Below are 72,089 nucleotides of genomic sequence, written 5' to 3' on the forward strand. Positions count from 1 at the left end.
AACAGTAACAGATCGCACAAAATTTCTCCAGAGCGTTTTCATTCTCTTCAAAGTCAGCTGTCACGTACGAAAATATATTAGATTGCATACTAAAATATATCAGGTTGTGTTCCAAAATATTGTAACAAAATTTGGTGACTATGAAAAAACTTTCTAATAATGATTAAAGTAATTTTTTCATTTAATATTTCCAAATAATAAAATATATATCAATATGTGGATAATACGCAAAGTATTCGAAGAAGAAATGACCAAGAAAATGAAGTGTTTCTTAGTAACCAGAAACTAATTTTTCAAGAATATTAATGTTCATATGTATAAAAAGAAAGGAATAATAAGAGAGGGAAAAGAAGTATTGCCTCTCTGATTTGGAAGGAAGTTTGATTAAAATGTCATGAAATAATAGACTATATATCAACTTTCTAAAGACCAACTTGAAATGAAGAAACTACCACTATAACTTTTTCTGATTTGAGAGACAAATAAAGGGTATAAGTGTTATTTTAAGTTAATGGTACTATATCAATATTCTCAATGCAGGTCCGAGGAAGATAATTAACTCAAAATAACACTTATAGCCTTCATTTTTCTCTCAAATCGTACAAAGTTATGTTTCAAGGTGACCTTCATAAAGTTGCTATATAGTCTATTATTGCATGACATTTTCAACAAAATTCCTTCCAAGCAAAGTGGTAACACTTCTTCTCCCTCTCTTATTATTCATTTTTTATTATACATATGAACATTAATATTCTTGTAATTGTAATTTGTGTCAGTTTCTCTCCTAACACTTTTATGATGAGTATTATCCACATAATGTTGGCTTGAACCGAATTGCAGACTCAAATTAGGACCTTAAAACGTTTGGTTCAATTTCAAATTAGTTCAATTGGGCGATCTTTGATAATCATAAGAAAAACCATGCAATTAAGTTTAATTATCTTTGAAAAGCATATAAAAAAATTCATCTAAGTTTTGTTCTTCTGTAAATATTAATGCAAATAGCGATCATGACATACATAAAAGAGATGAAAAGAGGAAAAACTCGTGAACACAAGTCAAAAGAGGGAGAGAGAGAGAGAGAGAGAGAGAGAGAGAGAGAAAAGAAGAAGAAAAGGATTGGAAGTTTCACAATATTTTTCGATGTGTGGAATGAACTACGTGATCTACCTATTTATAGACAAAAATCATAACTAATATGTGAGAAACTTTGGGAACAAGTAATTCACATATTAGATCTAGTACAAAAATATCTCAAATTCAGTACCAAATAGATCATATAGAGTACAAAAAATATATTTTGAGCACAAATATATTATTGAGTGCCAAAATATATGTCTAATCACGTACGAAAATATTTTAGATTGCATACTAAAATATATCAGGTTGTTTTCCAAGATTTGGTGACTATGAAAAAAATTTCTAATAATGATTAAAGTAATTATTTCATTTAATATTTCCAAATAATAAAATATATATCAATATATATTTTTTGAATAATTTAAGGGTTAAATATGTTTTTAGTCCCTACAAAATCATGAGTTTTTAAGCTTAGTCCCTATGAAATTTTAATGGTAATTTTAGTCCTCCAAACTATTCAAGTTTGTTAAAATAGTCCCTATTTTGAGATTTATATATACAAAAAATGGATAGTTTTAGTCCTCCAAGATAGTCCCTCTAAAATACAAATAGGGACTAAAAGTGAATGCAAAATTTCCGCGATTAAACTTGACAGCTTGTAATTTAATAGGTATTAAAAACATATTTAAAACACAATTTAATCTCGACAAATTTCCACCGATTATACTATTAATCTGAAAAGGAACAAATTGGAACAATAAAAATAGAATTTGAGGTATTTTATAAAATTTCATCTCAAATTTGTTTTGTTCTCTAAGCATGATTGAAAATGAGGGAAGACCTATTCTAGAACCGGGACCAAATTAGTTATAAAAAAAGACCAAATTTTGATTAAATTTTTAATATATTGTTCTTTCAAAATGTAGGTCAAATTTATCCCTTAAAATATATACACATGTTAGTGCACTAAAAGGCGCGGTCAGACAGGCATGGTAGTGCCCTTCCTTCTGCTAGTTTTTTTTATAAATAATGTGTTCCCATTTTAATCGGTAACTTGGGAAATGTTTTTCATTTTCCAGATTTTTTTTATCTACTCCTTTGGAGATTTTTTTTCTTATAGACAGATGGAGACAGTTGAAGAGATGAAGTAAATAAGCTTCTTTTTTTCAAAGAAGGCCGAGATTGACAGTGGTTGGGAGACGAAAGCCGGGCGCGGCTGTGGATGTAATGCCCTATTTCATTATTTGAATATTTTATTGTGTTTAGAGTCTATTTTTATGACTTATGTGATTTATATGATTATTGTGATGTGTTGTTGATTTATCGAGTGGCTTATTTTATTATTTAATAGAATAGGATTTTAAAATAAAATAAGATTAAGTTGTGGAAGCTGTTTTGGAAATCAGATGAGTGATATTTTATTATGTTATATGTTGATATTTATTAGTAAAATATATATGTTATTTGTTGTAGAATTATATGTTATTTGTTGTAAAAATATATGTTATTTGGTGTAGAAATATTATGTTATTTGTTGTACAAATATATGTTATTTGGTGTAGAAATATATGTTATTTGGTGTAGAAACAATGTTATTTCGTGTAGAAATATTATGTTATTTGATGTAGAAATATATGTTATTTGTTGTGGAAATATATTTCTTATTTGGTGTAGAAATATATATATATATATATATATATATTAGAATAGAATATTGAGACTTAGAGGGCATATTTGGAAATAAGAGAAAATAAGTAGGTTAAGGATTTATACAAAAGGGGAGAGTTAGAATTAAAAAAACAAGGATTACGTGAAACCTGTTTTTGGAGAAAAAGGGAGAAAACCAAGAGAAGTGAGAAGCCAAGGGAAGATGTTAAGATGATCAATATTGATGATTTACTTTGATTATTAAATGTGAAAATATTTATATATTGTGAAAGACGTTGATATGAAATTGTAATTGTTATATATGATGATTATTATTGATGGTGACTTGCTACATATGTCTAAATGGTGTAGGTCTAAGTTGTAAAGTTGTAAGTTGTCTTTCCAAAGTATTGGAGTCTTAAACTCTTACGTTGTGGTTTTATAAGAGGTGGTGTACTCTTACGTTGTCGTATTATAAGAGGTGGTGTACTCTTAGGTTGTTGTTCTATAAGAGGTGGTGTACTCTTACGTTGTCGTATTATAAGAGGTGGCGTACTCTCACGTAGCTGTGTTGTCAAGTTGACGTTGTCGTCGTCGAATCGTTGAAGTTGTTGATTGATGACAAACCATAGAATATTAAAGATCATGTTGTTGTTTATATTATTATAAGATTATGAATATGTTGTTGCTTATGTTATTATAAGATGATGAATATGTTGTTGCTTATGAATATACATGATTAAGTTGTTAATTGGATTTTTATGAGATGTTTTGATGAGGCCTTCGTGCCAAGACTATTTATATTGTTGAAATAAATCCGCTGCGAAGTTTTGAATATTTATGTTGATGATTTTTGGAAGGATAATTAGCTAATTATTCCATTTATGATTTTTGAGAATTGTAGCATTTCGTTTATGTGGAAAACTCTGATTATTTGTTATGAAATTTTTATGTTGGGAAAACGGGTTGTTACAACTTGCATTTGATATTATTATGTCATGCTATTTTTGTATACTGCTGTGTTGTTGTTGTTATTTAACTAAGTTGCATGAGTCAGTCTAAGTTGATTAAGATGTTGATGATGATGTTCCAAATTATTGGACTATTTAAGAGGTCGTTGAATTAAGATGTTTAAGAGGTCGAGTCCATGCATTAGCATTCAGCGATTGGGGCTTGATGCTCCGGAAGTATAATAATACTCAAATAGCGATTGAGGCTTGATGCTCCGGAAGTATAATAATACTCAAATAGCAATTGGGACTTGATGCTCTGGAAGTATAATAATACTAAAACAACGATTGGGACTTGATGCCCCGTATTGGTACCACTTGCATATAAGAGGTCTAAGTTGCATAGTCGAGTTGAAGTTGCATTGTCGAGTCAAAGTCGTTGTTGATGAATTATCATCCATGAGTTGTTAAGCTGTTGATGAATTATCATCCATGAGTTGTTAAGTTGTTGTTGAGTTGCCTTCTATCCATGTGTTGTTAATGAAGTACTTATGAATAATTATGATTATGACATTGTTATGTTGTTTATGATATTGATTATGATGATGTTTACGATGTGATGATTATGTTGTTATGATGCTTATGAAAATTGATTATGATATTGTTTATGATATTGATATGATGTTGATTATGATGATGTTATGATATTGTTATATGTGATGAATATGATGTTTATGTTGTTATAAGATGATGTTTATGATGTGATGATTATGTTGTTATATATGATGAATATGATGTTAATGATGATTAGAAGTTGATTGATGATTTAATGAAGTATTACATGAAGTATTATTATTGCTAAGTGATGAAGTTTAAGTTGTTAAATGTAATTGATAAATTATATGCTTAATATTATTATTTGTGAAATCTCACCCCTTCTATGTTGCCCACCATGGGTAACTTGCAGGTAACCAAGAATAGTTGATGTCGTGTGAGGTTTCTCTCTCGTGTGTCTTAGGTGCTCTGATACGTAACGAGATGAGAATTTCATTGTTGCTTTCTATTCCTTACGTATTGCTTAATGAAGTTTATGACTATGTTTTTAGATTGGATTTGTATGTGACATTTACGAAGAGGCCTTCGTGCCAAAGACTACTATTTTTAGAAGTTGAAATAAATTCCGCTGCGAAGTTTTGAATATTTATGTTGATTGAACTTTGAAGGAATATTAGTTAATTATTCCATGTATGATCTTTTAGAAGTCCAAGATATTTAAGTTTGTTAAAATAGTCCCTATTTTGAGAACTATATATACAAAAAAAATGGATACTTTTAGTCCTCCAAGATAGTCCCTCTAAAATGCAAATAGGGACTAAAAGTGAATGCAAAATTTCCGGGATTAAACTTGACAGCTTGTAATTTAATAGGGATTAAAAACATATTAAAAACACAATTTAATCTCGACAAATTTCCACCGAATATACTATTAATCCGAAAAGGAACAAATTGGAACAATAAAAATAGAATTTGAGGTATTTTAGAAAATTTCATCTCAAATTTGTTTTGTTCTCTAAGCATGATTGAAAATGAGGGAAGACCTATTCTAGAACCGGGACCAAATTAGTTATAAAAAAAGACCAAATTTTGATTAAATTTTTAATATTTTCTTCTTTCAAAATGTAGGTCAAATTTATCCCTTAAAATATATACACATGTTAGTGCACTAAAACGCGCGGTCAGACAGGCATGGTAGTGCCCTTCCTTCTGCTAGTTTTTTTTATAAAGAATGTGTTCCCATTTTAATCGGTAACTTGGGAAATGTTTTTCATTTTCCAGATTTTTTTTATCTACTCCTTTGGAGATTTTTTTTTCTGATAGACAGGTAAAGACAGTTGAAGAGATGAAGTAAATAAGCTTCTTTTTTCCAAAGAAGGCCGAGATTGACAGTGGTTGGGAGACGAAAGCCGGGCGCGGCTGTGGAGAGATGAAAGAAGGGACTGTGTTTCAGAATTAGGGGTTCTGAGAAAAATAAGACGAGATTAGAAAGTTGTCGGTTAGTTATAGGAGCTTCGGCCTTGCCCAATTCTATACTCCTAAAACTGTGGTGTTAACAATATGTCCAAATGTGTGCATTTTTTTTAACATAATACAATAATTTTAAATATAGAGATGTAACCATTTAATTTGTTTTTTTGGAAGAAGTGTATCATTTAATTTTTGAAATAACTACATCGTGAAATATATCTTCAATAATTTAGGCAATGTACTTTATATTTCAAATAATAATAAAAAATTGAATAATTAATTTACACATAGTAAATGAGAATGTAGATCATTAAACGTAATAGGATGGTTTTTTATTATGACTATGAAATATCATCCAATTAGCGTAATTTGTACTTGATCCAAGAGTTTCAAGGTCCTAACTTGAGTCTGCAAATCGGTTAAAGTCAACATTATGTGGATAATACGCATCAAAGTATTCGGAGAAGAAATGACCAAGAAAATGAAGTGTTTCTTAGTAACCAGAAACTAATTTTTCAAGAATATTAATGTTCATATGTATGAGAAGAAAGGAATAATAAGAGAGGGAAAAGAAGTATTGCCTCTCTGATTTGGAAGGAAGTTTGATTAAAATGTCATGAAATAATAGACTATATATCAACTTTCTAAAGATCAACTTGAAATGAAGAAACTACCACTATAACTTTTTCTGATTTGAGAGACAAATAAAGGGTATACGTGTTATTTTAAGTTAATGGTACTATCAATATTCTCAATGCAGGTCCGAGGAAGATAATTAACTCAAAATAACACTTATAGCATTCATTTGTCTCTCAAATCATACAAAGTTATGTTTCAAGTTGACCTTCATAAAGTTGCTATATAGTCTATTTTTGCATGACATTTTCAACAAAATTCCTTCCAAGCAAAGTGGTAACACTTCTTCTTCCTCTCATATGATTCCTTTTTTCTTATACATATGAACATTAATATTCTTGTAATAGTAATTTGTGTCAGTTTCTCTCCTAACACTTTTATGATGAGTATTATCCACATAATGTTGGCTTGAACTGAATTGCAGACTCAAATTAGGACCTTAAAACTTTTGGTTCAATTTCAAATTAGTTCAATTGGGTGATCTTTGATAATCATAAGAAAAACCATGCAATTAAGTTTAATTATCTTTGAAAAACATATAAAAAAATTCATCTAAGTTTTGTTCTTCTGTAAATATTAATGCAAATAGCGATCATGACATACATAAAAGAGATGAAAAGAGGAAAAACTCGAAACTCGTCAACACAAGTCAAAAGAGGGAGAAAGAGAGAGAGAGAGAGAGAGAGAGAGAGAGAGAGAGAGAGAGAGAAAAGAAGAAGAAGAAGAAAAGGATTGGAAGTTTCACAATATTTATCGATGTGTGGAATGAACTACGTGATCTACCTATTTATAGAGAAAAATCATAACTAATATGTGAGAAGCTTTGGGAACAAGTAATTCACATATTAGATCTAGTACAAAGATATCTCAAATTCAGTACGAAATAGATCATATTGAGTACAAAAAATATATTCTGAGTAGAAATATATTATTGAGTGCCAAAATATATGTCTAATCACGTACGAAAATATATTAGATTGCATACTAGCTAAAATATATCAGGTTGTGTTCCAAAATATTGTAACAAAATTTGGTGACTATGAAAAAACTTTCTAATAATGATTAAAGTAATTATTTCATTTAATATTTCCAAATAATAAAATATATATGAATGTATATTTTTTGAATAATTTAAGGGTTAAATATGTTTTTAGTCCCTACAAAATCATGAGTTTTTAAGCTTAGTCCCTATGAAATTTTAATGGTAATTTTAGTCCTCCAAGATATTTAAGTTTGTTAAAATAGTCCCTATTTTGAGAACTATATATACAAAAAAAATGGATACTTTTAGTCCTCCAAGATAGTCCCTCTAAAATGAAAATAGGGACTAAAAGTGAATGCAAAATTTCCGAGATTAAACTTGACAGCTTGTAATTTAATAGGGATTAAAAACATATTAAAAACACAATTTAATCTCGACAAATTTCCACCGAATATACTATTAATCCGAAAAGGAACAAATTGGAACAATAAAAATAGAATTTGAGGTATTTTAGAAAATTTCATCTCAAATTTGTTTTGTTCTCTAAGCATGATTGAAAATGAGGGAAGACCTATTCTAGAACCGGGACCAAATTAGTTATAAAAAAAGACCAAATTTTGATTAAATTTTTAATATTTTCTTCTTTCAAAATGTAGGTCAAATTTATCCCTTAAAATATATACACATGTTAGTGCACTAAAACGCGCGGTCAGACAGGCATGGTAGTGCCCTTCCTTCTGCTAGTTTTTTTTATAAAGAATGTGTTCCCATCTTAATCGGTAACTTGGGAAATGTTTTTCATTTTCCAGATTTTTTTTATCTACTCCTTTGGAGATTTTTTTTCTGATAGACAGGTAAAGACAGTTGAAGAGATGAAGTAAATAAGCTTCTTTTTTCCAAAGAAGGCCGAGATTGACAGTGGTTGGGAGACGAAAGCCGGGCGCGGCTGTGGAGAGATGAAAGAAGGGATTGTGTTTCAGAATTAGGGGTTATGAGAAAAATAAGACGAGATTAGAAAGTTGTCGGTTAGTGATAGGAGCTTCGGCCTTGCCCAATTCTATACTCCTAAAACTGTGGTGTTAACAATATGTCCAAATGTGTGCATTTTTTTTAACATAATACAATAATTTTAAATATAGAGATGTAACCATTTAATTTGTTTTTTTTGGAAGAAGTGTATCATTTAATTTTTGGAATAACTACATCGTGAAATATATCTTCAATAATTTAGGCAATGTACTTTATATTTCAAATAATAATAAAAAATTGAATAATTAATTTACACATAGTAAATTAGAATGTAGATCATTAAACGTAATAGGATGGTTTTTTATTATGACTATGAAATATCATTGAATTAGCGTAATTTGCACTTGATCCAAGAGTTTCAAGGTCCTAACTTGAGTCTGCAAATCGGTTAAAGTCAACATTATGTTGATAATACGCATCAAAGTATTCGGAGAAGAAATGACCAAGAAAATGAAGTGTTTCTTAGTAACCAGAAACTAATTTTTCAAGAATATTAATGTTCATATGTATGAGATTTTTTTTTTTTTTTTGATAAGGCTAAAAATGCATTAAAGAACCAGGAGAAGGCCTGAACCAATTACAACAATTCAAAAAAAGGAACCAAACAAAACCAAAAACCAGCAAACTATGTCATTCTGGAAATAGACAAACCTAATCTATCCCTATCAAGAAGAGACAAAATGAAATTGGGAGGGGAAGGCCACCATTGAGTAGAGTATAAAGCTAATCCCTGACCATTCTTAGCTAAAGTGTCTGCAACAATATTCCCCTCCCTAAGAGTGTGCATAAAAGAGCAATTAATACTTTTGCAAAAGCTCAAACAGTTTAGCCATCTGCTTCTCATCTTCCAAGGCACTCCAATATTCTTGTTATAAGCTTTAAACACCTGTAAAGAGTCAGTTTCCAGACAGATTTGAGTTAAGAGCATATCTTTAGCCTTTTCAATGGCCCATCATACAGGCAGAGAATTCTGCTTTAATAGCAGAAGCATGACCTATATTACTAGCAAAAGCTCCCAAGAAATTGGCCCTGTAATCTCTGAAAACAATACCAATCGCACCACAAGGCTGGATACCTATAGAGGATCCATCACAGTTAATTTTAATAGTATTATAAGGGGGTGGACACCAATGCACAACTTGTTTAACAATCACTCTTTTAGTATGCAAAGGAATGTTGAACAGCCTGGATATTTTGAAATCCTGTATGCAGGAATTCCCCTTGACCAGAACTAAATTATAGCTAAGCTTCACTTCAGCTAACATACTATTGAATAAAGTAGTCGTGGAATTGTGTTTATCATTAAAGCATCTTTGAGAAAAAAGGAATAATAAGAGAGGGAAAAGAAGTATTGCCTCTCTGATTTGGAAGGAAATTTGATTAAAATGTCATGAAATAATAGACTATATATCAACTTTCTAAAGATCAACTTGAAATGAAGAAACTACCACTATAACTTTTTCTGATTTGAGAGAAAAATAAAGGGTATAAGTGTTATTTTAAGTTAATGGTACTATCAATCTTCTCAATGCAGGTCCGAGGAAGATAATTAACTCAAAATAACACTTATAGCCTTCATTTGTCTCTCAAATCATACAAAGTTATGTTTCAAGTTGAGCTTCATAAAGTTGCTATATAGTCTATTATTGCATGACATTTTCAACAAAATTCCTTCCAAGCAAAGTGGTAACACTTCTTCTCCCTCTCTTATTATTCCTTTTTGCTTATACATATGAACATTAATATTCTTGTAATAGTAATTTGTGTCAGTTTCTCTCCTAACACTTTTATGATGAGTATTATCCACATAATGTTGGCTTGAACCGAATTGCAGACTCAAATTAGGACCTTAAAACTTTTGGTTCAATTTCAAATTAGTTCAATTGGGTGATCTTTGATAATCATAAGAAAAACCATGCAATTATGTTTAACTATCTTTGAAAAGCATATAAAAAAATTCATCGAAGTTTTGTTCTTCTGTAAATATTAATGCAAATAGCGATCATGACATACATAAAAGAGATGAAAAGAGGAAAAACTCGTCAACACAAGTCAAAAGAGAGAGAGAGAGAGAGAGAGAGAGAGAGAGAGAGAGAGAGAGAGAGAGAGAGAGAGAGAGAAGAAGAAGAAGAACAGGATTGGAAGTTTCACAATATTTTTCGATGTGTGGAATGAACTACGTGATCTACCTATTTATAGAGAAAAATCATAACTAATATGTGAGAAACTTTGGGAACAAGTAATTCACATATTAGATCTAGTACAAAAATATCTCAAATTCAGTACCAAATAGATCATATTGAGTACAAAAAATATATTTTGAGTACAAATATATTATTGAGTGCCAAAATATATGTCTAATCACGTACGAAAATATATTAGATTGCATACTAAAATATATCAGGTTGTGTTCCAAAATATTGTAACAAAATTTGGCGACTATAATAAAACTTTTTAATAATGATTAAAGTAATTATTTCAATTTAATATTTCCAAATAATAAAATATATATCAATATCTATTTTTTGAATAATTTAAGGGTTAAATATGTTTTTAGTCCCTACAAAATCATGAGTTCTTAAGCTTAGTCCCTATGAAATTTTAATGGTAATTTTAGTCCAAAATATTTAAGTTTGTTGAAATATTTCCACAGAATATACTATTAATCCGAAAAGGAACAAATTGGAACAATAAAAATAGAATTTGAGGTATTTTAGAAAATTTCATCACAAATTTGTTTTGTTCTCTAAGCATGATTGAAAATGAGGGAAGACCTATTCTAGAACCGGGACCAAATTAGTTATAAAAAAAAATTTTGATTAAATTTTTAATACTTTCTTCTTTCAAAATGTAGGTCAAATTTATCCCTTAAAATATATACACAGGTTAGTGCACTAAAACGCACGGTCAGACAGGCATGCTAGTGCCCTTCCTTCTGCTAGTTTTTTTTTTATAAAGAATGTGTTCCCATTTTAATCGGTAACTTGGGAAATGTTTTTCATTTTCCAGATTATTTTTATCTACTCCATTGGATATTTTTTTTCTGATAGACAGATAGAGACAATTGAAGAGATGAAGTAAATAAGCTTCTTTTTTCCAAAGAAGGCCGAGATTGACAGTGGTTGAGTCATTTATTGCTTACTTTTATATGCTTTTTAGTTTAGTTTTAATTATATTTTATTTTATTTTATATTAGCATTATTTCCTTTTTAGGATAGTTTACTTTAAATTTATTTCAGGAATGAATATTGGATGGATTGAGTCTTGGAGCAAAAGAAAGGGACTTGGAGCCGATTGGATGCAAAAATATGAAGATTGAGAGACAAAAATATGTCTCCCCACAGTCAGAAGCTTGGCACGGCCCGTGCGAGCCTTGGCACGGCCGTGCCACCATCCAAAGTGCCTTTTGCTGCTTTTGCTTAGATTTTAAGCTACTTTATTTTTAGCCCAAATGTAATAGCTTAGATTTTAAGTCGAATGAATGCTATAAATAGAGTAGCCATCCATCACAAATATTCATCTTTACTTGGAATACAATAAGTGACAATTGCTTTTCTAATTAAAGTTCTTTTCTTTTCCTTTATTTTCTTGTCATTTACTTTTATGCTTTCTCTCTTCTCTCCCATGTCTACGATGAACATGAGTGAGTAGACTTCTCTTTGTCTTGGGATTGTTGGATAAGTCTAAATGACATAATCCTAATCAAGCCAAGCTCTAAGCCTTAATCTTATGTAACCCTAATTTCTTATCTGAATTCACCGTCTTAACATGGATCAACCATTATCAAACTGTGGAAACGAAAGTGGAGGGTTTGATAATTGTTTATCCATTATTCCAAATATCAATTCATAAAATGAAAGTGGAGCTTTGATATTCGAACAAGTGAATTCAGACAAGGATTGCAAAGTCAGCGAAATAGGCTTTGCAATCTTTGAGACATATAGTTTTAATCTTCAAGGGAACTAATAACAATCAAGTCAGCGAAATAGGCTTGGTTGTTAGAGGAACCAAAATCTAATAGTAATCAAGTCAGCGAAATAGGCTTGGTTGCTAGAGGAACATAAGAGAAACTGTCTTGAGAAATTAGGTCTAACATAACATTATAAGCTTACGGTTTTGGTTTGAGAAGGACTTGTTATTTAGATGAAACCAACGATCCCAAGGCTCTTTTTATATTATTAATTTTCAATCGCTTGAAAACCCCCAACTTACAATTCTTTTCTTTTCTAATCATTTCCAAAGGTTAATTGAATTGAACTACTCACTGTCGGAACGATACTCTTTTCATACTACTTCGGTAAGACCGTGCACTTGCGGTTTTATCTCATCAAGTTTTTGGCGCCGCTGTCGGGGAGTAAACTAATTTGATTAACTCTTTCTTTGTGATTAGAACTCTTTCATCTCCCCCTCTTCTTCCCTTCTTCTTTCTTTCTTTTCCTACACTTGACTTCTTGGGTAGCATAAAAATAATAGATAACATGGCTGAGAAACGCACTCTTAAGGAGTATTCGATCCCTTCTTCGGATGAGCCATGCACTATTATAGTTTACCCAACGGTTGAAGGTAGCAACTTCAAAATAAAACCTGCACTACTAATTCTGGTGCAACAAAACCAGTTTTCTGGATTACCCTCTGAAGATCCAAATTTACATATCTCAACCTTTTGGAGACTTAGTGTAACTTGCAAAGACGACCAAGAAGCCGTTAGGCTACATCTCTTCCCTTTTTCTCTAAAAGATAGGGCCAGCAATTGGTTCAATTCTTTAAAGCCCGGTTCCATCACCTCTTGGGACCAACTGAGGCGAGAATTCCTTTGCCGCTTCTTTCCCCCTTCAAAAACCGCCCAACTTAGGGGAAAGCTTTACCAATTTACTCAAAAAAACGGGGAATCTCTTTTCGATGTGTGGGAGCGTTTTAAAGAAATACTTAGACGTTGTCCCCATCACGGTTTGGAGAAATGGTTAATCATCCACACCTTTTATAACGGTCTAACATCTAACACTAAATTGACTGTTGATGCAGCTGCAGGTGGTGCCCTAATGAACAAGGATTTCACAACAGCTTATGCCTTGATTGAGGACATGGCTCTAAACCTTTTTCAATGGACGGAAGAGAAAGCAATCATCAATCCTTCACCCTCTAAAAAGGAGGCAGGTATGGACGAAACCTCTTCCTTTGACTATCTATCTACCAGGGTGAATACATTATCTCAAAGACTTGATCGCATGAGTACTTGTGTTATCACACCTACCTTCTCACCTCCATGCGAAGCATGTGGCCTATCTAGTCATTCTAGCATCGATTGCAAACTAAGTAGTATTGAGCAGTTAAACTTTGTTCAGAATGGCCAAAGAGTTGTTCAAAAATCTCACGTTGAACTTTTAATGGAAAACTATTTTCTTAAACAATCCGAACAGCTCCAAGAGCTTAAGGACCAAACTAGACTTTTGAGCAACTCTCTTGCTACTCTCACAACAAAGATAGACTCCATCTCCTCTCACAACAAAACTTCTGAAACTCAGCTCTCCCAAGTAGTTCATAAGGTTGACCACCCCAACAAAATGAATGATGTTACACTTAGGAGTGGTAAACCACTCGAAGACCCCATAAGGAGAACCAAATCCAATGACAGTGAGAAAGAGATCTGTGAACCACCATCTAGGGAAACTAGGGCAAAAGGAGAGGAACCTCGAGTTAAGGAAAACACACCACCTCCCTTTAAGCCAAAAATTCCCTTCCCACAAAGGTTTTCCAAATCTAAGCTAGATGAGCAATTTAAAAAGTTCATAGAAATGATGAACAAAATATACATTGATGTGCCTTTCACCGAAGTCTTAACCCCAATGCCTACCTATGCTAAATTTTTGAAAGAAATCCTTTCTAAAAAGAGAAAAATTGAGGAAGGTGAGACAGTTAACCTTACAGAAGAATGTAGTGCCATCATCCAAAATAAATTGCCACCAAAGCTTAAAGACCCAGGCAGTTTTTCCATACCTTGTGTCATAGGGTCAGAAGTAGTGAAGAAAGCTATGTGTGATCTAGGAGCCAGTGTCAGCCTAATGCCTTTATCCCTTTACGAGAGGTTGGGAATAGGGGAACTTAAATCGACAAGGATGACCCTACAACTATCGGACCGTTCTGTTAAGTATCCAGATGGAATCATAGAAGATGTCCCCGTAAAGGTAGGAGAGGTGTACATCCCTGCTGATTTTGTTGTAATGGAGATGGAGGAAGACAACCAAGTACCAATTCTCTTAGGAAGACCTTTTCTTGCTACTGCAGGAGCCATCATTGATGTAAAAAAGGGTAAGCTTGCTTTTAATGTCGGTAAAGAGACTGTTGAAGTTGAACTTGCTAAACTAATGAAAAGTCCTTCCATTAAGGACTCTTGTTGCATGATAGATATAATCAACCATTGCATGAAAGAGTGCTCTTTAGCATTAACTACACATGATGGTTTGGAAGTATCCTTGGTAAACAATGCAGGTACAAAACTGGAAGGGGAGGCAGAAGCTTATGAAGAGCTGTTGAATAGAATTCCTCCAATGGAAGGTCTAAGTGTGGAGGAGTTAGTAAAAGAAGAACCAGCACTTCTACCCAAGGAGGCACCGAAGGTAGAGCTTAAACCACTTCCATCCAATCTAAGGTATGAATTCTTGGGCCCTAACTCTACCTACCCTGTTATTGTAAATGCAAGCCTCGATGAAGTAGAAACTGAAAAGTTACTTTATGTCCTCAAAAAGTATCCTAAAGCTATAGGGTACACCATTGACGACATTAAAGGAATAAATCCTTCATTATGCATGCATAGGATACTTCTTGAAGAAGACTATAAACCCTCCATTGAACATCAAAGAAGGCTAAATCCTAATATGAAAGAAGTTGTGAAAAAAGAAGTTTTAAAACTCCTAGATGCAGGTGTTATTTATCCAATTTCTGATTCCAAATGGGTTAGCCCCGTGCAAGTTGTACCTAAAAAAGGTGGTCTCACAGTTATTAAAAATGATAAAAATGAATCCATTGCCACTAGGACCGTCACTGGTTGGAGAATGTGTATTGATTATAGGAAGCTTAATAAAGCAACCCGTAAAGATCACTTCCTTCTCCCTTTTATAGATCAAATGTTAGAAAGGTTGGCTAAGCATTCACATTTTTGCTACTTAGATGGTTATTCTGGATTTTTCCAAATACCCATTCACCCTAATGACCAAGAAAAGACAACCTTTACATGCCCCTTTGGGACCTTTGCCTATAGAAGGATGCCTTTTGGTCTTTGTAATGCCCCTGCTACTTTTCAAAGATGCATGATGTCTATTTTTTCTGACTTTGTTGAAAAGATAATGGAAGTTTTTATGGATGATTTTTCTGTGCATGGATCTAGTTTTGATGATTGTTTGACTAACCTTGAAAAAGTTTTGGAAAGATGTGAACAGGTGAACCTAGTCTTAAATTGGGAGAAATGTCACTTCATGGTAAGAGAAGGAATTGTCCTAGGACACTTGGTCTCCGACAGAGGTATAGAGGTAGACAAAGGAAAAATCGAAATTATTGAAAAAATGCTACCTCCCACCTCAGTCAAAGAAATTAGAAGTTTCCTAGGACATGCAGGGTTCTACCGCCGTTTCATTAAAGATTTTTCATCAATCACTAAACCACTAACAAGTCTGCTTCTTAAAGATGCAGACTTTGTCTTTGATGACGATTGTTTGCAGGCATTTTGCAGGTTGAAAGAAGCACTAATTACTGCCCCAATCATACAACCACCAAATTGGAGCTTGCCTTTTGAAATAATGTGTGACGCAAGCGACTATGCGGTTGGGGCAGTGTTAGGTCAAAGAAAGGAAAAAAAGATGCATGCCATATACTACGCCAGCAAGACCCTAGTTGGGGCACAGGTAAATTATGCCGCAACAAAAAAAGAATTGCTAGCAGTTGTCTACGCCATTGACAAATTTCGGCAATACTTGGTGGGATCAAAAATCATTGTTTACACAGACCACTCGGCCATAAAATACTTGTTAAACAAAAAAGATGCCAAACCGAGGTTGATCCGATGGATTTTGCTCCTCCAAGAATTTGACCTTGAAATAAAAGATAAAAAGGGGGTCGAAAATGTTGTCGCTGACCACTTGTCCCGACTTCGGGAGACCAATGAGGATGAGTTGCCCTTGGATGATTCCTTCCCGGATGACCAACTCTTCTTGTTGGCACAGACTAACGCACCTTGGTATGCAGATTTTGTTAATTTTCTTGCAGCAGGAGTGCTACCGCCTGAGTTGAGTTACCAACAAAAGAAGAAGTTCTTCAATGATCTCAAGCACTACTATTGGGATGAACCCTACCTCTTCAGAAGAGGCTCAGATGGGATTTTCAGGAGATGCATTCCTGAAAACGAGGTAAGTAGTATTCTAACTCATTGCCACTCCTCTTCTTATGGTGGCCACGCCAGTACACAAAAGACTTCTTTCAAAATTCTTCATTCTGGTTTCTGGTGGCCATCACTTTTCAAAGATGTGCATTCCTTTATTTCTAAATGTGACAAATGTCAACGCACCGGTAGTATTACTAAAAGAAATGAAATGCCTTTGAACAACATCCTTGAAGTCGAAATTTTTGATGTTTGGGGTATTGACTTTATGGGACCATTCCCCTCCTCTTTTGGGAATCAATACATATTGGTAGCTGTTGACTATGTGTCCAAATGGGTTGAGGCTATTGCTTCTCCCACTAATGATGCACAAGTTGTTATAAAACTGTTTAAAAAAGTCATCTTTCCTAGGTTCGGAGTGCCAAGGGTTGTGATAAGCGATGGAAGGTCTCACTTCATTTCAAGACATTTTGAAAAACTTTTGCAAAAACTTGGAGTGAGGCACAAAATTGCGACACCTTATCACCCTGAAACTAGCGGACAAGTGGAGGTCTCAAATAGACAAATCAAAGCTATCCTTGAAAAAACTGTTTCAACCTCTAGGAAAGATTGGTCAAGTAAGCTTGACGATGCCCTTTGGGCCTATCGAACGGCTTATAAAACTCCCATTGGAATGACCCCTTTTAAACTTGTCTATGGGAAATCTTGTCACCTTCCCGTTGAGCTCGAGCATAAGGCCTATTGGGCAATTAGAAACCTCAACTTAGACCCCAATTTAGCCGGTGAAAAAAGAAAGCTTCAATTAAGCGAGCTAGAAGAACTTAGGATAGATGCCTATGAGAATGCCCACATTTATAAGGAAAGAACTAAGAATTGGCATGACAAGAAAATCGTCAAGAAGCACATCAAAAGCGGTGACCTTGTGCTGCTCTTTAATTCTAGGCTAAAGCTCTTTCCCGGTAAGCTAAGGTCACGATGGTCTGGTCCTTTTCAAGTTCGCACGGTCTACCCTTATGGGGCGATTGAAATATTTTCTGAAGAAACTGGATCCTTCACGGTTAATGGGCAAAGGCTTAAAATCTATAATACCGGAGAATTAAATGAAGTAGTGGCTGACTTCACTCTGAGTGACCCACCTTAAGGATTTTTATCCTTATTTCTGTCAAGCTAGTGACGATAAAAGAGCGCTTCGTGGGAGGCAACCCACTAATTTAATTGCTTTCTTTGTTTTCTGTTATTTTTTCTTTGTTTTGTAGGTAAATGTCTGAGATTGATTAGGAAACGCAAGAAAAATCAAAGTTACAAGAACCAGAAAGGTGGCACGGCCCGTGCTTAAGTTGGCACGGCCGTGCCAGGAATCACAACACCACCTCAACCAAAATTGGCAGAATGATGGCACGGCCCGTGCTAAAGCTGGCACGGCTGTGCCAACCTGACAGGCCTCCGGGGTTCAAAATTTTCGGCAAATTGTGAGCTTTCCGCATCCTTTCTCACTTTTTCCTTGTTTCTTTCGTTTTTACTCTTAAATCATTGAGGACAATGCTTCTCCTAAGTGTGGGGGGAGCCTAATAAAGTGTCTTTAGTCGTAGTGTTTCCAAACTCCCTTGAACTTTATTCCTTTGTTGTGTTTTATTGAAAAAGGCATGAATAAGCAGCTCGTTTTTATTGTTTTATTATGACATAATTTTTTGTTGTCTCTTCAATGGTCGTTTCTTGTACATGAAAGTGATTTCTTGTGTTATAAGTATTCTTGCTATACCGACATAAAGTTTTATTGTGAAATAAATTCTCCAATGAGAAAAACACCTTGTTGCAATCCTTGAGTAAGTGTATGAGTAGGTATTTTAAGGAACACGTTCTAGCTTTAATAGTAACCTGGACCCTTAAAAATCTTCAGAGTAAAAGTAGTATAAGTTTGTGTGGGAATAATTCTAATGTGATGAAATGTGTAAACCGAAATGGGGCGGAAGGATATCACCACACGTGGAGGAAAGGATACCCTCTCACTGACTTCCTAAATGTGGTGATGACTTCTCAAACAAATTGTGCTTGAATTAAACCCTCTAAAAAGAGGAACTTCCTAAGTGAAGTAAACAAGTTGTAGCACTACTTAGGGTGATCATAGAAACTTGGAGGAAAGGATACCCCCTCACGGACTTCCAATGTGAAATGTTAGCCCCTAGGCATCTACAAGCCCCCAAATGTATAAAGTCATCAAGTCTATCTTAACTCTCCCACTTCTCTTATATGAAATGAAGAAAAGATTTTTCTCGGTCATTTTAGTGTTAAGGTTAGAACCTGTTCCTCATAATATCTATCTTATACAGGAGCAAGAAAAGGGTTGGACTACACACACATACACTCACTTAAGATTTGTTGTTGGGTTGAATAAGTTTACAAAGAATACTTGAAGTTGTGATTAGTGTACGTTGAAATGAAACCTCGAGGGAGACATAAGCTTTTATTTAAAGTGTCATATATTAATCCTTTTGTTGCTGCCATGTCTATGCCTTTTGCTTGAGTACAAGCAAAGATTCAAGTGTGGGGGAGTTTGATGAGTCATTTATTGCTTACTTTTATATGTTTTTTAGTTTAGTTTTAATTAGATTTTATTTTATTTTATATTAGCATTATTTCCTTTTTAGGATAGTTTACTTTAAATTGCATTTTATTTTATTTCAGGAATGAATATTGGATGGATTGAGTCTTGGAGCAAAAGAAAGGGACTTGGAGCCGATTGGATACAAAAATATGAAGATTGAGAGACAAAAATATGTCTCCCCACAGTCAGAAGCTTGGCACGGCCCGTGCTAGCCTTGGCACGGCCGTGCCACCATCCAGAGTGCCTTTTGCTGCTTTTGCTTAGATTTTAAGCTACTCTATTTTTAGCCCCAATGTAATAGCTTAGATTTTAAGTCGAATGAATGCTATAAATAGAGTAGCCATCCATCACAAATATTCATCTTTACTTGGAATACAATAAGTGACAATTGCTTTTCTAATTGAAGTTCTTTTCTTTTCCTTTATTTCCTTGTCATTTACTTTTATGCTTTCTCTCTTCTCTTCCATGTCTACGATGAACATGAGTGAGTAGACTTCTCTTTGTCTTGGGATTGTTGGATAAGTCTAAATGACATAATCCTAATCAAGCCAAGCTCTAAGCCTTAATCTTATGTAACCCTAATTTCTTATCTGAATTCACCGTCTTAACATGGATCAACCATTATCAAACTGTGGAAACGAAAGTGGAGGGTTTGATAATTGTTTATCCATTATTCCAAATATCAATTCATAAAACGAAAGTGGAGCTTTGATATTCGAACAAGTGAATTCACACAAGGATTGCAAAGTCAGCGAAATAGGCTTTGCAATCTTTGAGACATATAGTTTCGATCTTCAAGGGAACTAATAACAATCAAGTCAGCGAAATAGGCTTGGTTGTTAGAGGAACCAAAATCTAATAGTAATCAAGTCAGCGAAATAGGCTTGGTTGCTAGAGGAACATAAGAGAAACTGTCTTGAGAAATTAGGTCTAATATAACATTATAAGCTTACGGTTTTGGTTTGAGAAGGACTTGTTATTTAGATGAAACCAACGATCCCAAGGCTCTTTTTATATTATTAATTTTCAATCGCTTGAAAACCCGCAACTTACAATTCTTTTCTCTTCTAATCATTTCCAAAGGTTAATTGAATTGAACTACTTCCTGTCGGAACGATACTCTTTTCATACTACTTCGGTAAGACCGTGCACTTGCGGTTTTATCTCATCACCTTGCCCAATTCTATACTCCTAAAACTGTGGTGTTAACAATATGTCCAAATGTTTGCATTTTTTTTAACATAATACAATAATTTTAAATATAGAGATGTAACCATTTAATTTTTTTTTTTTGAAAGAAGTGTATCATTTAATTTTTGAAATAACTACATCGTTAAATATATCTCCAATAATTTAGGCAATGTACTTTATATTTCAAATAATAATAAAAAATTGAATAATTAATTTACACATAGTAAATTGGAATGTAGATCATTAAACGTAATAGGATGATTTTTTCTTATGACTATGAAATATCATCCAATTAGCGTAATTTGCACTTGATCCAAGAGTTTCAAGGTCCTAACTTGAGTCTGCAAATCGGTTAAAGTCAACATTATGTGGATAATACGCATCAAAGTATTCGGAGAAGAAATGACCAAGAAAATGAAGTGTTTCTTAGTAACCAGAAACTAATTTTCAAGAATATTAATGTTCATATGTATAAGAAGAAAGGAATAATAAGAGAGGGAAAAGAAGTATTGCCTCTCTGATTTGGAAGGAAATTTGATTAAAATTTCATGAAATAATAGACTATATATCAACTTTCTAAAGACCAACTTGAAATGAAGAAACTACCACTATAACTTTTTCTGATTTGAGAGCCAAATAAAGGGTATAAGTGTTATTTTAAGTTAATGGTACTATCAATATTCTCAATGCAGGTCCGAGGAAGATAATTAACTCAAAATAACACTTATAGCATTCATTTGTCTCTCAAATCATACAAAGTTATGTTTCAAGTTGACCTTCATAAAATTGCTATATAGTCTATTATTGCATGACATTTTCAACAAAATTCCTTCCAAGCAAAGTGGTAACACTTCTTCTCCCTCTCTTATTATTCCTTTTTTCTTATACATATGAAGATTAATATTCTTGTAATAGTAATTTGTGTCAGTTTCTCTCCTAACACTTTTATGATGAGTATTATCCACATAATGTTGGCTTGGACCGAATTGCAGACTCAAATTAGGACCTTAAAACTTTTGGTTCAATTTCAGATTAGTTCAATTGGGTGATCTTTGATAATCATAAGAAACTTTGATACCTGCCATTGAGCTTCAGGTGGCTGATTGCATTGTGAATGGTAAATGGTGTCTTCCTCCTTAGATCAGTCAGAAAGACCTAGATTTGGCCTCTAAAATTCAGAGAATCACTTTACCTGAAGATGACATTCCTGATATACTTCATTGGACTCTGGCCCCTGATGGCAATATGACAAATAAACTGGCTTTCTCCAGCTTATATGGTTCTAGACAAAGAGTTCCCTGGTCTAAATTTCTTTGGAACACATTCATTCCCCCTACTAGATCTTTTATCACTTTGAGATTTATACATAATAAACTGCCAACTGATGACAATCTGAGAAAGAGAGGGTGTATGATAGTGTCCATCTGTTGCTTTTGTATGAAACAAGTTGAATCGTCACAACACATTATGTTGGAATGTGAAGTCACTATCAACTTATGGAATTGGTTAAGTAAAGAGACTGATTTTCCTTTAGACTGCTCTAACTGCTTGTCTCTTATTATGGGATCTATTGGTAGAGGCAGTAATATGGTTCAACATGTGATTAATTTTGCTGTTATTCATACTATATGGGCCATCTGGATTGAAAGGAACCAGAGATGCTTTCAAAATAAATATAAGCCTATGTCATCACTGTTTAACTGTATTTTGTCTGAGGTTAAGCTTAGTTATACTTTGGTCTTGGCTAAATGCAACTCTGATATGAAAGATTACAAAATCTCAAGGCTTTTTAATATACCATTCCAAACCAAGAGGATAACAGTTAGAAAAGATGTTCATTGGTGTCCTCCTCCCCATGAAATGACAAAATTCAACTGTGATGGATCCTCTATAGGAATGCAGCCTTGTGGCGCTATAGGAATTGTTATCAGGACTCCCACTTCCTTTCTTGGGGCCATATGTAGCAACATTGGATATGCCACAACTCTTGAAGCTGAATTTTCTACTTGCATGAGAGCAATTGAGAAGGCCAAGGAGTTGCACTTACATGCTATTATCTTGGAAACTGACTCCCTTAAAGTAGTTTCTGCGTTCAACAATAATGTGGGCATTCCTTGGCAAATGAGAGCCTGATGGTACAATTGTCTCAAGTTCTGCAACAACATTACTTTCTCCTGTGTGCATGTGCTCAGAGAAGGCAACCGGGTAGCAGATGCTTTGGCTAAAAATGGTCAAGGCTTGGCTATGTTTTCCTCCCAGTGGTGGCCTTCCCCACCACCTTTTATTGTCCCCTTGCTGCTTAGGGATGGCTTAGGTTTACCTTATGCTAGATTGACTTCTGATTGATTGTTTTCCCTTCCCTGGGCTGTAGGGTTGGGTTTTGTTTTGTTCTCTTTAGCTGTATTTGGTTTAGGCTTCTCCTAACTTTTATATTGATTCTTAGCTTTATCAAAAAAAAAAAAAATCATAAGAAAAACCATGGAATTAAGTTTAATTATCTTTGAAAAGCATATAAAAAAATTCATCTAAGTTTTGTTCTTCTGTAAATATTAATGCAAATAGCGATCATGACATACATAAAAGAGATGAAAAGAGGAAAAACTCGTCAACACAAGTCAAAAGAGGGAGAAAGAGAGAGAAAGAGAGAGAGAGAGAGAGAGAGAGAGAGAGAGAGAAGAAGAAGAAAAGGATTGGAAGTTTCACAATATTTTTCGGTGTGTGGAATGAACTACGTGATCTACCTATTTATAGAGAAAAATCATAACTAATATGTGAGAAACTTTGGGAACAAGTAACTCACATATTAGATCTAGTACAAAAATATCTCAAATTCAGTACCAAATAGATCATATTGAGTACAAAAAATATATTTTTAGTACAAATATATTATTGAGTGTCAAAATATATGTCTAATCACGTACGAAAATATATTAGATTGTGTCGCGTCATTTTTTGGAGATCAAGGCTATTTGATTAGCTTTTGACTCACTAATTTCTTTCACGACTGAACATTTAATTTTATTAAGAAAAGGGGAAAAAAGTTCAAACTACCCCTATTTGAAAAGATTTAGGGTTCGGGGGTTAGTTACATAAAGGGAAGGTATTAGCACCCTCTATGTCCGTAGTACTCTACGGGAACCTCTTGGTTTTATTTAATTTAATGTGCTATAACTTGCTTGCTTTTGAAAAAGAAGTTAATGTGATGATTAAAAGAAAAAGAAAGTGAGACCTAATTTATCTACATTTTTTATTGTTTGAAAGGACATGGTCCTCTGCCTACGTACCCGTGAGGGATCAAAACCTCGTAGTTCGGGGTAGAAAACGACGTTTGATTTGTTGAGTGTTTTTTATTAATTTTGAAAAAGGTTTTAAAATGAAAAGCCAAGTGGCAAATAAGAATTTGTTTGTGTTTTTTATATTAAAGAAAATGACTTAAGGTTAAATTAAAGTTGATTGAAATTTGATTAAAGAAATAAAAATAAAAAGAGACGATCACTTGACTTAGGATCAAGGTTTGTTTATGAAAATATTTTTGTGATTTTTGTTATTTGCATGTTTTTGTTATTTTTGAATAATTGGACTAAAAAAATTAAACTAACGGAGCATAAAGAATAAAAGCGCGGCTACCCTAAGTTAGAAATATAAAATCTATGACTATTACATAAAAAGCCTATTTACATTCTAAGGTCTGCAATAAAATTAAAATGCTAAGAAAAATAAATAAATGCGAAAAAGAATAAAAAAAAGGTCCAAACACATGGTGGGTGCAGTGGTAAACAGGGGTGTGCAGAAAGCAGAAAAAAAAGGAACTGGGCTTTAAGGAAACGAACCGGGTCGCGGGTCATGGGTCATGGGTTGACCCGGTTTGGAGGATATATAAGGGCTGTTGGGTCTTTTTCTTTCATTTTTCATTTTCTTTCTCTCTCTTCTTCCCTAAGTCTCTCAAACTCTCTCTTCTCTCTCTTCCTACCCTTCTTCTCCGGCGGGAAGCTTGGGGGGCCGATGGGATTCCGGCGCGGTGGCCGGCGAGCCATCGCGGCTGCGCCGCCGCGCCGGAGCTAAAAAAGCTCCCTTTTTTTATTTTTTTTTCGCTCTTTCTCTTCTACTTCCCTCCCTCTGTTCACCTCTAGCCTTCAAATTCTCAAAACCTTTACCCAAACGTCTAGATCCAAAAAAAGAAAGAAATTTATACCTTTTTTGTTTTTTGTGGATCCGGTTTTGTTATGGTGCTGGTTTGCGATTTCCTTTTGTGCGTGCGTTACCGTCTGTGTGCACGTTGAGTTGTGCGCGTGTGTGCTTGTGTTGCGCGCCTGTGCGTGTGTTTGTTGTGTTGCCGTGCCGTGTTGTGATGCCGTGTGTGGGTGTTTGTGCGATGTCGTGTTCTGTTGCTCTTGCTTCTGCGTTTTGCCGTGTGTTCTGCTGTGCTCTGTTGTTCTCTGTTTTTTTCCTTTTTTTCTTGTGTTGTGCAGGTTGCAATTTATAGTGCTGGGATGAGGCTAGAAATCAGTAGCTTGGGGAGGAGAAAAAGCAATTTCGGTTGTTGGATTAGGATGAAAGATGGAGACGCGTTTGTTTTACTGGATTTGCTTCAGAGGAAGCGTGAACTGGATTTGGACTAGAACAGCATACGCGTGATGCTGTTATCTTGAACCTGGACACTTTTGGATTTTTTTTTGGACTTTTTGGGACTTAAAGAAAAAAGAAAAATTAATAATAAAAGGATAATGTCTACATTTTTGGTTTTAAATAAAAAGAAAAATTTAAAATGGGACTAAAAGAAATTTAATCTAACTTGGACTAAAAAAAAAAATTAAAAGATGGAAATAAATAATTAAAGACTGAGAGAAGAGGTATTTTAAAATACCTCCCTGCCGAATTTTTCACTGAAATGTGGGTCTGGTCCGGGTTAAATGGCGCGTGTCAGTGGGATCTTGGGTCAAAAATTGGGGTATGACAGATGCCCCTATTTAAGTTTCTTCGTTCAGAGATTTGAAGATGAAATCTTTGATTCGATGAGCCGAAGAGACTTAAATACAAAAGTGCACCAATTTTGACCTAAGATACTATGAATGTTCATGATGTAATTATGAATGCATGATGACAACGGTGACTTGGCTGGAATAAAAACACTGGGATACTCAAATTCTTTGAAGAAAGGGATCCGACTCTGCTAGGGGAATACAGTTTCACTGGGGAAAAGGGTTGTCTACTATCTGTAAAATAGCTGTATGAAGGCAAAATGACATAGATTAGACATAATGAGGATGACACTTGCGAGAGAATGAAGAGTAAACTCAAGCGTCCGTTTGTGGACTGGTGACTTGAAGCAAAATAAAAGGTAAACTCAAGTGTCCGTTTGTGGACTGGTGACTTGAAACAATATAAAAAGTAAACTCAAGTGTCCGTTGGTGGACTGGTGACTTGATAAAGGTGAATATAGGTTGTTCGTTCGTTGGAACTGGTCATTCGTTATAAAGAAGGGAAAAAAATAAACACAAGTTGTTCGTTCGTTGGAACTGGTTACTTGAAATAAAAACATAAGCTGTTCGTGGGTTGGAACTGGTTACTTGGCATAAAGATATAAGATAGACACAAGCTGTTCGTTGGTTGGAACTGGTCGCTTGAAACATAAGTTGTTCGTTGGTTGGAACTGGTTACTTAAAATAAAGACACAAGCTGTTCGTTGGTTGGAACTTGGTCACTCGTTATAAGGTAAAGAGATAGATACAAGCTGTTCGTTGGTTGGACTTGGTCACTTGAAACATAAGTTGTTCGTTGGTTGGAACTGGTTACTTAAAATAAAGACACAAGCTGTTCGTTGGTTGGAACTTGGTCGCTTGAAATGTTTGATTGGTGACATCTCTGGAACAGCTACGCTGGGGATGACGTTTCGGAATTTGGAATTGATTAGTGGCATAACTAGCACGACTTTTTCGCCGGGGATGACACTTTTGAATTTGAAATTGAAATTGACATTGATTAGTGACATAACTAGCACGGCTTTTTCGCCGGGGATGACACTTTTGAATTTGAAATTGAAATTGACATTGATTAGTGACATAACTAGCACGACTTTTTCGCCGGGGATGACACTTTTGAAATTGAAGTTGAAATGGAAGACGCTCATTTGTAGAAACTTGCGGCTTGATACAATGGTAAGCTTTGACTGATGCAATTATGTGTGAATTGATGTTATGCATATGTCGTGTACGCATAAACGTATGATTATGTGAAAATATTGGTGAATGCATGATTGTATGAATGTATGGATATATGAATGTACATGACACGTGAATCGATGAACCGAGACAAGACAGGTAAGATGGGAGTCGGACCGACATTGCATTACAAACACTCGGCAACCTTCCTTGGAGATGATATTATTGTGAGCAAATCGAGCTGTTGATGGTGTAAGAACCTGGCACTAGGTAGCCACCGATGCCTCCTGGGGGGTGAGCCCATTGTTGATGAAAGAAGTCTGGAAGAAGTCGCCATTCGTAAACCGGCACAGAGTGTCCTTCCATTGGTATGCTTCAGCAGTCATGCCTTTTGTTTTGTTTTTATTCGAAAAATCCCTAACTTTTGCCTGGACCGCCCTTTCGGGTTTTCAGTCCACCGGGACGCTCTCTATTGCCTAAGCCGCCTTTTCAGGTTTTCAACTTAGCGAGCTTTGATTTTTTTGTATTTTTCGACTGTGACAGCATTTTGCTCAAAGTAGAGGTCCTCTCCATACTGCTTAGCCATGTTTCCCTTTTGGAATGTAACTGCTCTTGAGGCGGATGCTGATGCATGCTTCACCTACTCACGAGTTCAAAGAGAGTGTGTTTGTTGTTCACACTTTTCAAAAGATGTAAAACAAGTTTTTGTATTTTGAAAATTTTTGCTTTAAGTATTGTCATAAAAAATAGAAGAAATTATGCAAATAGAATAAATAGGAGTTCCAAATAAATGGGCACAGGCTCAAATTCGATGAATTGAGTGGTGGCCTGCCAAGGGCATGGCTCCACGGATTTTTGAAAATTTTGAAAAAATGGTAAATGTAATGGGTAGGGTACATTGAACACAATAACCGCTATTCTCCCTAACAACTTTGAATGCCCCTGTTCCGAGTCTTTGATCTGCATATGCTTCGAATCGGAGGTCTTTTGATAGCTGGATGCCCCAAGTGGATTGTTCCTGACCGGGTGCAGTTACTTTGTCTTTTTGATCCTTAACTTTTGCATAGATCGCCCTTTCGGGTTTTCAATCTATCAGGATAATCGTTTTTGTTCATGTCTCTAACTTTTGCCCGGACCGCCCTTTCGGGTTTTCAGTCCACCGAGACGCTCATTTTTGCCTAAGCCGTACTTTAAGGTTTGCGACTTATCGAGCTTTATTATTTTTTGACAAAGTATTTCTTGACCGCACCGGCATTCATAGGAAGTGCGAGTTTGTCATCCATGGTTGGAGAAGTTATTGCACGCGATCCTTCATAGTTAGGCGTCCACTTGCCCCTGGAGTCTGATTGGAAATATAGTATCCTTTTGAGCACAAAGTCTCATTCTTGAATTTCACGGGGACGAACCTTCTTGTTGGAAGTTTGTTTTCAAACTTTTTTTTGACATGATTGTACAAGGTCGTCATGCATTTTAAGTTTGTTCAAGCTTGGACTTTGACATAACTCCTATTGTTGGGACTTTGATCGTGCGGGAAGCATCACCTCCCTGTTGTATACTTGAGGGAAAGAGGGGGAATGCCCCTGTTGAAATGTGTACTGAAGCACGATATCCGAGCAAAGTGAATGGTAGCACCTCGAACTAGTCTTTGTAAGTGAGTGCCATCTTCTGGATTATCCTCATGATTTTTGTTTGGTAGCTTTGATGGCTAGATGCCCCAGTAGGCGAGAGATCTTGTCATGAGTCTCTTCATTCATGTCTCTTTCAGCTTCGGATACAAGGAACTCAAAGTTGGAAGAGAGTACATGGTAAATGTGTTCAACGGGTTTATTAATGCATGATTTATTGTTGATTTTGACAAGTAAACAAAAGTTATGATTATGCAGATATTTGTGAATGATTAATTATTTTTTGGGTTTTTTGTATTACCATTTTTTCCAAGAAAAAGCACAAAATGAAAATAAAGTCGGGATCAAAACGACCTTTTTATTAATGATGACAAATCTTAAAGCAAAAAGCCCTACACCAGTTCACTTTCATCTAGGGCAGGATGAAAGGATGTTTTTTTTTGAAAAGATAATAAACGAACCAACACATCACTGGAAACAAATTGAATAGCAGAAGACAAAACGTCGACCCAATTGCAGCTACACACTCGGATTCAATTTCTCGAAATGCAACACATTGTCGTCGATCAGCTTCTGGACTTCAATTTCCTAGGAGAAACAGTGCTCAACGTCATGACCTTGTGCCCCTTGATGGAAGGTGCAAGAGAGATCCTGTCTCCACCTAGTCGGCAATTTCTTGGGTATTGTTGACCAATCGTCCTTCTCGGACTCCTTCTTCCAATTGTACACCCATACCAACCATCTCAGCAAAGTTCTTGGGCGTGCTTCCGACCATCTTCTTGTAGTAGAACTGATTGAGAGTTTTTAAGAAGAGCTTGGTCATTTCTTTCTCTTCTACACGCGGGCTGACTTGGGCAGCGGTATCCCTCCATCGCTGGGCATACTCCTTGAACGTTTCCTTGCTCTCTTGAGTCATAGCCTGAAGATCACTTCGGTCCGGCGCCATATCCATGTTATAACTATATTGCTCCACAAAAGCTTCACATAGATCACGAAAAGTTTGGATTCTCGTTTTCTCTAGATTCGTGTACCATTTTGAGGCGGGACCAGCCAGACTTTCTTGAAAGTAGCAAATGAGGACCTGATCGTCTCGAGCATATGCATACATCCTTCTTACATACATTTTCAAATGTTCCTCGGGGCAGGAGTTCCCTTTATACTTCTCAAAATCTGGGATCTTGAACTTGTGAGGTATCTGGACATTCGGCACCAAACAGAGATCATAAGCGGTCTTTCCAAATTTTTCTTTCCCACGGAGAGCCCTCATTTCTCGATGCATTTCATCATATTTTTCCCGTAAGTCATTCATTCTATCATCGGGCTCCATGTTCCCTGAATGGAAGATGGGTTCTTCATTTTGTGGAATGGTATGCATCATAGGTGTTGAATAAGTCATGACAACTGGAGGAGCTCTTACAGGAAGCGGAGGAACATGAGCTGCATATTGATGAGTAGGCATCTGAGTTTCAGAAGCAATAGGGCGGAATACTTCACTGAGACAAATAGGGACACTCCAAGGACGATCTTCTGGCCTAGAATTTGGGGAAGTATTGACAGGTATCGTCCATTCAGGAAAAATAGAGACAGTTGCTTCGGCTTGAGTGCTGATAGGAGGAGGAGGTGGTGGTTGATTATGTGCAGCCGTCAATGCTTTCATTAATTCAGTCATTTCATCCATCTTAGTTCGCATGGATGCCACTTCCTCACGGAGCAATTGATTTTCTTGTTCGAGAAACTCCATCCTTTCTTCATGATTGTTCGAGTGTTGTAAATGCGAGTGAGTTTCAGACGAGGATGCCATGACTCTTTGAGATGGACTGACCTTTAGTAGAAAAGACACAGTGTAAGACTCTGACTTGAAACTATGAATGCAAATGATGCATGCTTATGCAAAAACAAACACGTTTCTTTTTTGAAGGACTTGTCAAAGTAATTGTAAACTTGATAAGGAACATTGTTTTATTTAAAAATTGTAAAGACGTTGCAATTGGTTCCCTTTCAAAAGTAAGAACGAAACCAAAGAAAAGTTCTTAACAAAAGCTAAAGCTTTTTTGAAGTTTTGGGTTTCTTGGTGTTCCTTCTTACAAGGACCATATCTTTGATGTTTACTATAACTTATCTAAGTCCTTCGATATTAATGAGAAAAAAAGTTTATGAATGAATGCATGTATGATTATGCATGGTGAAGTTAAGTTAACAATGTTGGAGTCGAGGGTAACAACGCCATTTGGTAAGGACTATGGTTTCACATGTACCTGTATCACGGGTTCTACCAAGTTTCCAAAGTCTTTAACCACTTTCAAATATTTATCAGGTGACGGGACTACTCCCATTCCAATAACATTCGTAGGAAAGTCTCGTTTGGGTGTAGTATCGCGTATCAACCAATTCAAGACTACTCTTGATTAGCCACCGCACTACGTCCTAAAAGGCCAAGATGGGTTAATGGTAACTAAAGGTCCTCAACATCGACGGTCACTTGAAAATATAATGCCAACACGACTACTCATGCCAACATAAATTACTTCCAAGATCCCTCCATTGAGTGGGGTTATACCACGTGAACCAAAACACGAGACTTGACTCTCGGAAAGGCACTTTGGTTATACCACCATCCTATCTTATGTTTCCCTCAAGTCTGGGTATAGGACTTATCTCACCACTCACGTTTAGAAAAGGAGAAAGAAGAAGGAAGAACATATATATACAAGTATTTCCAACCTTTATTTTTATTTTTTTGTTTTAAGCAAGATATAGCACAAAAAATTAAATAAAGCCAAGTTAGGCTCAACCCTCTTAGGGGATCCCCAGTGAAGTCGCCATTTCTGTCGCGTCATTTTTTGGAGATCAAGGCTATTTGATTAGCTTTTGACTCACTAATTTCTTTCACGACTGAACATTTAATTTTATTAAGAAAAGGGGAAAAAAGTTCAAACTACCCCTATTTGAAAAGATTTAGGGTTCGGGGGTTAGTTACATAAAGGGAAGGTATTAGCACCCTCTATGTCCGTAGTACTCTACGGGAACCTCTTGGTTTTATTTAATTTAATGTGCTATAACTTGCTTGCTTTTGAAAAAGAAGTTAATGTGATGATTAAAAGAAAAAGAAAGTGAGACCTAATTTATCTACATTTTTTATTGTTTGAAAGGACATGGTCCTCTGCCTACGTACCCGTGAGGGATCAAAACCTCGTAGTTCGGGGTAGAAAACGACGTTTGATTTGTTGAGTGTTTTTTATTAATTTTGAAAAAGGTTTTAAAATGAAAAGCCAAGTGGCAAATAAGAATTTGTTTGTGTTTTTTATATTAAAGAAAATGACTTAAGGTTAAATTAAAGTTGATTGAAATTTGATTAAAGAAATAAAAATAAAAAGAGACGATCACTTGACTTAGGATCAAGGTTTGTTTATGAAAATATTTTTGTGATTTTTGTTATTTGCATGTTTTTGTTATTTTTGAATAATTGGACTAAAAAAATTAAACTAACGGAGCATAAAGAATAAAAGCGCGGCTACCCTAAGTTAGAAATATAAAATCTATGACTATTACATAAAAAGCCTATTTACATTCTAAGGTCTGCAATAAAATTAAAATGCTAAGAAAAATAAATAAATGCGAAAAAGAATAAAAAAAAGGTCCAAACACATGGTGGGTGCAGTGGTAAACAGGGGTGTGCAGAAAGCAGAAAAAAAAGGAACTGGGCTTTAAGGAAACGAACCGGGTCGCGGGTCATGGGTCATGGGTCATGGGTTGACCCGGTTTGGAGGATAGATAAGGGCTGTTGGGTCTTTTTCTTTCTCTCTCTTCTTCCCTAAGTCTCTCAAACTCTCTCTTCTCTCTCTTCCTACCCTTCTTCTCCGGCGGGAAGCTTGGGGGGCCGATGGGATTCCGGCGCGGTGGCCGGCGAGCCATCGCGGCTGCGCCGCCGCGCCGGAGCTAAAAAAGCTCCCTTTTTTTATTTTTTTTTCGCTCTTTCTCTTCTACTTCCCTCCCTCTGTTCACCTCTAGCCTTCAAATTCTCAAAACCTTTACCCAAACGTCTAGATCCAAAAAAAAGAAAGAAATTTATACCTTTTTTGTTTTTTGTGGATCCGGTTTTGTTATGGTGCTGGTTTGCGATTTCCTTTTGTGCGTGCGTTACCGTCTGTGTGCACGTTGAGTTGTGCGCGTGTGTGCTTGTGTTGCGCGCCTGTGCGTGTGTTTGTTGTGTTGCCGTGCCGTGTTGTGATGCCGTGTGTGGGTGTTTGTGCGATGTCGTGTTCTGTTGCTCTTGCTTCTGCGTTTTGCCGTGTGTTCTGCTGTGCTCTGTTGTTCTCTGTTTTTTTCCTTTTTTTCTTGTGTTGTGCAGGTTGCAATTTATAGTGCTGGGATGAGGCTAGAAATCAGTAGCTTGGGGAGGAGAAAAAGCAATTTCGGTTGTTGGATTAGGATGAAAGATGGAGACGCGTTTGTTTTACTGGATTTGCTTCAGAGGAAGCGTGAACTGGATTTGGACTAGAACAGCATACGCGTGATGCTGTTATCTTGAACCTGGACACTTTTGGATTTTTTTTTGGACTTTTTGGGACTTAAAGAAAAAAGAAAAATTAATAATAAAAGGATAATGTCTACATTTTTTGTTTTAAATAAAAAGAAAAATTTAAAATGGGACTAAAAGAAATTTAATCTAACTTGGACTAAAAAAAAAAATTAAAAGATGGAAATAAATAATTAAAGACTGAGAGAAGAGGTATTTTAAAATACCTCCCTGCCGAATTTTTCACTGAAATGTGGGTCTGGTCCGGGTTAAATGGCGCGTGTCAGTGGGATCTTGGGTCAAAAATTGGGGTATGACAGATTGCATACTAAAATATATCAGGTTGTGTTCCAAAATATTGTAACAAAATTTGGTGACTATGAAAAAACTTTCTAATAATGATTAAAGTAATTATTTCATTTAATATTTCCAAATAATAAAATATATATCAATATATATTTTTTGAATAATTTAAGGGTTAAATATGTTTTTAGTCCCTACAAAATCATGAGTTTTTAAGATTAGTCCCTATGAAATTTTAACGGTAATTTTAGTCCTCCAAAATATTTAAGTTTGTTAAAATAGTCCGTATTTTGAGAACTATATATACAAGAAAAATAGATAAAAATAGTCCCTATCTTGACAACTTGTAATTTAATAGGGATTAAAAACATATTTAAAACACAATTTAATCTCGACAAATTTCCACCGATTATAGTATTAATCCGAAAAGGAACAAATTGGAACAATAAAAATAGAATTTGAGGTATTTTAGAAAATTTCATCTCAAATTTGTTTTGTTCTCTAAGCATGATTGAAAATGAGGGAAGACCTATTCTAGAACCGGGACCAAATTAGTTATAAAAAAAGACCAAATTTTGATTAAATTTTTAATATTCTCTTCTTTCAAAATGTAGGTCAAATTTATCCCTTAAAATATATACACATGTTAGTGCACTAAAACGCGCGGTCAGACAGGCAGGGTAGTGCCCTTCCTTCTGCTAATTTTTTTATATAGAATGTGTTCCCATTTTAATCGGTAAATCCCCCCCCCCCCCCCCCCCCCCCCCCCCCCCCCCTCTTTTAATTTTTGAAATAACTACTTCGTGAAATATATCTCCAATAATTTAGGCAATGTACTTTATATTTCAAATAATAATAAAAAATTGAATAATTAATTTACCCATAGTAAATTGGAATGTAGATCATTAAACGTAATAGGATGGTTTTTTTTTATGACTATGAAATATCATCCAATTAGCCTAATTTGCACTTCATCCAAGAGTTTCAAGGTCCTAATTTGAGTCTGCAAATCAGTTCAAGTCAACATTATGTGGATAATACGCATCAAAGTATTCGGAGAAGAAATAACCAAGAAATTAATTTTTCAAGAATATTAATGTTCATATATATAAGAAGAAAGGAATAATAAGAGAGGGAAAAGATCAAAATCTGGTTACTAAGAAACCTCAAGCCTAAGGTTATGACAAAATCTGATCCTAAGACTACAAAGATCAAAATTCTGAAAAGGTCAGAACCTGTTACTCAGAGTCTGATCAAACCAGAATCTAGTATCCTAAAGTCAAAGGGTCAGAAGAACAAAATAGTTGTTGCTTATGAGAAAACAATACCCAAAGGTGTTAAACCTAAAGTATTGAATGATCAGAAGCTACTCAGCACTCAGCCCAAGGTACAAGGGAGGAAAAGTAAAACCTCCATAACTAACTCAAAAGGACCCATGAAGATATGGGTACCTAAGTCTGAATTGATCAAAACTGCAGGTGTGCCTAAGGGCAAAAGAGAAACAAAGGTCCTGGTACCTAGACAGCGGGTGTTCAAGGCATATGACATGAGAGAAATCTTTGTTCCTCACCCTTACCATGAAAGATGGAGGAGAAGTGAAGTTTGGTGGGAACCAAACTGGAAAAATCATTGGTACAGGTACTATTGGTAATTCCTCCATTTCAATAAATAATGTTTGGCTAGTAGATGGTCTGAAGCATAACCTATTGAGCATCAGTCAATTTTGTGACAATGGGTATGATGTTATGTTCAGTAAGACCAACTGCACTCTAGTCAACAAGGATGACAAATCCATTACCTTTAAGGGAAAGAGAGTTGAGAATGTCTATAAGATTAATTTCTCTGATCTGGCTGATCTGAAGGTAGTTTGCCTTCTGTCAATGAATGATAAAAAATGGGTATGGCATAGAAGGTTGGGACATGCTAATTGGAGATTAATCTCTAAACTCAGCAAGTTACAACTTGTCAAAGGTCTGCCTAACATTGATTATCATTCAGATGCACTCTGTGGTGCATCTCAGAAAGGAAAAATTGTTAAAACTTCTTTCAAATCCAAAGACATTGTATCAACCTCCAGACCCTTAGAATTACTCCATATTGATCTGTTTGGACCAGTTAACACTGCATCCTTATATGGAAGTAAAGATGGATTGGTCATTGTTGATGATTACAGCAGATGGACTTGGGTAAAATTCCTAAGAAGTAAAGATTATGCTTGTGAGGTGTTTAGCAGCTTCTGCACTCAAATACAATCTGAAAAGGAACTGAAAATTTTGAAAGTCAGAAGTGATCATGGGGGAGAATTTGAAAACGTGCCATTTGAATCTTTTTGTGAAAAACATGGAATTATCCATGAATTCTCTTCTCCTAGAACTCCACAACAAAATGGGGTTGTAGAGAGAAAGAACAGAACTTTACAAGAAATGGCCAGAACCATGATCCATGAAAATAATTTAGCTAAACATTTCTGGGCAGAAGCAGTTAATACTTCATGTTATGTCCAAAATAGGATCTATATCAGATCTATGTTGGAGAAAACTGCATATGAACTCTTCAAAGGAAGAAGACCCAATATCTCTTACTTTCATCAGTTTGGATGTACATGTTACATTCTAAATACCAAAGACTATCTACAGAAATTTGATGCCAAGGCTCAAAGAGGAATCTTTTTAGGTTACTCTGAAAGGTCAAAGGCATACAGAGTGTATAATTCAGATACACATTGTGTTGAAGAATCTATGCATGTTAAATTTGATGATAGAGAGCCTGGAAGTGAAACTCTAGAGCAAGTTGAAAGTACTGCAGGTGTAAATGATTCTGAAGATGCATTAGAATCTGATCAACCTTCTGATACTGAAAAGAATCTAGAAGCTGAGTCAAGTCCAGATGCTGAATCAAATCCAGAAGCTGAGTCAAGTTCAGAAGCTGAACCTAATCCAGAAGCACAAAATGAAAATGCTTCTGAGGATATTCAAGATAACACTCAGCATGTAGTTCAATCAAAATTCAAGCACAAATCTTTACATCCTGAGGAGCTAATAATTGGAAGCAAAGACAGTCCTAGATGTAACACCCCGTTACCCAAAAGCAATTAAATAACAAATATTCATCAGAGTAATTCCACAACGGGCATGCTACACGTCATTTCAAAATTTCTTAAATAGAAAATAAAACTATTTAGTCAAAACAACTTGATATATATGAAAACATAGCAGCAGAATTGTTTTCAAATCCATAACCTCATGAACATCCAACAACAGTCTATGGCATTAAAGGCCTTAGCATAAGTCAACATCATTGTTCAAAAGACAATAAAAGGCTCCACATCACAATTCCAAAATTTGATACATGGAAAGGAAAAACAACAATAATATAAATAATAATTCCCATCCCACGTATCAGAGCCCTAGACACGACATTGAGCCACCACCAACTACTCAGGATCACCTGCAAGTTACCCATAGGAAGGGCAGCATTTTCAAGCAGAAGGGGTGAGATTCACAACAATAAATATAGATATTAAATCTTCAATTGAATCTAACACCCTATAACATCAAATACATCATCTTGCAAATATACATAATTAATTCACAAGCAACAACAACATCATCATAATCCACTTAACAAGTATGTATACAATGTACATATTCACCAACAACATCATCAAGTAACAACCACAATCAACAACTAAGACTCATTGAAATGACATGACAACACTACTAAGACAACACCTTAGACTTCTCAATGGATGCAAATATGCATGTGGTACCAAACAGGACCGAAGCCCTCACCGCTTTTGAATGGTTAAAGCATTCATCAGGACCGAAGCCCTCACCGCTGTTGAGCAACTAGTACTCCAGGACATGAGTCCTCTCCTCTGTTTTATGCATATGCAATGGACCTACTTGTGTATATCTACATACAACTGACCATGAAATGCAAACTCCATGTGACACCACTTAAACAACATGTGTGATTCAATAAATAAAATACATTTCAGTCATCATCAGTAATCATCAATCCAGCAATCCAATCCTCCCAAATAATGCATAATTACATATAACCATGCTCAAAAACTACAACATCAAACACTACCATCCATACAAACAAACAGCACTCAGGAACTGTGCAACTCGCCTCGCGAGCACATCTACTCGCTATGGCGAGTTCACAAAACTACTTGCTCGCCATGGCGAGTTCAAGGCGAACTCGAGGCGAGTGAAAAATAGGTGCTCTCGGGAAAAATGACATTTTCTCACTCAAACTTCTATACTAAGCTCCCTAATCATCTTTTTAACCTGAAAATTGTTCCAGTCTTCATTAATATCATCTAGGTATCTTAAACAATCCCCAAAACATCTTATAACAACTTTTCAAAAATCAAGTTTTAATCTGGGCTACTCGCCATGGCGAGTTGGTCTGCTCGCGAGGCGAGTGTTGATGTTGTTCACTCGCGAGGCGAGACATGAATGCTCGCGAGGCGAGCGATGAACATCAATACGGGCAGAAAACTGGTTTTTCCCCAAAATCCCATTTTTCTTCCAATCACTCCCCAAATCAGTTTACAAACATAAATTAACTTTCTGTATGTACTTAGAACCTATTTCTAACATCGAATTCACACTCACAACTCCAAAATCCACAATTCAACATAAAACCCAAAATCCCCAATTTTTCACCAAAACCTGTTAAACTCAAAATCAGAATCTAAAATCTACACTATTGAAGTAAACCTCACCCTTACCTTAATTCAGAATGAAAAATGCACAGCAAAAAGGGTTCCTCTGGTTCTAAGTTGCTCTTATCTCCTTCTTCTCCCAAAAGTTGGTTTTACGTGAAACTGGTTTTCTGACACCCACCCTTTTCTTAACTTCCCATTAATTGTAACTCCCTACTATTTCATTTAACTCCCCATAATTTCTATTAACTTCTATTAACTCCCCAAACACCAAAATAATTATTATTTCATACTTATTCTAATTATTATTAAATAAACCATATAATAAAATAATACACCACATAAATCACCCAAAAATCACACATATATATAAATATATATATATATATATATATATATATATATATATATATATATATATATATATATATATATATATATATATATATATATATATATATATATATATACTCCACATAATTCAAATTAATTAAATATAACAACTAGGGCGCTACAACTCTCCCCAAATCACAGAATTTCGTCCTCGAAATCTTACCTCAAGCAAACAACTCCGGATACGACTCCCGCATCTTACTCTCCAGTTCCCAAGTCAAACTTTCACCAGTCGCTCCACCCCAAACGACTCTCACAAGAGGTATCTCTTTACCTCTCAAGGACTTCACCTTTCTATCATCAATCCTCAACGGCATAGTCTCAACTGTCAGGTTGTCCCTAACCTGCACATCATCATCCCTCGGAATCACATGTGAAGGATCCGCAACATACTTCCGAAGCTGAGAAACATGAAACACATCGTGCAAGTTCGAAAGATGAGGTGGCAAACCAACTCTATATGCCACTGTACAAACTCTCTCTGAAATCTGATACGAACCAATGAACTTAGGAGTCAACTTTCTCGACTTCATAGCACGTCCAACACCGGTCAAAGGGGTGACTCTCAGAAAAACATGATCACCCTCCTTAAAACTCAAGATCCTTTCTTCGCTTGTCATGGTAACTCTTCTGTCGACTCTGCGAAGCTTTCATCTTTTCTCTTATCAACCTGACTTTCTCAGTAGTCTCATGAACCAAGTCCGGTCCCAACACAACACTCTCACCCGACTCAAACCAGCATAAAGGAGTCCTACACCTCCGACCATACAAGGCTTCAAACGGTGCCATACCAATACTCGAGTGATAGCTGTTGTTATAAGTGAACTCAATCAAAGGCAAGTGACTATCCCAAGCTCCACCTTGTTCAAGCACACACACCCTCAACAAATCTTCCAATGATTGAATTGTCCTCTCCGACTGACCATCTGTTTGAGGATGATAAGCCGAACTCAACCTCAACTTCAAACCCAAGGCGTCCTGTAAACTCTTCCAGAACCTAGAAGTGAACCTCGGATCTCTATCCGACACAATACTTGACGGTACACCATGAAGCTTCACCACACTGTGAATATAAATCTCTGCTAACTGCGCTACCGGATAACTGATATTGATAGGAATGAAGTGTGCCGACTTCGTCAACCGGTCGACAACGACCCAAATAGCGTCATGCCCTCTCGGAGTGTTCGGTAAACTCGTCACAAAATCCATAGAGATACTGTCCCACTTCCACTCCGGTACATCCAACGGTGTCAACAACCCTGCAGGCTTATGATGTTCAACCTTGGACTTCTGACAAAACTTGATGAGATAAAACCGCAAGTGCACGGTCTTACCGAAGTAGTATAAAAGAGTATCGTTCCGACAGGGAGTAGTTCAATTTAATTAACCTTTAGAGATGATTAGAAGAGAGAAGAGAATTGTAAGTTGGGGGTTTTTAAACGGTTAAAAAGTAATATAATAAAAGAGCCTTGGGATCGTTGGTTTCATCTAAATAACAAGTCCTTCTCAAACCGAAATCATAAGCTTATAATGTTATGTTAGACCTAATTTCTCAAGACAGTTTCTCTTAAGTTCCTCGAGCAACCAAGCCTATTTCGCTGACTTGATTACTATTGGATTTTGGTTCCTCTAACAACCAAGCCTATTTCGCTGACTTGATTGTTATTAGTTCCCTTGAAGATCGAAACTATATGTCTCAAAGATTGCAAAGCCTATTTCGCTGACTTTGCAATCCTTGTCTGAATTCACTTGTTCGAATATCAAAGCTCCACTTTCGTTTTATGAATTGATATTTGGAATAATGGACGAACAATTATCAAACCCTCCACTTTCGTTTCCACAGTTTGATAATGGTTAATCCATGTTAAGACGGTGAATTCAGATAAGAAACTAGGGTTACATAAGATTAAGGCTTAGGGCTTGGTTTGATTAGGATTATGTCATTTAGACTTATCCAACAATCCCAAGACAAGAAGAAGTCTACTCACTCATGTTCATCGTAGACATGGGGGAGAAGAGAGAAAGCATGAAAGTAAAAGACAGGAAAATAAAGGAAAGGAAAAGAACTTTATTTAGAAAAGCAATTGTCACTTATTGTATTCCAAGTAAAGATGAATATTTGTGATGGCTAGCTACTCTATTTATAGTACACAATTGACTTAAAATCTAAGCAAGTATATTCCAAGAATATTCCTCAGTAGATTGTGCGCCAAAATAGAATAGCTTGGAGTCCAAGCAAAAGCAGCAAAAGGTCTCTGGAGGGTGGCACGGCCGTGCCAAGGCTAGCACGGGCCGTGCCAGGCTTCCGACTTGTGGGAGATATATTTTGTTTCCCAATCTTCGTATTTTCGTGTCCAATTTGCTCCAAATCCCTTTCTTTTGCTCCAAGACTCAATCCATCCAATATTCTTCCCTGAAATATAATAAATTGCAATTTAAAGTAAACTATCCTAAAAAGGAAATAATACTAATATAAAATAATATAAAATCTAAATAAAACTAAACTAAAAAGCATATTAAAATAGCATATAAATGACTCATCAAAATCAAACAGGCATAAACAAACTGAGCAACATCTCTTTTCAAACCGGATCACCAAAACAGTTTCTTCAAATCATGGTACATTTTTGTAGCCCCTGGGTGAATACTCAACCTACTCTTGTGACTCTCCTCAAGAATCAACTTCTTCAAATCATCATTGTCAGGAATACAAACCCTTCCTCTGAACCTCAGCACACCCTGATCATCAACCTTAAAATCACTATCCTCGGTGTCATTACCTGAAGTCATCAAATCAACAAACTTCAAATCCACTTTCTGAGCTTCTCGAATACTGTTCAAGAAATCACTATCAATCTTCAGCATCCCCAACTGTATACTCTGAGATGACAATTCACAGACAAGACTCATGTCTCTGAACTGTTCTAACAATTCAAATTCTTTCATCATCAAAGCAGACATGTGCAAAGTTTTCCTGCTCAAAGCATCAACAACCACATTGGCCTTACCAGGATGGTAATTTAAGCCAAAATCATAATCCTTGAGTAACTCTAACCATCTCCTCTGCCTCATGTTCAGTTCCTTCTGGTCAAATAAATACTTCAAACTTTTATGATCACTGAACACCTCAAATCTGGAACCATACAAATAATGCCTCCAAATTTTCAAAACAAAAACCACTGCAGCTAATTCCAGATCATGTGTAGGATAATTCTTCTCATGAACACGCAATTGCCTAGAAGCATATGCTACCACCTTACCATCTTGCATCAGAACACCACCTAAGCCCAGCTTAGATGCATCACAGTACACAACAAACGGTTCTTCTGGTCTAGGCAAAATCAAAACAGGAGCAGTTGTCAATCTTCGCTTCAAAGCTCCCCCTTCTCTCTACAAAGCTCGCCGGAGAAGAAGGTGGGGGAGGGGCGGCCGGAGCTGCTCCGGCGGGGTGGTCGGCCGGAGCGCCGCCGCGCCGGAGTTTTTTTTTGCTTTTTTTTCGAAAATTTTTGCACCAAAACAATCCTCTTCCCTTCCTCTACTCAAATCTAAACTCATAATTTCGAAAACATGCACCAAAAATCCTAGATCTACAATCTTAGCTTCAAACAAAACTTCATACAAAATAACCAAAAACACTAGCAACACTACACAAGAGGTGGAAAGGATCAAAAGTTACCTCTAATGGAGAGCTTCACGTTTTTCTCCCCTTGCTCCGGTTCGGCCTCCTCTTCTTCCTTTCCGGTGCGGTTCGCGCGCTCTTTTCTCCGGTCCGGTCCGGTCCGGTTTTAATTGCTTCGGTTCGGTTTTGGCTTGTTTATGCTTGTTTGTGATTTGTGTGGTTATATGAATGGATTTGAGGTTTTGTCAAAGTTTTGGTGTTGCTGGATTTTTCCTATGAACCCCTGAATGTTCTTCTTAAACTCATGCTATTTTCTTTGTAATTTTTGTGCTTGATTTGAAAAAGGGTTGGAAAAGTAGAAAATTAGGGTTTGTGAATTGATGCTGATTTTTTTCTGACATGAACAGTGATTTTCGGACCCATTTCTCAATGATTGACAGTGTATTTATAGAGACAAACTAGGGTTGGCTCAGGCACAGAACTAATACCAAAAATGCCCCTGCTGAAAACTTGGAGACAAAGTTTAACAAATAAAAGATAATAATAATAATAATAATAATAAAATAAAAGAAAGGAGGAAAGAAAAGAGGGAAGGGTCACGTGAGTGACTCCCCTTTCTTTGTTGTTGTTTTTTTTTCTTTTTTTTTTCAAAGAAAAATAATAAAAATGACATAATAATAAACAAAACAAAAAAATGAAAAGTAAAAATGACAAATAAATGAGTTTTAAATGGTAAAAGAAAACGAGTAAAAAATTTTAAACGGGCCAAATTTGGGGTATGACATATATATATATATATATATATATATAAAATATCTCTCCCTCCCTTTCTCCTTATTTTTTTATTTTTTTTTATAATTATTTTTTGTTTTCTATCTTTAACCGTTTTGATTTCAGGCATGGCTCAAAGAAGATAATAACGATATGGATGAGAAACGTGCTCTCAAAGAGTATGCAATCACATCTTCAGATGAGCCGTACGATGCTATTGTGTACCCAACGGTTGAGGATATTAAATTTGAAATAAAGCCTGTACTTATTTACCTGGTGCAGCAAAATCAATTTTTCGGATCACCCACTGAGGATCCGAATTTTCATATTTCAACTTTTCTAAGACTCAGTGGAACTTTGAAGGCAAACCAAGAGGCCGTAAGGCTGCACCTCTTTCCTTTCTCTTTGAGGGATAGAGCTAGTGCTTGGTTTCATTCATTGAAAATTGATTCTATAATTTCATGGGACCAAATGAGGAAGGCTTTCCTTTCCCAATTCTTTCCCCATAGTAAAACTGCTCAATTAAGGAGTCAAATCACACAATTCACTCAAAAAGATGGTGAATCTCTTTACAATGCGTGGGAGCGTTTCAAAGAAATGCTTAGGCTTTTCCCCCATCATGGTTTTGAGAATTGGCTTATTATCCACACTTTTTATAATGGTCTTTTGTTTTCCACAAAAATGAATGTTGATGCAGCTGCAGGTGGAGCTTTGATGAATAAAACTTACACAGGAGCCTATGATTTGATCGAGAACATGGCACACAACCACTATCAGTGGACAAGTGAGAGAGTTATCACTGAAGGTACTCCTCCACCCTCTAAAAAAGAGGCAGGTATGTGCCAGGTTTCTACCCTTGATCATCTATCTGCTAAGGTGGACACACTTCTTCAAAAATTTGATAAATCAACTGTAAGTGTCGTCACACCTGCTCTTGTTTCACCACCTTGTGAATTTTGTGGAATACTTGACCATACTGGTGTCGAATACCAGCTAGGTAGTGTTGCTAAAAGTCCCGAGCAAAAATTTTATACCTTTGGACAACAAACAACACCACCCGTTTATGTAAACAACGAAAGAGTCCCTCAGAAATCCAGCTTGGAAATTTTGCTAGAAAAGCATGCTACGGAGCAATCCAAGCAATTTCAAGAACTTAAAAATCAAACTGGATTTTTGAATGACTCTCTTGTCAAGCTTACATCTAAAGTGGACTCCATTGCTACTCACACTAGAATGCTAGAAACTCAAATCTCTCAAGTAGCCCAAAAAGTAGCTACTTCCTCTCAAACCCCCAATGTCTTTCAAAGTCAAACTGAAGTCGACCCCAAAGGACTTATAAATGCTATTCAACTTAGGGACGGTAAGCAGTTAGAGGACCCCATTATGAAAACTAAGACAATTGAGGGTGAGATAGAGAGTGAAAAGCAACAAGGTGAGAAAGTCATAGGAGAGAGTGATAAGCCAATCGTTTCACCACCTTATAAACTCAAAATCCATGTCCCACAAAGGCTTGCTAAGCCTAACCTCATAGTGATTGAGAGTTTTTCCACCCCTTGTGTGATTGAGAGCGAAACCGTTAAGAAAGCTATGTGTGATTTGGGAAAGAATCTTAGGTTGATGCCACTATCCCTTTGGGAAAGATTGGATATTGGGTAGAGAAACCTTCTAATCGTCAAGCTAATGACTCTAAAAGAGCGCTTTGTGGGAGGCAACCCACGAGTTTTATTGCTTTTATTTTGTTTGTTTTGTGTTGTTTTATTTTGTTTTGTAGGTATTTGTCCAAATATGATGCGAAAAAGTGAAGAAAAAAAATAAAAATTTGAAGCCATTGACCAGAAACCCACCCACAAAAAAACCAAAAAAAATTAAAAAAATTTCCCTCTTTTTCCAGAGAGTTGGCACGGCCGTGCCAACCCATCAGCAAAAAAAAAAAAAAAAAAAAAAAATTTATTTCATTTTATTTTTTCTTCCCGTATCCAAATCAAATAACATCTATAATCTTTCTTCCATAATTCTCTCCAAACTTCACCAACATTCATCCACCCACAACCAAACCAAGCTAAGGTCAATGACATCAAAAAGGAAAGGTGAGGATATTGAAGCCTCCGGAAGAGGTGCAAGCAAGAAGCAATCAACAGCCCGCAATCATGGGATCCAATTCAAGGATTTCGAGCAAAGAAATAGGTATAATTCTCTAATCTCTAGAACTATCTCTCCTTGCAGGTACCCTGATATTAATGCTTTGGATAGACTAGAAATAGATGAACATGTGATTAGGCTGTTGAATAAATTCACAACCCTGTGCTTAGGTACCTTGACACGGTTATTGCTTGCACCATATGGGGTAGAAAAAAGGTAGAAATGATGAGGACTATTGAGTTGTTTATGTTGTAGGCTATACTTTATAACCACCATGTTAACATTTGCTATTTTTTGATTTATTATCTTGTTTCAATTGCTAGAAAGAAACCGGATATAAAGGTGATATAGTGGTAGGTGGAATCATCACTTTCATTTGTTAGAAAATTTGAGGTAAATGTGAACAAAGGGATAAATAGGATTGAGGGAAACTACTATCTATACTTAGAAACCCTCACTGCCGTGTTTTTTTTAGAATCCATGGCCCTTCTCACAATTCCCAATATGAGTGGCGAGTCAATAATGCTAATTTCTTGATTATTCTACCTAATTCAGATATTACTAATCCGAAGGTGGTAGAAAACTTTTATGTTGGCACTAACCCACAGGTACACAATGATGGTGATGATGGTGGTCATGAAGAGGAGGTAGGTGCAAACTTGCACCATTAACAAGTAGCCGGTGGAAACTATAATGATGAACAGTGGGCATGGATGCAAACCGAAGTTCAAAGAACATGCACCGAGCAATAAAGACAAGGTGTTGAAATGATCGGGCTAAGAAACGATGTCCTAAGGGGCACTCAAATAAATGAATAAAACAATCAAATGTTCCGATACATGATGCAACACCTTCACCTCCAAGGTCTACCTTATGGACTTCAATAAAATTGTGAGCTCTCCTCTTCCTCTACTCTTCTCTACTTCTCTTCTTTCTTCATCATCTTCTTCTTTTTCTTCTTCTTCTTTTAAATCATTGAGGACAATGCTTCTCCTAAGTGTGGGGGGAGCCTAATAAAGTGTCTTTAGTCGTAGTGTTTCCAAACTCCCTTGAACTTTATTCTTTTGTTCTGTTTTATTGTGAAAGGCATGGTTAAGTAGCTTGTTTTTATTGAAAAATATCATGACATAAATTTTTTATTGTTTCCTCTTAATTGGTTATTTCTTGTACATGAAAGTGAACTCTTGTATTTTAAGTTTTCTTGATTTACCCACATCTTGCTTCAAAGTGAATACAATTCTCCACTGAGTAAAACACAAGTTGCTTCCCTTGAGTAAGTGTATGAATAGGTATTTTAAGGAAATATGTTTTAATTTTAGTGGTACGTTGACCTTTAAAAACTGTCAAAGTAAAAGTAGTATAAGTTAGTATAAAGGAGTTTATAAAAACCCAAATAGCCAAAATAATTTCAAGGTTGCATTATTGAATCTAGATTGGGGAAGGAGGTAGGCCCTCCGACTTCCTACGTGAAGGTAATGTTATCTTGAAAAACTTTAAAAAGCATCATTGAATCTAGATTGGGGAAGGGGGTAGGCCCTCCGACTTCCTACGTGAAGATGATGTTTTAAGGGGCACCACTGAATCTAGATTGGGGAAGGAGGTAGGCCCTCCGACCTCCTACGTGAAGGTTTTGTTTCTTAAATAAAGTATGTTGAAATTCCAAAAATGTGCAAATGGCAAAGATCAAAAAGATTGCAAATACTCCCATCTCTCTTATATGAAATGAAGAAAGAGTTTTTCTTGGTTGGTTTAGTACTAGGATTAGAACATGTTTCCTCATAATATCTATCTTATACAGGAGCAAGAAAAGGGTTGGACTACACACACACACTCACTTGAAACTTGATTGTTGGGTTGAATAAGGTTTACAAGAAATGCTTGAGTTTGTGATTAGTGTACGCTTGAAATTTAAGCCCTTGAGGAGAAATGTGTTTTAATTAAATTGTCATATGATAATGTTGTCTTGTGCTACCATGTTTATGCCTTTTGCTTGAGGACAAGCACAGATTCAAGTGTGAGGGAGTTTGATGAGTCATTATTATATCTATTTTATCCATAATATTTAGTATTGTTTTATTTAGATTTTAGTTATATTTATATTTATAATATTTCCTTTTTGAATTATATTACTACAATTGCATATTTTATATTTCAGGAATGAATATTGGATGAATTGAGTCTTGGAGCAAAAGAAAGAGGATTGGAGCTGATTCGGTGTAGAAATACGAAGATTCGATGACAAAATATGTCTCACCCAAAGTCAGAACCTTGGCACGGCCCGTGCTAGGCTTGGCACGGCTGTGCCACCTTCCAATGCCTCTTTTGCTGCTTTTGCTTAGATTTTAAGCTACTCTATTTTTAGCCCGAATGTAATAGCTTAGATTTTAAGTCGAACAAATGCTATAAATAGAGTAGCCATCCATCACAAATAATCATCTTTTCTTGGAATACAATATGTGACAATTGTGTTTCTAATAAAAGTTCATTTTACTTTCTTGTTATTTATCTTTATGCTTTCTCTCTTCTTCTCCTTGTCTACGATGAACGTCAGTGAGTAGACTTCTCTTGTCTTGGGATTGTTGGATAAGTCTAATGACATAATCCTAATCAAACCAAGCTTTAAACCTTAATCTTATGTAACCCTAATTCCTTATCTAAATTCACCGCTTTAACATGGATCAACCATTATCAAACTGTGGAAACGAAAGTGGAGGGTTTGATAATTGTTTATCCATCATATCAAATATCAATTCATAAAACGAAAGTGGAGCTTTGATATTCGAACAAGTGAATTTAGACAAAGATTGTAAAGGCAGCGAAATAGTCTTTACAATCTTTGAGACATATAGTTTCGATCTTCAAGGGAACTAATAATGATCAAGTCAGCGAAATAGGCTTGGTTGTTAGAGGAACCAAAATCTAATAGTAATCAAGTCAGCGAAATAGGCTTGGTTGCTAGAGGAACAAAAGAGAAACTGTCTTGAGAAATTAGGTCTAACATAAGGTTATAAGTTTAATAGTTTGGTTTGTGAAGGAATTGTCATTAGGATGAACCAATAATTCCAAGACTTTTATCTTTTCTTTTATTATTTACTTTTAATTAAAAAACCCAAACTTTTCTATCTTATAAACCTTTAGTCTAATCATTATCTAAAGTTGATTGATTTCATAACTCCCTGTCGGAACGATACTCTTTTATACTACTTCGGTAAGACCGTGCACTTGCGGTTTTATCTCATCAGCGTCCCAAACCGCACCTTCCGTGTCTCATAACACTGCATGACCCTGAATATCCTTTCAATCTCCTTCAGCCATTTCTGAGCACCATCAGGATCATACATACCCTTGAATGTTGGTGGATGATTCCTCAAGAAAGTTTCCAGCATCCTGGTTCCATCATTACCAGTCTCCACCTTAGGTTGCTGTTGAACAGCTTGAGCTACAGCCTCAAGCGCAGCAATAAGGACAGCATCACTACTTGCAGTCATCTCGAAATTCTACACGGCAAACAACAACTCAGAACAACAACAAAAGCAACATTAAAGTTGACACTCTATCCTAGGTGGCTCAACACGACTCTACTACTTTGCCGGACGGACCAACCTGCTCTGATACCAAATTGTAACACCCCGTTACCCAATAGCAATTAAATAACAAATATTCATCAGAGTAATTCCACAACGGGCATGCTACACGTCATTTCAAAATTTCTTAAATAGAAAATAAAACTATTTAGTCAAAACAACCTGATATATATATGAAAACATAGCAGCGGAATAGTTTTCAAATCCATAACCTCATGAACATCCAACAACAGTCTATGGCATTAAAGGCCTTAGCATAAGTCAACATCATTGTTCAAAAGACAATAAAAGGCTCCACATCACAATTCCAAAATTTGATACATGGAAAGGAAAAACAACAATAATATAAATAATAATTCCCATCCCACGTATCAGAGCCCTAGACACGACATTGAGCCACCACCAACTACTCAGGATCACCTGCAAGTTACCCATAGGAAGGGCAACATTTTCAAGCAGAAGGGGTGAGATTCACAACAATAAATATAGATATTAAATCTTCAATTGAATCTAACACCCTATAACATCAAATACATCATCTTGCAAATATACATAATTAATTCACAAGCAACAACAACATCATCATAATCCACTTAACAAGTATGTATACAATGTACATATTCACCAACAACATCATCATCATCAAGTAACAACCACAATCAACAACTAAGACTCATGCAAATGACATGACAACACTGCTAAGACAACACCTTAGACTTCTCAATGGATGCAAATATGCATGTGGTACCAAACAGGACCGAAGTCCTCACCGCTTTTGAATGGTTAAAGCATTCATCAGGACCGAAGCCCTCACCGCTGTTGAGCAACTAGTACTCCAGGACATGAGTCCTCTCCGCTGTTTTATGCATATGCAATGGACCTACTTGTGTATATCTACATACAACTGACCATGCAATGCAAACTCCATGTGACACCACTTAAACAACATGTGTGATTCAATAAATAACATACATTTCAGTCATCATCAGTAATCATCAATCCAGCAATCCAATCCTCCCAAATAATGCAAAATTACATATAACCATGCTCAAAAACTACAACATCAAACACTACCATCCATACAAACAAACAGCAATCAGGAACTGTGCAACTCGCCTCGCGAGCACATCTACTCGCTATGGCGAGTTCACAAAACTACTTGCTCGCCATGGCGAGTTCAAGGCGAACTCGAGGCGAGTGAAAAATAGGTGCTCTCGGGAAAAATGACATTTTCTCACTCAAACTTCTATACTAAGCTCCCTAATCATCTTTTTAACCTGAAAATTGTTCCAGTCTTCATTAATATCATCTAGGTATCTTAAACCATCCCCAAAACATCTTATAACAACTTTTCAAAAATCAAGTTTTAATCTGGGCTACTCGCCATGGCGAGTTGGTCTGCTCGCGAGGCGAGTGTTGATGTTGTTCACTCGCGAGGCGAGACATGAATGCTCGCGAGGCGAGCGATGAACATCAGTACGGGCAGAAAACTGGTTTTTCCCCAAAATCCCATTTTTCTTCCAATCACTCCCCAAATCAGTTTACAGACATAAATTAACTTTCTGTATGTACTTAGAACCTATTTCTAACATCAAATTCACACTCACAACTCCAAAATCCACAATTCAACATAAAACCCAAAATCCCCAACTTTCACCAAACTCTGTTAAACTCAAAATCAGAATCTAAAATCTACACTATTGAAGTAAACCTCACCCTTACCTTAATTCAGAATGAAAAATGCACAGCAAAAAGGGTTCCTCTGGTTCTAAGTTGCTCTTCTCTCCTTCTTCTCCCAAAAGTTGGTTTTACGTGAAACTGGTTTTCTGACACCCACCCTTTTCTTAACTTCCCATTAATTGTAACTCCCTACTATTTCATTTAACTCCCCATAATTTCTATTAACTTCTATTAACTCCCCAAACACCAAAATAATTATTATTTCATACTTATTCTAATTATTATTAAATAAACCATATAATAAAATAATACACCACATAAATCACCCAAAAATCACACATATATATAAATCAATATATATATATATATATATATATATATATATATATATACTCCACATAAATCACCAAACATCATATATAAATATATATATACTCCACATAATTCAAATTAATTAAATATAAGAACTAGGGCGTTACACTAGAAGAACAAGATCTCATTTCAGACAAGAAGAATCTATGATAGGATTGCTGTCAATAATTGAACCAAAGACAATTGATGAAGCTCTCTCAGATGATGGATGGATATTAGCTATGCAAGAAGAGCTAAATCAGTTTCAATGGGACGATGTGTGGGATCTGATACCCAATCCTAATCAGAAGAACATTATTGAAACAAAATGGGTATTTAGAAACAAGCTGAATGAACAAGGGGAAGTAACTAGAAACAAAGCCAGACCTGTTGAACAAGGTTACAGTCAACAAGAAGGCATTGATTACACTGAAACATTTGCTCCAGTTGCAAGATTGGAAGCAATCAGGTTACTTCTATCCTATGCAGTTAATCATGGCATAATATTATATCAAATGGATGTCAAGAGTGCATTTCTTAATGGTGTCATTGAAGAAGTGTATGTCAAACAACCTCCTGGGTTTGAGGATCTTAAGCATCCTGACCATGTTTACAATCTTAAGAAATCACTATATGGCTTGAAACAAGCTCCCAAAGCTTGGTACGATAGACTAAGTAATTTCTTAATCAAAAATGATTTTAAGAGAGGCCAAGTTGACACAATACTCTTCAGAAGGACTCTTAAGAAAGACATTCTGATTGTGCAGATATATGTTAATGAAAGAAAATCAACCAGTGGAAATTGTCAATTCCTGGGAGAGAATCTGATATCCTGGGCAAGCAAAAGACAAGCAACAATTGCTATGTCTACAGTAGAAGCAGAATACATTTCAGCTGCAAGTTGTTGTACACAACTACTTTGGATGAAACATCAGTTGGAAGACTATCAGATTAATGCTAACAGTATTCCCATTTTTTGTGATAATACTGCTGCTATTTGTTTGTCAAAGAATCCAATTCTACATTCAAGAGCCAAGCATATTGAAATCTGTAACACCCCGTTACCCAAAAGCAATTAAATAACAAATATTCATCAGAGTAATTCCACAAACGGGCATGCTACACGTCATCTCAAAATTTCTTAAATAGAAAATAAAACTATTTAGTAAAAACAACCTGATATATATATGAAAACATAGCAGCGGAATAGTTTTCAAATCCATAACCTCATGAACATCCAACAACAGTCTATGGCATTAAAGGCCTTAGCATAAGTCAACAACAATGTTCAAAAGACAATAAAAGGCTCCACATCACAATTCCAAAATCCACAATTAGACATAAAACCCAAAATCTCCAATTTTCACCAAAACCTGTTAAACTCAAAATCAGAATCTAAAATCTACACTATTGAAGTAAACCTCACCCTTACCTTAATTCAGAATGAAAAATGCACAGCAAAAAGGGTTCCTCTGGTTCTAAGTTGCTCTTCTCTCCTTCTTCTCCCAAAAGTTGGTTTTACGTGAAACTAGTTTTCTGACACCCATCCTTTTCTTAACTTCCCATTAATTGTAACTCCCTACTATTTTCATTTAACTCCCCATAATTTCTATTAACTTCTATTAACTCCCCAAACACCAAAATAATTATTATTTCATACTTATTCTAATTATTACTAAATAAACCATATAATAAAATAATACACCACATAAATCACCCAAAAATCACACATATATATATATATATATATATATATACTCCACATAAATCAAATTAATTAGATATAACAACTAGGGTGTTACAACTCTCCCCAAATTACAGAATTTCGTCCTCGAAATCTTACCTCAAGCAAACAACTCCGGGTACGACTCCCGCATCTTACTCTCCAGCTCCCAAGTCAAACTTTCACCAGTCGCTCCACCCCAAACGACTCTCACTAGAGGTATCTCTTTACCTCTCAAAGACTTCACCTTTCTGTCATCAATCCTCAATGGCATAGTCTCAACTGTCAGGTTGTCTCTAACCTGTACATCATCCCTTGGAATCACATGTGAAGGATCCGCTACATACTTCTGAAGTTGAGAAACATGAAACACATCGTGCAAGTTCGAAAGATGTGGTGGCAAACCAACTCTATAAGCCACTGTTCCAATTCTCTCTGAAATCTGATACGAACCGATGAACTTAGGAGTCAACTTTCTCGACTTCAAAGCACGTCCAACAACCGTCAAAGGAGTGACCCTCAGAAAAACATGATCACCCTCCTGAAACTCAAGATCCTTTCTTCGCTTGTCATGGTAACTCTTCTGTCGACTCTGCGAAGCTCTCATCTTTTCCCTTATCAACCTGACTTTCTTAGTAGTCTCATGAACAAAATCCGGTCCCAACACAACACTCTCACCCGACTCAAACCAGCATAAAGGAGTCATACACCTCCGACCATACAAGGCTTCGAACGGTGCCATACCAATACTCGACTGGTAACTGTTGTTATAAGTGAACTCAATCAAAGGCAAGTGACTATCCCAAGCTCCACCTTGCTCAAGCACACACACCCTCAACAAATCTTCTAATGATTGAATCGTCCTCTCCGACTGACCATCTGTTTGAGGATGATAAGTCGAACTCAACCTCAATTTCGAACCCAAGGCATCCTGTAAACTCTTCCAGAACCTAGAAGTGAACCTCGGATCTCTATCCGACACAATACTCGACGGAACACCATGAAGCTTCACCACACTGTGAATGTAAATCTCTGGCAACTGCGCTACCGGGTAACTAATATTGATAGGAATAAAGTGTGCCGACTTCGTCAACCGATCGACAACAACCCAAATAGCGTCATGCCCTCTCGGAGTGTTCGGTAAACTCGTCACAAAATCCATAGAGATACTATCCCACTTCCACTCCGGTACATCAAACGGTGTCAACAACCCTGCAGGCTTCTGATGCTTAACCTTGGACTTCTGACAAATCAAACAGGCATAAACAAACTGAGCAACATCTCTTTTCAAACCGGACCACCAAAACAGTTTCTTCAAATCATGGTACATCTTTGTAGCCCCCGGGTGAATACTCAACCTACTCTTATGACTCTCCTCAAGAATCAACTTCTTCAACTCATCATTGTCAGGAATACATACTCTTCCTCTGAACCTCAGAACACCCTGATCATCAACCTTAAAATCACTGTCCTCAGCGTCACTACCAGTATTCATCAAATCAACCAATTTCACATCCGCTTTCTGAGCTTCTCGGATACTGTTCAAGAAGTTACTATCAATCTTTAGCATTCCCAATTATATACTCTGAGATGACAATTCACAAACAAGACTCATGTCTCTAAACTGCTCTAACAATTCAAATTCTTTCATCATCAAAGCAGACATATGCAATGTTTTCCTACTCAAAGCATCAGCTACTACATTGGCCTTACCGGGATGGTAATTCAAGCCAAAATCATAATCCTTCAGTAACTCTAACCACCTCCTCTGCCTCATGTTCAGTTCCTTCTGGTCAAATAAACACTTCAAACTTTTATGATCACTGAACACCTCAAATCTGGAACCGTACAAATAATGCCTCCAAATTTTCAAAACAAAAACCACCGCAGCCAATTCTAGATCATGTGTAGGATAATTCTTCTCATGAACCCGTAATTGCCTAGAAGCATATGCTACCACCTTACCATCTTGCATCAGAACACCACCTAAGCCCAGTTTAGATGCATCACAGTATACAACAAACGGTTCTTCTGGTTTAGGAAAAATCAAAACAGGAGCAGTTGTCAACCTTCGCTTCAACTCATTGAAACTACTCTCACACTGAGCATCCCACACAAAAGATTTACCCTTACAGGTCAACTGAGTCAACGGAAGTGCTAACTTCGAAAATCCTTCTATGAACCTGCGGTAATAAGCAGCCAAACCCAGAAATTTTCTGATCTCAGTCACCGACTTCGGAGTCTCCCATTGCGATACTGCATCAACTTTCGAAGGATCCACTGCAATACCACTACCAGAAATAATGTGACCCAAAAAACTCACTTCACTTAACCAGAACTCACATTTCGACAACTTTGCATACAACCTCTTTTCCTTCAACACTTGCAATACTATTCTCAGATGCTCTGCATGCTCCTCTTCATTCTTGGAATAAATTAAGATATCATCAATAAACACCACAACAAACTTATCCAGAAAAGCATGGAAAATTCGGTTCATGTACTCCATAAACACACCAGGCGCGTTAGTAACACCGAAAGGCATCACTTTGTACTCGTAATGACCATAACGTGTCCTAAAGGCCGTCTTCTGCATATCCTCATCCTTCACCTTAATCTGATGATAACCAGACCTCAAATCAATCTTACTAAAAATCTTGGCACCAACCAACTGATCCATCAAGTCGTCAATTCTAGGAAGCGGATACCTGTTGTTTATCGTGACTTTGTTCAACTGACGGTAATCTATGCACAGTCTCATACTACCATCATTCTTCTTAACCAATAACACCGGTGCTCCCCAAGGTGAAACACTGGGTCTCACAAATTTCTTATCTAACAGGTCCTCCAACTGTTTCTTCAATTCAGCTAACTCAGAAGCTGACATACGGTACGGTGCCATCGACACCGGCTTCGTTCTTGGAACAAGGTCAATTGAAAATTCAACCTCCCTCTCTGGTGGCATATCAGGAATCTCATCAGGAAATACTTCTGGAAATTCATTCACTACAGGTAACCCTCAATCACAGCTTGATTTTCTAACGACAAACGTGCCATTAGAGAATACATCAGAATTCCATCACGTTCAAACTGTTTCATCTGTTTTGTAGACAGAAGCTCAACCTCATCTTCTTCCTCAGCAGAAGAAAAATGCATCGTCTTACTATAGCAGTTGATATGAACTCGATTATATTCTAACCAATTCATTCCAAAAATAACATCCATACCCGACAACGGCAGACAAACTAAATCAACCACAAAATCTCTACCAAACATAGATATAGGACACCCCAGACAAACAAGAGAAGTGGTTACTGAACCCTTAGCTGGAGTTTCAACAACCATTTCCCCCTTCATATCAGATACATCCAAACCCAACTTATAGGCACATTCAATAGCAATAAAACAATGAGTAGCACCAGTATCAATAATAGCAATTAAAGGAGTACTATTAAAGAAACAAGTACCTCTGATAAGTCGGTCCTCATTGGTAGTCTGCGTACCAGTCAATGCAAACACCTTCCCACTAGTTCTAGCCTTCTTCGGCTCAGGACACTTTGAACTAATATGACCCTCTCCATTGCAGTTGTAGCAGACAATGTCCCCACGCTTGCATTCAGCTAGACTGTGACCCTTCTGACCACACCTGAAGCACTTCCTATCATCTTTACCACAAACATTACTCTTGTGGCCTTTCTCACCACACTTGTAACAAACAATTTCAGCAGGAGCATCTCTCCTCTTGGGCCTCCTATCATCACCCATCTTCTGCTTTCCTTTGTCAGCAGGAGCACTGTAAGGCTTAGGACGATTCTGTTGTCCCTTACCCCTCCTCTCACTCATTATCTTGTAATGAGCTTTGGTGTCTTCCTCATAAATTCTGCACCTATTAACCAACACAGAAAAGACTATGATCTGCTGATACCCAATAGCTCTTTTGATGTCAGCCCTCAAACCATTTTCAAATTTGATGCACTTGGAGAACTCAGCTGTCTCCACACTGTAATGAGGGTAAAACTTAGCAAGCTCCACAAACCTAGCAGCATACTCTGTGACAGACATTGATGAGTCATTTATTGACTATTTTAATATGCTTTTTAGTTTAGTTTTATTTAGATTTTATATTAGTATTATTTCCATTTTAGGATAGTTTACTTTAAATTGCATTTTATTATATTTCAGGAATGAATATTGGATGGATTGAGTCTTGGAGCAAAAGAAAGGGACTTGGAGCCGATTGGACACAAAAATATGAAGATTGAGAGACAAAATATGTCTCCCACAAGTCAGAAGCTTGGCACGGCCCGTGCTAGCCTTGGCACGGCCGTGCCACCCTCCAGAGTGTCTTTTGCTGCTTTTGCTTAGATTTTAAGCTACTCTATTTTTAGCCCAAATGTAATAGCTTAGATTTTAAGTCGATCAAATGCTATAAATAGAGTAGCCATCCATCACAAATATTCATCTTTACTTGGAATTCAATAAGTGACAATTGCTTTTCTAATTAAAGTTCTTTTCTTTTCCTTTATTTTCTTGTCATTACTTTTACGTTTTCTCTCTTCTCTCCCATGTCTACGATGAACATGAGTGAGTAGACTTCTCCTTGTCTTGGGATTGTTGGATAAGTCTAAATGACATAATCCTAATCAAACCAAGCTCTAAGCCTTAATCTTATGTAACCCTAATTTCTTATCTGAATTCACCGTCTTAACATGGATCAACCATTATCAAACTGTGGAAACGAAAGTGGAGGGTTTGATAATTGTTTATCCATTATTCCAAATATCAATTCATAAAACGAAAGTGGAGCTTTGATATTCGAACAAGTGAATTCAGACAAGGATTGCAAAGTCAGCGAAATAGGCTTTGCAATCTTTGAGACATATAGTTTCGATCTTCAAGGGAACTAATAACAATCAAGTCAGCGAAATAGGCTTGGTTGTTAGAGGAACCAAAATCTAATAGTAATCAAGTCAGCGAAATAGGCTTGGTTGCTAGAGGAACATAAGATAAACTGTCTTCAGAAATTAGGTCTAACATAACATTATAAGCTTATAGTTTTGGTTTGAGAAGGACTTGTCATTTAGAGGAAACCAACGATCCCAAGGCTCTTTTTATTATTATTATCTTTCAAACGCTTGAAAACCCCCAACTTACAATTCTCTTCTCTCTTCTAATCATCTCTAAAAAGTTAATTGAATTGAACTACTCCCTGTCGGAACGATACTCTTTTATACTACTAATTTGATTAACTCTTTCTTTGTGATTAGAACTCTCTTCTACTTCTTTCTTTTGTATTACCACTAACTTCTTGGGTTCTCGATTTCTTATGCGAAGAAGTAAAAGTCTCGGAGAATTTATTCCTGAGATCGAAAGGTTTTTGCATAAGAAAAAGAGAGAGGCACAAAATAATACTCCTATGGCTGAACGCAATCTCAAAGAGTATGCTACTCCTTCAACGGAAGAGCCACAAGCTATTATCGTGTACCCAACGGTTGCGGGTAATAACTTCGAAATCAAGCCTGCACTACTCAATTTGGTGCAGCAAAATCAGTTTTCTGGATCACCCACTGAGGATCCAAATCTCCATATTTCTTCCTTCCTAAGACTCAGTGGCACCATAAAAGAGAACCAAGAAGCCGTAAGACTTCATCTCTTTCCCTTTTCCTTAAGGGATAGAGCTAGCGCTTGGTTCCATTCCCTAGAAGTCGGTTCCATTACTTCATGGGACGAGATGAGGCGAGCATTCCTCGCCCGATTTTTCCCCCCATCTAAAACCGCTAAGCTTAGAGACCAAATCACGCGTTTCAATCAAAAAGATGGGGAATCTCTCTATGAGGCGTGGGAGCGTTTCAAGGAAATGCTTAGACTTTGTCCCCACCATGGCCTAGAGAAGTGGCTTATAGTCCACACGTTTTATAATGGCTTGTCTTATACCACTAAGATGTCTGTTGATGTAGCTGCAGGTGGAGCTCTAATGAACAAAAACTATACAGAGGCTTATGCTTTGACTAGGGAAAGTAGTGCAATCGTCAAGAAGCAACCCCAAAAGCTTAGAGATCCAGGTAGTTTTGCCATCCCTTGTGTGATAGGGAAAGAGACCTTTGACAAAGCCTTGTGTGATTTAGGAGCCAGTGTTAGTTTGTTGCCTCTATCCCTCTTTAAAAAGATGGGAATAGGAGAGTTGAAACCCACCGAGATGATATTAAAGTTAGCCGACCGTTCTGTTATCCCAATAGCTGGATATGTTGAAGACATCCCCGTTCGGATAGAAGGGATATACATCCCAACTGACTTTGTGGTTGTTGACATCGAGGAAGACCATGATTGCCCTATGATCCTAGGAAGACCCTTCCTCGCTACTGCGGGTGCTATAGTTGACGTTCAGAATGGTAGGATAGTTTTTCAAGTGAGTGAAGACATGGTAGGATTTGAGTTTGAAAACATTAAGGAAGGTCTCGCCCCTTTATTATTGCAATATGGTCAAAGAACATAGTGTGAAAGAACGCTTTTTAGCGTCATCTACACAATACAACATCTTTGATCCTTTCTAATGGACACTTTCTTTTAACGTCAAGCTAATGACTATAAAGAAGCGCTTTGTGGGAGGCAACCCACGCATTTAACTGCTTTTGTTTTGTTTTTGTTATTTTTTTTTTTAGGTCATTGTCCGAAAAGAATTCAAGAAAACAGAAAATTTTGAAGCCTCGCCCTCCAGAACCTTGGCACGGCCCGTGCTCACACTAGCACGACCGTGCCAGACCTTGACACACCAAAACCAGCCCATATTCCAGAATGTTGGCACGGCCCGTGCTAAGCTTGGCACGGCCGTGCCCGATCTCAGGTAGGTATAACCTTACCTTTTGGCCTTCTTCTTCCTTCACTCTCAAACACAAACATCTCTCTACCTTCAACCTTCTCTCTCTAACCTCCATAACCAAACAACCTCAAACCTCCACAACCCCCCTCAAATCTCACCAATTTACAAAATTTCTCCACCCAATCAATCACAAACACCATTCCAATCATAACCCCCCATTCAAAAACCAATCTCACCCATCCAAACAACATCACCCAAATTCGTAACCCCCATAAACCTAACCCAAAAACCTGAAATTTTTCACCAATCTCCATAACCCAACCCCTCAAACTCACTTAAACCTTCACCACATCACTAAACCAACCTTTTTCCACCAAAACAACCCACACCCAAACCATCACCACCACCACACCAAAAGCAAGGTCAAGGCAATGGCTTCAAAGAGAAGCGGTAAAGAAGTTGCAAGCACATCCGGGGGACCTCCTCCAAAGAAGAAAACGCAAGCTAAGAATCATGGCATCACCTTCAGGGACAACAAGCAAAGCGATAGGTATAAAATTCTAATCTCTAAACCTTTACATCCTTGCCGATACCCTAATAACCATGACTTGAATAAGCTAGGAATCAAAAATAATGTGTTTAATCTGCTAGAAAGGTTAGGATGGGTTGATATGTTGAAACCTATGAAAGGGTATGAGAATTTCACCTATGAATTTTTAAGTTCTATTGCTTTACGAAAGATAGGTTGAATTTCGATAACCCTAATCATAGAGTTTCTTTTCGGCTGATGAATATTGATTACGAGATGTCTCTTCAACACTTATGTGATGAGATGGGCTTCGCCAATGCGGGGTTCATCCACGACTCTTGGGATCAAAATTTGAAACCGGTTAACTATCAACCCGCCGCCTTTTGGGAGCGAATTACAGGTCATGACCAATTTAACACACGTGCCAACAAAGCTAGCAACATTCACAACCCCGTACTTAGGTACCTTCAAAGGGTAATGGCTTGCACTATTAGGGGAAGGACAGAACTAGGGAACACTAGGAACGATGAACTCTTCATGCTTTGGGCTATGCTTCACAACCAACCCGTTAACACTTGTTTTTACTTGCTTGACTACCTTTCCCTTATAGGAAATAGGTCCGATAGTAGGGGAGAAATAGTAGTTGGTGGTATCATAACATACATAGCTGGACGGTTAGGCGTGAGTGAAGACCAAGGGATAAACAAGATTGAGGGTAACAATAGACTCAACATAGAAACCCTTATCTCTATGAATTTCATAAAACCCCGAATCCCCTTTGTTTATACACTCAAGCTCAATGTGCCCACTTTGATTTTATTGCCTAACCCATCTCGGACTAACACCGAGGTGGAAGAAAATTTGTTGTATGTTCATGATGACCCACAGGTGCACATAGACCAACATCATGAAGAAGCAGAAGGTGCACACTTGCACCATGAAGAGGAAGGTGCACAATTGCACCATGATGAGGAGCACCATGACCCTGATGAAGGTGACACAAATGAAAATGCAAGATGGGCATGGATGACTACCGAGGTCGAAAGAATAAGCACCGAGCAACAAAGGCAAGGTGTTGAACTAATGGGCATAAGGAACGATGTCCAAAGGGGCAACCGCATATCCGAAGAAAACAACCAAATGCTTCGGAACATGATGCACCACTTTCACCTCCAAGGTCCTCCATATGGACCCCAATGATAAAAATGTGAGCTTTCCTCTTCCTCTCTTCCCTTCTTTCTCCTCCTCCTTCTTTTTCTTCTTCTTCTTCTTCTTCCTCTCCTTCTCTTTTATTTTTCTATCTTGAATCATTGAGGACAATGCTTCTCCTAAGTGTGGGGGGAGCCTAATAAAGTGTCTTTAGTCGTAGTGTTTCCAAACTCCCTTGAACTTTATTCTTTTGTTATGTTTTATTGTGAAAGGCATGATTAAGCAGCTCGTTTTTATTGTTTTATTATGACATAAATTTTTTGTTGTCTCTTCAATGGTCGTTTCTTGTACATGAAAAGTGATTTCTTGTGTTATAAGTATTCTTGCTATACCCACATCAAGTTTTATTGTGAAATTAATTCTCCAATGAGAAAAACACCTAGTTGCAATCCTTGAGTAAGTGTATGAATAGGTATTTTAAGGAACACGTTCTAACTTTAATGGTAACCTGGACCCTTAAAAATCTTCAGAGTAAAAGTAGTATAAGTTTATGTGGGAATAATTCTAATGTGATGAAATGTGTAAACCAAAATGGGGCGGAAGGATATCACCACACGTGGAGGAAAGGATACCCTCTCACTAACTTCCTAAATGTGGTGATGACTTCTCAAATAAATTGTGCTTGAATTAAACCCTCTAAAAAGAGGAACTTCCTAAGTGAAGTAAACAAGTTGTAGCACTACTTAGGGTGATCATAGAAACTTGGAGGAAAGGATACCCCCTCACGGACTTCCAATGTGAAATGATAGCCCCTAGGCATCTACAAGCCCCCAAATGTATAAATTCATCAAGTCTATCTTAACTCTCCCACTTCTCTTATATGAAATGAAGAAAAGATTTTTCTCGGTCATTTTAGTGTTAAGGTTAGAACCTGTTCCTCATCATATCTATCTTATACAGGAGCAAGAAAAGGGTTGGACTACACACACACACTCACTTGAAATTTGTTGTCGGGTTGAATAAGTTTACAAGGAATGCTTGAAGTTGTGAATAGTGTACATTGAAATGAAACCTCGAGGGAGACATAAGCTTATTATTTAAAGTGTCATATATTAATCCTTTTGTTGCTGCCATGTCTATGCCTTTTGCTTGAGGACAAGCAAAGATTCAAGTGTGGGGGAGTTTGATGAGTCATTTATTGACTATTTTAATATGCTTTTTAGTTTAGTTTTATTTAGATTTTATATAATTTTATATTAGTATTATTTCCTTTTTAGGATAGTTTACTTTAAATTGCATTTTATTATATTTCAGGAAAGAATATTGGATGGATTGAGTCTTGGAGCAAAAGAAAGGGACTTGGAGCCGATTGGACACAAAAATATGAAGATTGAGAGACAAAATATGTCTCCCACAAGTCAGAAGCTTGGCACGGCCCATGCTAGCCTTGGCACGGCCGTGCCACCCTCCAGAGTGTCTTTTGCTGCTTTTGCTTAGATTTTAAGCTACTCTATTTTTAGCCCAAATGTAATAGCTTAGATTTTAAGTCGATCAAATGCTATAAATAGAGTAGCCATCCATCACAAATATTCATCTTTACTTGGAATTCAATAAGTGACAATTGCTTTTCTAATTAAAGTTCTTTTCTTTTCCTTTATTTTCTTGTCATTACTTTTATGTTTTCTCTCTTCTCTCCCATGTCTACGATGAACATGAGTGAGTAGACTTCTCCTTGTCTTGGGATTGTTGGATAAGTCTAAATGACATAATCCTAATCAAACCAAGCTCTAAGCCTTAATCTTATGTAACCCTAATTTCTTATCTGAATTCACCGTCTTAACATGGATCAACCATTATCAAACTGTGGAAACGAAAGTGGAGGGTTTGATAATTGTTTATCCATTATTCCAAATATCAATTCATAAAACGAAAGTGGAGCTTTGATATTCGAACAAGTGAATTCAGACAAGGATTGCAAAGTCAGCGAAATAGGCTTTGCAATCTTTGAGACATATAGTTTCGATCTTCAAGGGAACTAATAACAATCAAGTCAGCGAAATAGGATTGGTTGTTAGAGGAACCAAAATCTAATAGTAATCAAGTCAGCGAAATAGGCTTGGTTGCTAGAGGAACATAAGAGAAACTGTCTTGAGAAATTAGGTCTAACATAACATTATAAGCTTATAGTTTTGGTTTGAGAAGGACTTGTCATTTAGAGGAAACCAACGATCCCAAGGCTCTTTTTATTATTATTATCTTTCAAACGCTTGAAAACCCCCAACTTACAATTCTCTTCTCTCTTCTAATCATCTCTAAAAAGTTAATTGAATTGAACTACTCCCTGTCGGAACGATACTCTTTTATACTACTTCGGTAAGACCGTGCACTTGCGGTTTTATCTCATCAGACATGTCACCCTGTTTCAACTCCAGAAACTCAATCTCTTTCTTACCTCTGACATCCTCTGGAAAATACCTGCCTAGAAACTCCTTCCTGAACATAGCCCAGGTTACCACAGCATCATCCTGATCCAACACAAGCAACAGACTCACCCACCAGTCATCAGCCTCCTCCGCTAACATGTGCGTCCCAAACCGCACCTTCTGTGTCTCAGAACACTGCATGACCCTGAAAATCCTTTCAATCTCCTTCAGCCATTTCTGAGCACCATCAGGATCATACCTACCATTGAATGTTGGTGGATGATTCCTCAAGAAAGTTTCCAGCATCCTGGTTCCATCACTACCAGCCTCAGTCTTAGGTTGCTGTTGGACAGCTTGAGCTACAGCCTCAAGCGCAGCAACAAGGGCAACGTCACTACTTCCAGTCATCTCGAAGTTTTACAAGAGAAACAACAACTCAGAACAACAACAAAAAGCAACATAAAAGTTGACACTCTAACCTAGGTGGCTCAACTCGACTCTACTACTTGGCCGGACGGACCAACCTGCTCTGATACCAAATTGTAACACCCCGTTACCCAAAAGCAATTAAATAACAAATATTCATCAGAGTAATTCCACAAACGGGCATGCTACACGTCATTTCAAAATTTCTTAAATAGAAAATAAAACTATTTAGTCAAAACAACCTGATATATATATGAAAACATAGCAGCGGAATAGTTTTCAAATCCATAACCTCATGAACATCCAACAACAGTCTATGGCATTAAAGGCCTTAGCATAAGTCAACAACATTGTTCAAACGACAATAAAAGGCTCCACATCACAATTCCAAAATCCACAATTCAACATAAAACCCAAAATCCACAATTTTCACCAAAACCTGTTAAACTCAAAATCAGAATCTAAAATCTACACTATTGAAGTAAACCTCACCCTTACCTTAATTCAGAATGAAAAATGCACAGCAAAAAGGGTTCCTCTGGTTCTAAGTTGCTCTTCTCTCCTTCTTCTCCCAAAAGTTGGTTTTACGTGAAACTGGTTTTCTGACACCCATCCTTTCCTTAACTTCCCATTAATTGTAACTCCCTACTATTTTCATTTAACTCCCCATAATTTCTATTAACTTCTATTAACTCACTAAACACCAAAATAATAATTATTTCATACTTATTCTAATTATTACTAAATAAACCATATAATAAAATAATACACCACATACATCACCCAAAAATCACACATATATATATAAATATATATATATATATATATATATATATATATACTCCACATAAATCAAATTAATTAGATATAACAACTAGGGTGTTACAAAATCAAACACCATTTTATCAGATATTATGTTCAAAAAGGAGTTTTAGATATACAATTCATTGATACTGAGCATCAATGGGCTGATATATTTACAAAGCCTTTAACTATTGAAAGATTTGATTTTATTAAGAAAAATTTGAACATGCACTCTGTGTCTGATTAAGATTTGTGTGCCTCTGAATAAGAAGTTTGGTTCTGAAGTCTGTTCAGAAGCTTTGGTCCATCAGAAGCTCTTAACTGAGGTTCTGAGGAAAATTTTCTTCTGAAGATGACGTCAGCACTAAAACTTCAGAAGCTGTGTTCTTTAGTTCTGAATAGCAGGATTAGTGGAAACGTTGGCAGTTACGTCTTAGTAACACCTATCCCACTAACCAAGGTTGTTAGTCTGAAAAGTCTATGACGTGGTCTATTTGTATTAGAGTATAACTAAAAGGGCAATGATGAATTTATAAGCTTTTAAACGTACTTACACGCGCCCCCAATTTTTTATTAATGCTATGTTTGTTTGTCCCCTTATGAATTGCAAACGTTTTACTTAAAACACTTTGACAAAACACACACTACTCACTTCACAACCTACACTTTCGTTTTCTCTAACCTTGTCTACGAAGTAAGCGCATCCTCTTCTTTCAAAACCCTAGAAACCCTATTCACTTCATAATCATTCAAATGGCTTCCTCAAGCTCTGTTCCTTCCATCAAAATCAACACCAACGAATCATATGTTCTCAAAGAAAGAACGGTGACCGTATCTTTGAACAAACTGGATGTTCAAGTAGAAGCCACTGTAGACTTTGGTTCCTTGGAAAGGAATGGAATGGATATCAAGGGATACTTTGCTGCTCAACACATGTTGGATTACTTCACTATGATTAACAGACCTTCCTATGAAAATCTAGTCAAGGATTTCTGGGTCAGGGCAAAAGTGTTCGACAGAAGAAATGCTGAAGAGAAAGAAGTTAGGGCTGTAAAGGAGAATCCCAGACTCAAAGGGAAATCAAGAACAGAAATGGGTCTAAGACCATTCAATGGAACAGAAATCAGATCAACAATGATGGGTATGGAAATTACCATCACAGTGGAAACAATCGCTAGCGCATGCAGATGCTCAAATGATGGCCAGTATCAAGTGAATGATATTAAAGGTTAATGGGAGAAGAAGATTAATGAAGTTCTGTTCAATGGAAATCCAAAAGCAAAATCTTCTGACTTGTCTCCAACTCATAGGATGCTGAAGAAGATCCTTTCAGAATGCATCTTTCAGAAGGGAGGAGGTACTGATTCTCCTTCTTTAGATCACAAGCTGGTTCTGTTCTTCCTTGCCACCTATGAGAAAGTAAATCTTCCAAAGTACATACTGCATCATATGTGCTGGGCTCTGAGGGAAAGCCAAAGAACTAGTAGAAGACAGATTCCTTTTGGAAGGCTTTTGTCTGAGATTTTTGTTCAGGGAAAGCATCTGAAGGAATCAGGAGTATCTTCAGATGAAGAGCTTGGAACCGTTGTAGGAAAGATCATCAATGGGAAAACTCTCAGGTCTATGAGGTTAATTGATGACGTAACTTTAAGTGAAGAGGATCTGAAGACAGAGACTGTTCAATCAGATCTTATGACGGATTTCCCCTGCATCTCAAGATAGGACAATCCTGAGGTTCTGTATCAGTTTATCAAAGCTCACTTTCAGCATACGGGTGAAATTATCAGCTATGCATCTATTCCTGACAAGATAGGAGGAGCACCTCTCAAGGTTAAAGGGAAGAGATCAAAGAATGCTGAGAAGGATGATGTTTCAGCACCCAAACCCAAAAGAGCTAAAACTGCTAAGGCTGAAGGTTCAACTGCTTCTGCTTCTGATGAAGTCATCCAGAAGAAAAGAAACAGAGAACCTGAGGTTCGAGATGCTGCTAGAGAAGCTGCTCTTCGTGAAGAAGTCATCCAGAAGAAAAGAAACAGAGAACCTGAGGTTCGGGATGCTGCCAGAGAAGCTGCTCTTCGTGAAGAAGAAGAACCACAAATGAAAAAGAGTAAAACTCCTCTTTTCACACCAATGGTAGAAGTCACGCCTGAGCAGGCACAAAGGGCTAAAGAAGTTGTTGCTGATGAGTTAGCCAAGAAGAAGGAACTAGCTGAACTTTACAGACAGCAAAGAGATGAGAAGCTCAAGGCTGCAGGACTTCTTGAAGTGGATTCTCAATCTGTTGAGAAAGCTTCTAAGGTTGTGACTCTGATTGCTGAAACTCAAGAACATACAGTTAAGGAAGCAACTGTTCTGTTACAAGAAGTTGTGCCAAGAGGAGAGGGCACTATCTTAGACAGTCTGAAAGGTATTCCTAATTCTCCACATTCTGTTGAATTTGTAAATGTAGAATCAGATTCAAACCCATCTATCTCATCTGACTCAACCTCATCTTCTTTCGACCTAGATGATATTACACTTAGTCAAAAGTATAATATCCATTCTAAAAACCATTCACCATCCTCCAAAATCCACAAAGAACCAGAGTCTAGTATATTTGAACATATCAATGAACTAGCCTCACAAAGGATGAAAGTGACTGAGCACTTACCACCTAATCACCCTCTTAATCGTGACTCAGCCTTTCTCAGACCTCTTTCTGTAGTTCTACCAGAAACCAACCCAGAACCACAAATAGCCTCTGAAGTAGCTTCAACAAAAGTTATTTCAGAACAACCCCAACCTCAACAACCATCTTCTCCATCCATCCTATCTTCTTTAGAAAAACATTTAGGTGGTGAGATGTGTTTAACTCCACAAAAAGCCTCTGAGACAGTTCCTGAACAGACTGTTTCAGAAAACCAACAATCTGAACCCTCCACCCTTAACCTCTCCGAACAATTTGTTCCTGAACTATCTGTTCCTGAACAAACTGTTTCTGAGGAACCTACCCTTGAAACTCAATCTGAACCAGAACCTATGATCTCATCAGATGTCTCTGATGCTAAGGAAGAGCCCTTTAACTCTTCTTCTAATGTGATCATGGAATCTGTTTATGATCACCTACCTACCTCCTCAAACAGCCATCAAACTTCATCTAATTTTGCCATTCAACCAATCAATTCTCCAAAGCCATCAAAGATACCCTCACCTCCAACCATCTTTCTTGATTCTACATTACTAACAGATGTGTGTAAGAAAATCTTCAAGGAATTGAATCAACTCATTCAAGCTAGGAATGATTTGATTCATCATGATAACTATAAGAAGCAGTGGAACAGACTGAATTAAAGAGTTGACTTCATTCTATCTGCTCTTACGAGAACTTGTCTGGATGAGCAAGATATAGCTCAGAAGAAGTTTCAAGATTGGCTGAAAGGAGTTGATAACAGTCTTCAAGAAGTCAAAATCCTGAGAATATGGGTGCAAAATCCTTCAAGCTTAAGAGGAAGAGAAGCCACTGACTTCATTCCCAATTTTGTGCATCCCAGAAGTTTGGATTTATCCTTCTTGAGTTCGATTAACTTCCAGTCAGCATCTCCTAACCTTGAACTGATTCAAGAAGCTTCAGAAGGACTTATTAGAGCAGAAGGTACTTTTGCTTGAATACAAGGATGTTACTGAAGCTAAACTTGCAGAAGCCAGAACAAGAGAAGAGATCTTGATCAGAAGCAATGAAGAATTCAAACAACAGATGAAGCTTCAGCAAGAGTCAATGCAGAAGCAGCAAGCAGAAACAAACAAGTTGCTTAAACAGATGATGGAAATGTTTAGCAAACAAGCCAACCCTTAGTTGCACACATTTGTTTTAGCTTGTCTTATTTTCATGTTTTCTAACTGTTTTTGAACTCATTTGTGCTTCTGATTAATATATATATTTGCTCTGATATTTAACGTGCTCCTGAGTTTATTTTTTTATATACTTATACTTTCTTAAGTTTTGTCTTTCTTTAATACTTTTTGTTGATGACAAAAGGGGGAGTAATTGTATAGTATTTTTAGGCTCTGAGCCCCATTAATTTAATCAAGTTAAATTAATAGAACCGTTTTCTAAAACTCCTAGTTTTTTTTTAATTAGAAATGCTTCTAATTAATTACCTTGTGTGCATTTTATTGAAAATTTAATTAACCTGTATAGAACTTAGGGGGAGCTTACAAACCTCACCTTAAAGGTCTATTAGACTTAGGGGGAGCTTTCAAACCTCTTACCTGGCAGTCAACTTGTTAATTGGATCAACAACAATTGAACATTTTAAATACTATTGTTTGTCATCATCAAAATGGGGGAGATTGTTGGAACAAAATGTGTTTTACAATAAACCTTAATGAGTTTTGATGATAACAAGGTATTAAAAATTGTCAATTGGTTATTGCTAATATTTGTTCAAGTGTACAGGACCAAGGCAAAGTTAATCAATTTCAATAGGTCTTGGAAGAATAAAAGAGAGCAAAGGAACCATCAAGAAGAGTAACCTAAAGCATCTGAAGAAAACTGCGTCTGAAGCTATGAAGTGTTTCTGAAGTTTTAAGTGCTTCTGAAGTAATGACATCATCAGAAGCAGAAGTCATCAGAAGCAAAGTTCATCAGAAGCAAAATTTCATCAGAAGCTATATCATCACCAGAAGCTACAGTTGATCAGAATATTCAATCTGAAATCTCAAAAGAGTTGTCTCCTGAAGTTAATCTCGTCTAAGAGAACGAAGGATCAAAAGGGAGGTGCCAACGTTCATTTGAAAAGCACTGGGTGCCTGTCCTTCATTGAAGAGTTGACAAAGTACAAATGTACAACCACTACCTCCACGACCCTGAGTGTGTCCTCGCTACAAGACAAGATAACAGCTCTGCCTGCAGAATTGTTCCTTCAAGATAGGAATGAATTTGAAGTTGATCCTTCATAGGACTATATCCAAATCAGGCAAAAGATTACTGGTAGATGATCAAAGGAACTCAACGACTCTTTAGACGTGCTTAAAATCTCAACGTCTCTCTACACACCTCTATATAAGGAAGTGAAGACTTGAAGATTATAAGAGACATTACTACAAGTTAAAAGCGCCCAAACTCTGTCAAATTTGTTTCTCAAAAGCACTTTGAATTTCTGCACTGATTTGATATATCTTAGAAATTCTTAAGTCTAGAGTCTTTTGTTGCATTGTATTGTGAACACCACTGATTGTATATCAAGTGTTCAAAGTCAAACAATTTTCTGTGTAATTTTGTTTGATTAGAAGTCTCTTGCTTTAGTCCTTGAACATAGGAAGTCTCTCGCCTGCGTGCTTGAGCATTTGGGCATTCTCATACTAGGTAGTATTGAGCAGTTGTAATCTGTGTGATTATTTCTTAGTGGAAATCTCCTTGGAAGTGCAAGGGGGACTGGACTACTTCCGGTTTGTGGAAGGAACCAGGATAATTGCTTGTGTCTCTCTTTCTTTTCTCTACTCTGTTTTGTTATTCCGCTGCGTATCCGATTCTGAACATCACATCAGAAGCACTCTCAACCAGCTTCTGAAGTGATATCAGAAGAAGAATTTTCTAAGGAAAAGAAAACACAATTCAACCCCCCTTCTTGTGTTTTTCTCACCTTCATTAACAATATGTCCAAATGTTTGCATTTTTTTTAACATAATACAATAATTTTAAATATACAGATGTAACCATTTAATTTTATTTTATTTTTTTTAGAAGAAGTGTATCATTTAATTTTTCAAATAACTACATCGTGAAATATATCTCCAATAATTTAGGCAATGTACTTTATATTTCAAATAATAATAAAAAATTGAATAATTAATTTACACATAGTAAATTGGAATGTAGATCATTAAACGTAATAGGATGGTTTTTTCTTATGACTATGAAATATCATCCAATTAGCCTAATTTGCACTTGATCCAAGAGTTTCAAGGTCCTAATTTGAGTCTGCAAATCAGTTCAAGTCAACATTATGTGGATAATACGCATCAAAGTATTCAGAGAAGAAATGACCAAGAAAATGAAGTGTTTCTTAGTAACCAAAAACTAATTTTTCAAGAATATTAATGTTCATATATATAAGAAGAAAGAAATAATAAGAGAGGGAAAAGAAGTATTGCCTCTCTGAGTTGGAAGGAAGTTTGATTAAAATATCATGAAATAATAGACTATATATCAACTTTCTAAAGACCAACTTGAAATGAAGAAACTACCACTATAACTTTTTCTGATATGAGAGACATAAAGGGTATAAGTGTTATTTTAAGTTAATGGTACTATCAATATTCTCAATGCAGGTTCGAGGAAGATAATTAACTCAAAATAACACTTATAGCCTTCATTTGTCTCTCAAATCATACAAAGTTATGTTTCAAGTTGACCTTCATAAAGTTGCTATATAGTCTATTATTGCATGACATTTTCAACAAAATTCCTTCCAAAGAAAAGTGGTAACTGTAACACCCCGTTTTCCCAATATGAAATTTTCTTAAAACATTTATCAGAGTAAGCATCGTAAACAACGGGATATCACATAAACGTAATCCAAAAACAGTTAAATAATGATTTAACCAAATATCTTAAACATCGCAGCGGAAATTATGTCATAGTCATAAAACGTTTTGGCACGCAGGCCTCATCTTAAATCTTAAAAGAAATTAGTTCATAATCATAAACAGCATAAAAGTCACGTAATAGAATGAAGCATGCATAATCATAAAGCCCCATCCCGTTACGTATCAGAGCGACCTAGACGACACAGTGAAGGCAAGCCCACTCACGACGGAATCAGCACACTAAGCTCGATCACCTGCACGTTACCCACGGTCGAGGTAACATTCAAACAGAAGGGGTGAGATTTCATAACAGAATAGCGTTAATCAATGCAATTAAGAATCATAAATTAACATCTTAATCGATCTTGATCATAATCATTTTAAACATAATCATCATTGTATCCTTAATAAGCATTTATCACGTAATCACATAATCAATCATCATCAACAACATAACATTATCACGTAATCACATAATCAATCATCATCAACAAAGCATAATAGACATGACAATGTGACAATGCTCCTAGACTCCGTATATGCATGTGGTACCAATCGTCATCATAAGTATAAATATACTTTAATCGTGCGGAGGACAAAGCTCCTAATAATCGTGCGGAGGACAAAGCTCCTAATAAAACGTGGTGAGGACTAAGCTCAATGATATGCTATGCATGGACTCTTAACAACAAAACATCGTAATCATGTGCATTCAATAACTTGAAGCGAAACGTCATCATTTTCATTATATTCATAAATAAACATTGCATACTCAGTTAAATAACAGCAGCAGCATAGTCAAGTCACATATCAGCAGGGAGATATCAATATATCAACAGCAATTTAATAGAATCATAATCGTTTCGTTATATCTCACATATTGCATAATACACTAATCATGCTCAATTAATATCAACATATCTTAATAGCTTTACAGACTGCATTAAACGTTATCATAAGGTTTCATTACCAATTAGGGGTTCACTCCTGATCAAAAGGTGCGACACAGATCGCACAACCACTCAAACAGCTACATTCTGGACTTGCTCGCGAGGCGAGAGTTCTCACTCGCCATGGCGAGTACCACTCAAATTCCCAACTAATGTTGTTTTGGGTTCAATTCTGTCCTAAAATCATTCCTAATCATCTCTAGGTATGTTTAGGCACTTAAAGGCACTCAAGGTCCAACTAAAAAGTCGAAACTACAAAATATGACATGCACTCTGCCTAAGCTCGCGAGGCGAGGAAGGGTTGCTCGCCATGGCGAGTTGCACCAAACAACTCGAGAGGCGAAGGGAAAAGGCTCGCGTGGCGAGCGATGAAC

The 72,089-nt window shown here is 36.5% G+C and overlaps 1 protein-coding gene and 3 non-coding genes across 4 annotated transcripts; 1 reads left to right on the forward strand and 3 right to left on the reverse strand.

Annotated features, from left to right (window-relative positions):
* Positions 1–13,193: 13,193 nt before the first annotated feature.
* LOC120577794 (small nucleolar RNA R71) lies at positions 13,194–13,300 on the reverse strand. The gene has a single exon (XR_005643776.1). It is a non-coding gene; the product is annotated as a small nucleolar RNA R71 (small nucleolar RNA).
* Positions 13,301–13,388: 88 nt separating this feature from the next.
* LOC120577489 (uncharacterized) lies at positions 13,389–17,858 on the forward strand. The gene is made up of 3 exons (XM_039829043.1): positions 13,389–13,544; positions 13,767–15,390; positions 15,865–17,858. The coding sequence occupies exons 1-3, from the start codon at positions 13,389–13,391 to the stop codon at positions 17,856–17,858; spliced, it is 3,774 nt and encodes a 1,257-aa protein (XP_039684977.1).
* A 25,234-nt stretch (positions 17,859–43,092) lies between these two features.
* On the reverse strand, positions 43,093–43,199 carry LOC120577791 (small nucleolar RNA R71). The gene has a single exon (XR_005643773.1). It is a non-coding gene; the product is annotated as a small nucleolar RNA R71 (small nucleolar RNA).
* A 14,630-nt stretch (positions 43,200–57,829) lies between these two features.
* LOC120577811 (small nucleolar RNA R71) lies at positions 57,830–57,936 on the reverse strand. The gene has a single exon (XR_005643791.1). It is a non-coding gene; the product is annotated as a small nucleolar RNA R71 (small nucleolar RNA).
* Between the last annotated feature and the right edge of the window lie 14,153 nt (positions 57,937–72,089).

This window comes from Medicago truncatula, chromosome 8 (assembly GCF_003473485.1).
Source record: "Medicago truncatula cultivar Jemalong A17 chromosome 8, MtrunA17r5.0-ANR, whole genome shotgun sequence".
Taxonomy (NCBI): domain Eukaryota; kingdom Viridiplantae; phylum Streptophyta; class Magnoliopsida; order Fabales; family Fabaceae; genus Medicago; species Medicago truncatula.

Excerpts from the sequence above, each read along its gene's own strand:
- LOC120577489 (XM_039829043.1), top strand. The coding sequence starts at position 13,389 with ATGAACAAGGATTTCACAACAGCTTATGCCTTGATTGAGGACATGGCT. Across the intron at positions 13,545-13,766 it reads TTGACTATCTATCTACCAGG|CTCCAAGAGCTTAAGGACCA; the intron begins GTGAATACATTA and ends CAATCCGAACAG. Across the intron at positions 15,391-15,864 it reads TGCCACTAGGACCGTCACTG|GTATAGAGGTAGACAAAGGA; the intron begins GTTGGAGAATGT and ends TCTCCGACAGAG.